Source organism: Aphis gossypii, chromosome X (assembly GCF_020184175.1).
Source record: "Aphis gossypii isolate Hap1 chromosome X, ASM2018417v2, whole genome shotgun sequence".
Lineage (NCBI taxonomy): Eukaryota > Metazoa > Arthropoda > Insecta > Hemiptera > Aphididae > Aphis > Aphis gossypii.
This window is the reverse complement of record NC_065533.1, coordinates 64393754-64465842: the sequence shown is the minus strand read 5'-3', so window position 1 is coordinate 64465842 and position 72089 is coordinate 64393754. Positions and strand designations below refer to the sequence as shown.

General features: G+C 28.8%; 1 protein-coding gene across 3 annotated transcripts; it reads left to right on the top strand.

Annotated features, from left to right (window-relative positions):
- Positions 1 to 11812: 11812 nt before the first annotated feature.
- Positions 11813 to 71745, top strand: LOC114120731 (uncharacterized). 3 transcript variants are annotated; one of them, XM_027982738.2, is made up of 17 exons: positions 11813 to 12019; positions 12192 to 12233; positions 24903 to 24929; positions 25447 to 25479; positions 26057 to 26086; positions 30633 to 30724; positions 31099 to 31216; positions 31366 to 31601; positions 38034 to 38234; positions 40374 to 40491; positions 40695 to 40774; positions 42331 to 42445; positions 42620 to 42885; positions 45048 to 45326; positions 58339 to 58416; positions 58726 to 58797; positions 71425 to 71745. In XM_027982738.2, the coding sequence occupies exons 1-17, from the start codon at positions 11947 to 11949 to the stop codon at positions 71506 to 71508; spliced, it is 1944 nt and encodes a 647-aa protein (XP_027838539.2). In that variant the 5' UTR covers positions 11813 to 11946; the 3' UTR covers positions 71509 to 71745. The 3 variants fall into 3 exon arrangements, with proteins under 3 accessions (XP_027838539.2, XP_050062262.1, XP_050062263.1); XM_050206305.1 differs by having other exon boundaries at positions 58726 to 58792; positions 71425 to 71567; XM_050206306.1 differs by lacking the exon at positions 45048 to 45326.
- Positions 71746 to 72089: the final 344 nt, after the last annotated feature.

Here is a 72089-nt window from a genome sequence, read left to right as displayed (position 1 = left end):
AATAAAATAAATTTACGAAAACATAATAATGTTTTATAAATATATATATATATGTCAACAATTTCTTATTACTATACTGTAACGCTGTTTGAAAGAAAACGTTTATGCTTGCCAAGCGCGCCACTTCATACGTTTAGAAATACACTCTCTAAAGCGTCATTAATTTTGAAAAAATTCTAATTTTAGATTTTTTCACTTTAATTAAACCATACAACCTACCTTTATGCCAAATTTCACGTTTCTACCTATACGGGAAATGTTTTATAATTTTAATGATGAGTCAGTCAGTCAGTAACAATATTGCAAAGTTTGACATCCTCCCATTTTGAAATTGCACAATATTAAGAGCTCATGCTCGTACAGCGTCCTAAGCTACTCAAAATTAATTTGTGTTTTAAATTTTAAAAGTTTATCTTAAGAGAAAACAGATATATATAAGTTAGAAAAACTGGTTATTGGAACTTGGCCTGGCGCACTGCCGTGCGTTCAAATTAGACGGACTTTATAATAATACAGTTGATTCAGCTTAATCTAGATACCGGTTAATAAGGACAACCGCTTAATCTGGACAATTCTTCTATTACTAAAACAAATGTATCTATACTTGTAGAGTAAACTTCACCGCTAATCCGGATAGTTGGGACATTTTTATCGAGTATATTAATAGATCTACTATAGTCTGACAATCACGACCGACTCGTGTAATAGATTAAATTTATGTTACATACATTTTATCTTTCGTATGTTAAAATTTGATGGGTGTTAAATGTTATTTATATGTATGTATTTTTATAAATAGGTAATTATATTGTATCATTGTAATAATAGAAATATAAAAAAATTAGTTTTTCAGCAAATTTATATGTTCGTTTTTTTATTTCAGATTATTGGGACAAAATAACACGCAGCCCATGCATTCCAATAAAATGTAATCGACTGTATTATTATCTAATATTCTAATAGACTAAAATGATGAATAGATTCCTATTTACTGACAACAAAATTATACAACTATTAGGTATAGATGTTATTTACATACCTATCTTTTTTTTTCGAACCATCCATTTTGACGAAATTGAATGACAAATATGAATAATATGAATACAAAACAGATTATGTTATATTTTAGATAATATTTAACGTTATTTTAACACAAAACAACTGATATTAACACTCGTACAAGACTTTTTACAAAAGAACAATCAAACAAATGAACGATCTTGTACAAACTTACACACTTGATAGTTGATACTACTTTAAAATAATATAAATTACACTATTGCAGTCACATATTCGTTGATCATTTGTGAAAATAAATATTGTCGATACTGGATATTAGATATTATCGTGAATGTGTATTCTCGTGTAACCCATAGAGTAATGTAGAGAAGGCATTACATATTATCTCAGCTGTACAAGAAAGTGAATCGGAAAAGGTATATATTTTGACAGTTAGTACTTTGTTTCCTTTAAAGCACATTCACATACTCACATAGTATATTATAATATTACCAAAAATATATAATATTATATTGTTTTAAAAAGGAAGGTTAATAAAATAAAGATTAAACTGTTTATTTTTTATTCATAATAATTAATTTAACATTTTTAAATAAATTGTATGTAACCATCGTATATAATTGATTAACATAATCAATTTAAAAAATAATTATTAAAATCAAGAAGTTACCACATTAAAGTCCAGTAAAAAAATTACACGTTGAATTTACATAGAGGTACACTTAAAAGTTATAACTAAATATTACTCAGAATTTTTAATAATTTTACTAATTTAATTTGGTGAGACGTAGTTGAAAATGTTTTTGAAGTCCTAAAATTTTTACATACTAATAATTTTTATAAAAAAAAAACGTAATGATCCAAGCACTTGCCAGTTTTTTCGTCAATCCAGTTTGATATTAATTCATCTTGTTTCACAACTGTTAATAAATTCGATCTTAATTTTTTCTTGTGTTTAAATTTTTTAAATACTGTTTCAAATACAGTCAAAGTACGATCAATTACATGATTCAATTAATCCGACGGCACCATAAGTCCTGTATGTTTTTCGATATCAGAATATTTTTTATGAATTAACAGTATTTAATTCTTGTCGTTCAGACTTTTATCTATTATTAGATTCCTCTTCCAGTCGATACAATTAAATTTTTTAGTACATTTATTAGCCAAGTATCCTGAAAAATATGTCACAGAGCAATCTTCTAACCTAATAGTTTCATTTATTTTCTTCGTGTCACATTTTTCAGATATTATTTTTAAGGGCGAAGAAGACGAAGACGAGGATGCTGTGTCCGAACCACATTCTGACCCTTAATTAATGGTTTTGTCAGGTGTAATAAAATCTTGTACTAATGCAGGATCGTCTATGTTTTGACTTATTTCACAGTTAGTACCTTTTGAAGTGATTAAGGAAAACACACATGCGCTTCTAAATGAAGTTCTGATTGTTCTCGCCGTAAGATTTTTATTATACCCTCCTTTCTGTCGGAAAATTGAAAAATTATTTTCTAGAGTATCCTAATTTAATCTATTTGTAGGCACTGTATATTATTATTTTTCTTTTTATCGTAAAAAAATTTAAAACTCCGTTTATAGTTTTAATGAATCCGCTAAAGCATGGTGGGCGAATTACTTTGCCTTTACCATTAATTTTGAAATGTATTGATTTTACAATGATGTGTGTTTTTGTGTGTGTGTGTGTGTGTGTACAGCATAACTAGTCGAAATAATGTTTTAATTTTAAATTTCGGGGGTAGTTTACGATGACAAAATGAATATCCTTGTTGCATTATAGAGGTCAAAAGTAAACATTTTCCAACAGTTTTTGAAAAAAATCTAGGAAAAACAAAAAATTAAATTGACGGAAAAAGGGAATTTTTACGCAAAACCAGTTTTCGACCAAATCGATTTTTTTATATGGTTGTAACTTAATGTACAATAATGATAATTAACTATAAAAAGCTAAGTTAGAACAATATAAATTTTAACTGAATAAGTTAATAAGTTTAAAATTAAAATAACCAACTAGTTAAGTTAAAAAAAAATACTTTTTAACAAGTTAATGTCCACCATTGCGGGAGCCTATAGTTTTTAGGAGTAGTAGTAAATACTAAATAGGTACACAATGTTGAATAAATGCTGATAATCGTGATGGAAAGAAAAATAAATCATTTATTCATTTAAACCATGATTTTAACATAACGCGCATTCCATATTGATTAGTGATATTCACTATTCATTGTTTATATTATTTAGTCACCATAGATTATAATAATTTTGTCTAATATTATTTTACCATGTGATATGAGTGATTGATATTAAATTAATGACAACACTATTATAATACTACTTATTAATCATTAATAATAATATATTAATTTTTTAAGAAAAATAATTTATTATAATATGAGTTATGATTTATATAATTTCTGTGAAGTATAAATGAGTTTGCTATTATACGGTTATAGGGTATATATATTATATTGGAGTACCAAATTTATTTTAATATTATTATTATGAAATGTTAAAATTCATATTTTTTTTTGTTTCATTAAATTATTCATGTTTTATAAAAATTGAAAGTAATTACATATATTAAACATATTAATATGTATATTTTATATTTTCACAGGGGAGGCGTCAAATACCCAAACATATCTCCCTAAAATACGCCCTAGAGGGAGGGGTGTTGAACTCTTTAATTTGTACCAGGCGCCAAAATCTTAAATGCGGCCCCGAGTGCTAGTGTATATATCGTAAATATAATATAGACAAATCAGGCACTTTACCAAATGCCTAGGCATATAGTCAAAGGATTTAATTTTTATGCAATTCCACTATCCGTCTAAGCATTTAACTAAATGCTTATTTCAAGTCAGGCAAATAATAAAAAGCGGGCAAGTGAGTACCGCTCTGCTGTACATTAGGTGCCGTATGGATCATTATTATATATTATAGGAGTGTTAAATTTGAATCCAATGATAGTTATCATTGTATACGAAAAACGATTCTGAACGAAGATGATTTGTCAGCCTAGGATATAATTTCTAGTGGTTGGTGAAAAAGGTGGTTTATGTTTTAATTTCCTGAATACAACAAAATTTAAGTTCTTTTATAACAATTGTAAGCTAAACTTATGAAAAACCTTGTGTTAAATTTTCAACTCTTAGCTACTTATACAAAAATTTTTATGAAATATACCTACAAAATAATTTGCAAGTATTCATGCTTTTGACGAATTTTTGTAAATATTTGAACTTCAAATGCTAATAAAAAAAAATTGTGCCTATGTATTCTTATAATTTTTTAATCACTATAAGAATAACATATGAGGAACTTTGTATTAAATTTTCAAGTATTTTGATAGGGCCAAAAATATTTTATCGACACTTCAAAAATATTTTTTCAGAAAAATTGAAAATTTCAGTTGTCTACAAATAGCTCAAAAAAAGTCAAAATATTTTGAAATTTAAATCACGTAAATAAAACGCGAATCTTAATAACTGGTAAAATGTTCAAGTATCTACGACTTATACTTTTTGAATAATAACAAATATCAAAAATCGTTTGAAGCTAAACTGTTATTTAACGCGGTTTTTGTAAAAATTTAAATTTCAAACACTCATAAAAATTTTTTATCTGAATCCGGTAGAGTTTTTTTTACAGATATTTGAAGAAAAATGTATGGAGAACCTTGTACCAAATTTTCAAAACTTAGTTATAAAAGAAAAAAATTTTATGATTTTTCAACTTCAAAATTACTTGCAAATTTTCGCGTTTTCGACAGATTTCGTAAAAATTTGAACTAAAAACGCTTATAAAAAAAAATGTGACTAACGATTTTTAATTTTTTTTAGCTACATTAAAAACAACTCATAAGGAACCTTGTATTAAATTTTCAAAACTTTTTGGTCATCCAAAAATTTTTTATCGACACTTTAAAAAAAATTTCTCAAAAAAAATCGAAAATTTCAGTGGTCTATAAATAACTCATAAAAAGTCAAAATTTTTTGAAAATTTAACTTTATACGGATACCACTGACATTAACATTTGGTGAAAATTTCAAGTATTTTCAGTGATTAGTTTTTGAATTACAACCATAAAAAAAAATCGATTTGGTCGAAAACTGGTTTTGCGTAAAAATTGCCGTTTTTTCGTCATTTTTTTTTTGTTTTTCTCGATTTTTTTGAAAACTGTTGGAAAATGTTAACTTTTTACCTCTATAATGCACCAAGGATATTCACTTTTACATCGGAAACCACCCCCATTGTTTGAAATTGGAGCATTATTTCGACTAGTTATGCTGTACACAGACACAAAAAAAAACACACATCATTGTAAAATCAATACATTCATCACTTCGTTCAGAATCTAAAATGAAACATTTTGTATTATTTTAAACGATTAACTATATTTTCTATTAATTATTTATTGCTATTTGATTAACACATAGGTATATGATGTTTATGATGTTTAATTTTGTGGACATCGGTACTATCGTTTTAAGAATTAAATCATAAATATTTAGGTATAGGTAATTACTAATCAATAATTAGGTATGATTGATAGATGTAGACGATAGTACGAGTATTTTTTATTCCATATAGTCTTATACTCTTATAAAGTACTAGTACTAAGTAGTGAGAACTATAAATATAATAATTAAATAAAAATAAAAGTTCTATTGGTTTTACCTTGGAAAATTAACATACCGAACCTACTTGGTTGAATGAAAGCCTCATCTGTATTGAAGTGTAAGTTATGTTTTAAAAAAAAATATTAAATGTTCCAACAAATACCACCAAACAATTACATGTAACAATGAGTCATAAATAAAAATTAATAAAAATTTGTAATTATAATATAGGTAACCTTTTTAATCATTTTTTATACTGGTACTATCACATCTAAATAGTAATTACCTATAAATATATATGTTTATGATTTAAGTTTTAAAACAATAGTACCGATGTGCATGGAATTAAACATATGTCATATATCTATTTGTTTTTCATATTAATAAATAATACATAGTTTTTTTTTATATATATATAATAGCAATAAATAATTAATGAAATCTTTGGTATACCTAGTTCTGATCAAACTTTTCTGTTAGTTAAAGCACTGTCACTCACAAATCTATGAACTAAAACCATAACTTTTTTCAATAATATTGTGGCTTTTATAAATAATTTAACCAATGTGTCCCCTTTGACAGGTCCCCTAGATGCAAATACAGCGATGGGTTGTGAATAAGTGTCAGCTAATGGTTGAAAAAGGAGAACCAGACCATGATTAGCTAGATCATCTAGACTATTAGGTTTTGGTAATTGATTGCAAATTTCATCCTCTTTACCAAAATCAATAAGTCCAGAATAGGTGAGAGTATTAGACTTAATAGAAATGTTTTCTCGAACTGATATCTCATCAAAAACCAATAACCTAAGTTTCTGCATTGCATTTTTTTATTCAATTTTTTTTTTATGTGTTTAAAATAAATAACCGTCTATAAATGCATTTTTCAACAAATTTTTAATATAATATATTTCTTAAACAGGGTGATTCTTTTATCATTGAACACTCATTATTTCAAAATTTATTGATTTTTTTCAATTTTTTTTTTTTTTATGTTTAGTTTTATGCTTTTCTAGAATTATAATTTTTTTTTTATTTTTTTCACGCTTATATTTAATAGTGAAACCTCTATCAACTATTGATTTTCAAATGGCAACCTATATTTTAAATGTCATATAATAATAGGGCTATTTTTTTTTTATGAATTTTAACATTTTAATTATTAGTTTCTATTTAATCGTTAACGAGTTATAGCTGCTCAAAATTAGATGGTTTGAGGTTTCAGGTGTTCGTCTCAGTGTCTCACAGGTTATTACGGCTAATTACATTGATTAAAATTTAAAACACAATTATTGTTTGTAAAGACCAGTAGTCAAATAATAAATCGTTATTGCTCGACCCAAGGTAATAATATCTTTATAGTTTTGTACCTGCCAATACTACTAATAGGTACTTACAACACGAATACGGATTATAAACTTTGGACAATTGTAGTGGACTTTGATATCTAATCAAAGTTTGATCATTAACATATTTTACAATTTTTTGATATCATAGTTAAGTGATTACAATATCATAATATGAAACATGTCTTCATGATATTTTGAAAGTACCTCCTAAACAACCACGTGACAAAAGATAACACTTTAGCTATAGATAAACTCCCAATTGAACTGCTACTGTCGATTATCACTTACGATCACGGTTATTAATAGATCTAAAACCGTACTTACGATCCCAATTAAACTCACAAAATTATCTTATAATCCGTTGTCCGTGGTTGCTAGTTTATCACTACTGCAATACTGCCTATTATCAAAAAATACAGTGTATGTATTTACAAAATAAATATTAGTAGTAATTGTTAATTTATGTTACAGATAAAAACTTGATATTTTTACTCTAGTAGACAGTCTGTATCTTATTATTATTATAAATAATAACCTAACCTATACACTTATAGAATATGGATTGAGTAGACTAAGTAAACTAAGTTCTAATATTTTAAATAACATGTAGAAAAACTAAAAATAGTTTACTATTATGTATAACGATTTACCTCAATACAAACTAGGTAAATCCTATCCATTTGGAGTTAAAAATGCATATATATGGCTGTTAATTCAGTTTAATTGTTAACATGTAAGTTAACACGAATTTGTAACATGTTCATACTTACTAAAAATATAATATACATTAATACAAGTTGAAGTCACAAATATTTGTTTGCTTTGTAATATGCAGAATTAAAAAAAAAAAACCTGTCAAATCATTTTTTTAATTATAAATAAAACTGGTATACTTTTACAAAATTAGTCTACTTTTTAATGAGCATGTGTTGGAATTTCTTATTTTTTTATTATAATTTTTTTTTTTTTTTTGTTTTATACATAACAAAACATTGTAGGATTACGTATAAAAATAACAAGCACATACACTTTGAATAAAGTAAGTTTGTTAAAATTATTTTAAACATAATTACATCTTAAAAAACAACTTATTTTAATCTCACCAAGGCCAAGCTTTTTTTAAAATTTATATTTTGCATACAATATGTCATATTTTTAATTGAATATCTATATTAACATTTTTTGATGCATAGTTTATTAATTCTAGTTAATGTTTTTTTCATCTTTTAGTCTTTTAGTAATATTTAATATAATATGTTCTACATTTTTAAAATAGTTACAATTTTGCAGAAACAGAATAATTTAAATTTTGATCAGATTTTCCATCATACATTTATAATTTCCTTTATAAAATACCTGATACACTTTTTAGTTAAATAATATACTTGTATAATATAAATTGTAGTACATTTTTGATGCTCAAATAAGTTCATATTCTACAATACATTTTTCATAAAAACCAGGCCCATTATGAATTTATAATTTCTATTAATATTATTATGAGCTGCTATAAAATTGTACCATCATTTTAAGTCCAGGACTATGGAAAATGTATTTCTAACTTGATGATACAGTTAAACCAAAATTTTCGTTATGCAGTTATGCAAAATATGAGTAATGATTTATGTATTCAGGAAATTAAAAATTATTCTCCAATAACCCCAGATCTAAAACAATAGGTAGTCAAATTTAAAAGTGGCCCTAATAATATTAATATAAAATAGAAATTCATGAAGTTCCCAGTTTTTAGGAAAAAATTATTATAGAATATGAACTTATTTGTGCATCAAAAATGTATTATACTCAAGTATGTAATTACTTACTAAAAAATGTTATTACTTGAATTTATTACTTTAATAGAAACTATTTCTAATATTTAACAATAAATAGGCTACAACACCATCATTTACCAAAAGGCCGAGGGCAAAGGGGACAATGCAACAGTTGCTGATAGACAATCTTTTTTTTTTTTTTACTTAATAAATATCATTGCCTCCCCCGTTTCTCTAATCTGTATCTGCCTTTACAAAATGTCTGATATCAGTATTTGGCATCTTGCTATGTAAAACAATACAATTTAAAATTAAAATACAATATGTTATGTCTTTTACTACTTTATATTAATATTAATCATACATCATAAAAATAAATACTTAGTAGCAATTTAAATATAGTTATTAATCATACATATTAAGATACTCAAAGATTTTTTTTTAATTATTTATTTGATTTATACTAGAATATTAACTTAAATTATTTAACAATACCTAAATTTCTATTTTTGCTAATCAATGCACCAGCAAGCCATAATATTTCATATTTATCTTTTAGGTTTAAAACTTAAATGATTGATGTTGTAACCTTATTTAAATTCAAGTATGAAATATCATACAAATTACAATACATATTTTTCATTTACAATTTTTAGTTTTATATACAAAATGATTGGTAATACATTTCCTCTGGAATGTTGGTTGGACTCAATTGTTTACACTCCTTTCAAATTTAGTTGATAAGGTATCTAAAAAAATACAATAAAAACCTAATAGCCAATAGGTAACTTAAATAATATTTCACTTAAACTTTGTAAGTACTAAGTACACAAACCATATTTTTAATTTTGTTGCCTGTTGAAGTATTAAAATCCAATATTTTTATTTTTATTGTTTCCAGTTGCAAATTGGAATATTGTTTTAATATTTATCATTCAAATCATCTGGATATTTTTAGTGAATACAAATAATCTTAGAATATTATTATGAAGAATTTTATTATGGTATAGATTTTCTGAAATGACTTTGACTATAGAGCAACTAGCAATGTTATAGTCCTACTGGATTGTATTATCAAAATATTAATCATATTGACCGAAATAATAATTAACAAGTCAATAGTCCATATAAATTGCAACAAAAATTGTATAGATCTGATGTATTAACTGAAATTAAAATGTTTAAAAATAATGATAATAAGAACATTACATGTTTTTACATGTAACAATATGGTGACCAGAAATACTATTTTTTGAAACAAGTCCTAATGTCATTAAAAATAAAATAGTATTAATTAAATGACATTGTAATCTAAATTTTAACATAGTTTTGTATTAATTTATTCAAATTGTACAATTGGTATTTGACCTTTAAAAATAACTAAAATATTCATAGCTAGGTACTTTAGTTTAAGTTTACTTAAATTTCATAGAATTGTTATCATAAAGACACACATTTATTGAGTTGACATAATTATTTTAAATAATCAGTTTTTTAGTACCTAGGAAATAATAATAATTAATGAAAAATACAATTTTTATAGGATATGACTTATGGTCTGTGATATGGGCAAAATGGGTATATGCATTGGAAATTATGACAGAGGAGAAGCTAAATTTTAAAATGTACTTTTTTAAAATTTTTATATCTGGTCACCATACATATAAATACAAAATAAGTAATACTTACCAATATTTAATAGGACTTTCCAAGTATCCAATTCACTCGAGTTATCTCAATTTAAATAGGTATTTCTATAATTCTATGTTTAATTAAATTAATAAATAAAATATTATATTATAAACAACGCACCATGACATATTACTATAATATAATATTAACTGTTATGTCATGTTATTTTATTATAATTATTGATGTCCGATGTACTACACACTAGATTACTACAATAGTCATATTACATAGTACAATATGGCGTATTGTCAGACGTTACAAGTTACTACGTTAAGTAAAGTTGTCAGTTGTCACGAGGTATCGTGTAATCATAAAACATTATGTAACTGAAATCTGAATGATAGCTTGCCAGTTGCCGATCTCGGATATGTACATATTATACATAAACATTAAACATGAACCTAATACTAGGTAATAAGTATAAGGTCTATGGTATTGGTACATTATTGTTTTGTAATTGTACAGGGCGCAAGATTATTATTTTGCTTCATAAATTTGATGTTATAGGTTGGGCGGAGTTACAGAATACAGGGGTATTCTTAACTTTCGGCTTTTCATAAACACTAATCGGTATTATTAGAATGACTTATTATGCATCATTGTCGGTGTCGGTAATCGAAAGCGATAAGCGAATAATAGTATTTATAGTAGTAATTTTAGTCCTATTAATTATAATAAATTATATGATAATTGATAATAAGCTATAACAGGTAATAACAGGTATAAAATTAATATTATCACCACTCTCCGCTACACCATGGATAAATGATATCGAATTCATTACTATAATAGCTATTGGACTTAACAAATAAAAATCCCAGTTCTGATTAATTAGTACTGATGTATAACACCTAAAAACTTTCTAAAACCAACCAACTTTGAGCACCTATAACTCGCCGACGGATCAATGAAAATTCAAAATTTTGACGTGAAAATTCATGAAAAAAATGTCTTTATTAATTTATGTAATTATTAATATAGGTTGCATTTAAAAATCAATAGTTGTAGAGGTTTCACTATTAAATATAAGCGTGAAAACAAAATTGAAAAAAGTCAACAAATTTTGAAATAATGAGTGTTCAATGATAAAATAATCACCCTGTAAAATAATATTAGATAGTTATAATATGAAGTATAATGTTAAAAACATTTTAAATGTAAAACGCGAAAATATAAAAAATTAAAAATACAATAAAAGTATATAAATTACACGTCATGTAAAATAATTGTGTTCATAAAAACTTAAACAAATACAACACATCTGTAGGTATCATATACAAGTGGGACCCTTGTTGGAAATAAAATGTTTTTGTTTTACATTGAAACAATTGTTGTTGCATTTGTGTCAGAACTATTCGCATCGATTAATTGCATTCTTTATAATAAGTTATTGTAACTCAATTGTCATAACTAATGACAATTCTTTTTTTTATTAAATTGATTAACTAGTAAAGTAAATTGCTATTTTATAGAAACCATGTACATCTCATTGGGACTTTTATGGTTAAGTTTCAAAATAATCCAAGGAGAAATTATTCAATGCCCAATAGGTAATTAAGTATAAAATATAAATATATATTTAAAAATGTTAAAACTTGTTAAAATAATTTACTGATCATAACACTAATGTATAATTTAAAATAATGGATTTACGTTAAAATCAAAATATGTTTTTTTTTCAATGTTTAAAACATGAGTTATAATAAATAACAATCTTTTTAGGTGGATTAACTGATACAGAGCAGTGTAAAAAATTAACTGAAGGTAATAATATACTCATTACAGTATCTATTTTTGTATCAAAATCATAATAATAATCCTATATTCACCTAGATAATATGTATTAGGTAACTATTTAAGTTAATTTGCTTAAGTTGAATAAACACATGAGAATGCATCATTACTGTGTGTACCAAAAATAGATCAAAACATCGGTACACGTCGAGATCCGTTACCGTAGCGTTTAACTGGTTAATCGATGTACCTGAGTTGTCAAATAATATAGAATGGTAACCAGACAAATACCAGTTAGAAGAATTTTGATTTACATTAACTATTATATTTTATAAGAAGATAGTATATAAATCCAATGCATGGTAGTTGACTGACGTTTCAGTCGTATGAAACGTATATATCATAACTCATACCCAAACTGGTACTCTAATTCACTAAAATCATTATTAAAAGATAAAAAAATTGCTCATCTCGTCTATAAACAATCTAATAACGTCGCTGATTATATTAATTTCTCCCGCTTAAGAGCTAAATGCAAAAGACACGTTAAATCAGATCATAAAAATTATATCAATAAAGTTCATTCCTGCATTAGAAATAATCCAAAATGTTTCTGGAAATTTATTAATAATTTAACCGACAATGAGGCTCTACCCCGTTCCCTTTCCTTAGACGCGACTGTTGCCGATAACGGTACTGATATTGTTGAGCTCTTCGGCAAATACTTCTCTGATGTCTATATTAATCCTTCTCAACCATTTAATTTCCCCTCTTTAATTTTAGATAACTCTAATTTAAATTCTACTATTTAAATATTATATTATATTATATTTAAATAGTATTACTCTTACCGAACTTGATGTTTTTAATACGATTTCCAACTTAAAATTAAGTTCAACTTCTGGCCCAGATGGCATACCTACTATTTTTCTCTATAACTGTAGATTTATCCTAACACCAGTACTAACCAATTTATTTAATTTGTCTCTTAGTAAAGGTATATATCCATCTCTTTGGAAAACGTCATTTATCTCACCTATTTTAAAAAAAGGTAATCCTTCACTGATTTCAAATTATCGCCCAATCTCTAAACTATCGTCAATCCCAAAATTATTTTCCCATTTAATTTCATTAAAACTTAACCATTTTTGCTCTTCATTCCTCGTAAATACTCAATTTGGTTTCATGCCAAAACGTTCCGCTTGCAATAACTTGGCCATAACAAAAAACATAATACTTCATTCTTTTGAATCTAACGCACAAACTGATATAATCTACACTGATTTTTCCAAAGCCTTTGATCAAGTTAATCATTTAATTCTTCTTAAAAAACTACAATCATTTGGTTTTTCTGGATCCCTTCTTAATTGGTTTCAATCTTTCCTTTCAGACCGATTTCAAATTGTTAAACACCTTAATTTTAAATCTACACGTTTCCCAGTACCTTCTGGCGTTCCTCAAGGTGACCACTTATCTACACTTCTTTTTAATATTTTTATTAAAAATCTCCCTAATGTCATAACCAATTCTAATATCCTTATGTTTGCTGACGATGCTAAATTAATAAAAATAATTAAAATTGAACAAGATGCGATCGATTTGCAATCTGACATCAATAACTTGCTTTCATGGTGTTATAAGAATCACTTATCTTTGAACGTTGGTAAATATAAATTTATGCGCTTTTATTTAATAAAAAATCCAATTAACTATAATTATTCTATTTCCGCTTCAAATATTGAGCTTGTATCTCAATTTATGGATTTAGGCATTATTTTTGACTCTAAATTAAATTTTTCCCCACACACCGAAATGATAAAGAATAAGGCTATGCGTAACTTGGGTTTTATTAAGCGCACTTATGGCTCATTCATAGATCCTATTCCTTTGAAAATTCTATATTGCTCCCTTGTTCGTTCCCATCTAGAATACTGCCCTCTTATTTGGATAAATAATACCTCAAAACAAAAACAAAATTCTTCCCTAGAATCTGTTCAAAATAATTTTCTACGTTTCATTTCCTTTAAATTTAATATATACAGGCCTCCCCACGGTTCTTATAATAACGTTTTAAATTTTCTATATCTTTTACCACTTAATGAACGTCGAATAGGTACTCCTACTTTCCAAATTTCTTAATAAATTATTATTATATATTAGGCGTTATTGATTGTCCGAAATTGTTATCATTGATTAATTTAAAAATAAATAACCTTAATACCAGAGATCCGAAACCATTTTACCCTCAATTTTTAAATAAAAATTATATTTTAAATTCCTCCGCTAATCTCCTCATGGTAGCTGGTAACACTTACCCCTTTGATTTTATATAACTTATTGTCCGTTATCTTTATTTTATACCTTATCGCACTTTATATTTTTCTTATTATATTTATTTAAATACTATTAGTTTTATGTATAATTTTTGTTATAATGTTTTTTTTTTCTCTTGTTTACTAATTTGTTAATATCTTATACTCTTATGTGCACATACTCGAAATTGTAATAGGAAAAAAAAAAAAAATAAAAAAAATAAAATATGGCCCCAGTGTTGTTATCAGCTACTCGGGTTGACCCATATAATATCAATATACCTAGCGACCGAATTACGGTGGTGGCGACGGCGATGGCGACAACAGACCACAGGTTCAGCGATGATTCGCTGTGATTTCAGTCAACACGACGGACAAGTCACGTACCAATCAGCAGGAAAGTGGTAGTGGCGCTAATGGCTAGTCACAGAGCGGGGAACACAATAACAAAAAACATTACGAGGTTTCACAGAAAAATCAAACTTATACGTAAACCACCAAACGAGCACTTGGCACGTCACATGGGAAAGGATACCGACCGTTGACAACAACAATAGAACGTACTGTCACATGCACACGTCAAGCACGACGATCGACTTTTCTTCCCACTGTTCTTCTTTTCTCGTTTTCACCGTATCAGTATTAAATAACTATACACTATTAATTGAAATTATCCGTACAAATAGTATTATATTTTTTTCTTCTGACTTTGGTCATTTTTCGTACACTATCATACTCCAACGCCGCGGTCGCTTGGCAGAGCTAAGTAAAAAAGAAAAAAAAGTATCCAGTGCGCGACGACGGTGTATATTACACGAGAGAACCTACTTGGCTACTTGTATTCAACTTATGTTATTTTACGAAAATCATGTCAGCTACCCTGTAGCCTAAACTAATGAACCAATTGACTTGAAACGTTTACGAATAGGTAGCTCAGTTTGGTGTGTAGATTATTCTGTACAAATTTCAAGTTTACCGGAGAAATATTATTTGATAAAGTATTGGCATAATTATTAAGCAAAACGCAATTTTTTTCAATAATTCCACAATGTAGGTAGAACACAAATAAAATAAAATAAAAAATAAACACTCTATGGTGTTAAACGAAAGAATTTAAAACCGACAATAGTAAGTATAGTAATTAGTAATCAGATCTAACCTAATCAGATCCATCTCGCCTTTGCCTTTACGTCTACGTAACTATTATTATTTTATAAGTAATTATAATATTATACTCTAGATTTGTGCGTTTCGTGTGTTTGTAACGGTGTTCGTTGAAATTATTGAAACGAGGGCATTTTTCGGTGAATAAATCGCAATTTTGTGCATATTAAAGTGTATGAAAGTTAATAGTATAACATGGTGTCCAATGCTTATAAAAAAAAATAAATAAAAACGTAAAACAGCGAGTACATACAAAGACAAAAGAGTAGCTCTTTTTAAATAATATCGCATTCTATCTACGGTAAATCGTAAATCAGAGTGTAATTTGGTTGTAAATAAACAGCATATTGAAATAAAATAGAGAATGAATTGTCTTAAATACAATTAAGTTCTAAAATATCAAAATTAATTATTTTTAAAGAATCTATACAAATTACTGCAAATTTATCGTCTAATTTACTGCTCCTATCGGCAAGTCTAAAGTAATTTTGAAATCTATGTTTGAAATTATTTCAGAACAAGTTCTGATAGATAATGTTCTGTGTGAAAATTGTCATACATATTATCTTCATATGTACACAAACATCACAGTAAATAAATATATTGTATTATTGTAACGTGGTCGGGGATGACCCGTTAAATATATGATATTCAGGGAAGAAGTTGGTTTCTTATGAATATAAGTTAACCGTAGCTTGGGAGCAAATGGTACTCAGGATACAAATAAATGTGGATTGATCCAAATACTTATAAATATATCAAGTTTATTCTTACCTAACTAAAACGTTTACAAGCTGTTGGATTGGCTTGGAGTTCGTTTGCGCTGGTGTTAAAGCGGGGAACTAGCTGTCTCTTACATATATTCTTATTTAGCCGTAGCTTTACAATAGTTAAATATGAGACAGCACAGGAGGGGCATAATGTACATTCATCATAATATATTTTACATGTTTTGGTCTACGATACACATACATACCTATATACATATACATATGCACGTATACTATATAATATATAATATGTGTAAGTATATAATATGTACCTACGGTTGTATAATATTATTATGTTTATAAATAAATATGTAACAATCGTTACAATATATTTTTACAAATACAGTTATGGTTGGATCCAACCACAAAAATCACCGACTTAGTTATGAATGCATTACCAAATGAAAAAATAAATATTGATGGCAACATGTATAAACTACACTCGGTGATTTTCCAACACGATAATTCAATGACATCAGATCATTATACATGCATTATCCAATATCTTAATAAACGGGTTAGAAATGATAATTCTAATATTTATTACGACTGGTGGCCATGTGGTGCTAAAGACGTATGTCGTATATATAATCAACCAAATGCACTATACCTCGATTTCTACATAAACAAAAGAATAATAATAAAAAAAAAAAATACATAATACATATTTTGGTTTCTTAGTTGCAGAGACATAAATAATAGTAACTGCGCCAAGCTAAGTAAAATTATTATTTATACTAAATAAATAAGCAAGGGTAACTTATATTAATGAATTTATGAAATTACTTAGCCAATTTTTGATATCACAACTTCTATAATTTAAGTGATTTTTTTACTCAGAGATGTTTTTACCCGGAATGTTTTTGATGAGATTATTATTACTCGTTTATCTTGTTTAATTTTGTGTTATTGGCTTATCGCTTAATGACTGTTCGCGCTAAGACGATTCGAGTGAATTGGTTATTATTACTATACTGCAAGACATTAAATCGACGGGCTATTGCGATATGCTAATGACCACGATTCCGGCAATATCCTTGTTATCTCCCGTTCTTAATTATTTATGTTATTATTATTATTATTATTATAGTATTATCGTTTTGGTTAATCATCTGTCCTTATATCTCTATATATTGTTTATTATTTTATTTGATATTATCATTGTTGTTTGGCCAACGCCCTTATTATTATTATAATTGTATTATTCACTTGTAAAATTCCGTTGTATCAATCGTTTGGTGGCTACTGTAGATGTTATTCATCTGTTCGTTATACATCTGCTATATGATATTGGCTCGTGGTGTTCCACTCGAGCTCCGTCGTTATTTCAATAAACCTTTTTTGGACATTACGTCAACTTAAATTCAGTGTTGTGATTTATCCAAAAACTACGGTAGTCGATGACAATAATGTCAAACCGTCAGCGTTCGACTATAGCTGTTTGCCACATTGGGTGCCGAATTTCGTCATTGGTCCAACAGTATAACATCATCCACATAGTTTACCATGAGATTTAATTATTTGCCCGAGATCGAGACTGGTGCCAGAGTACTCGAGTAAGTCCGCCAGCAACGTATAGTGCGTTGTGTGAGTGGCCGCCCAGGTCGTTGAGTTGAATAGCGCACCGGATTGGACCTTCACCTGCCTTAATTTTAAGTAGAATTTAAGTCCTCCCTATTATTATATTAGCTCCCTGTGGCAATTGCACCAGATCGACTCAACCATAGGGAACCCGTCCCTACAATTAATGATTAAACCTGTATCATCCTTATTCCCGTGTATTAAGTCTCCGTTCCTTCGTTCAAGTGTTCAGTCTTTCGTTGTCGTCGTTGTGTGTTAGGTTGTCTATCATGCCCCGTCATTTGAGTGTGACATATAAGTTGCCTATCCCGACAAATTTCAGGCTTGATGTTCAAAAATTATTAATGGTCAATAATTCTCGGTATTAGCCGAGTGGTCTTTCGATTGATTTCTCGCGTTAGCGCGTACAATGACCAAAACATTTAATTATTATTATTTTTGTTTTTTTTTTTTTATTATTCGTTGTTGTCGTATATACACAGTAACTTTAGATAAAATATACTGGCTGATCCTACATGACGTTGTACGTGACAAAATAAATAATGTCATTAGATTAACTTTGTCTTAAAATTATATACAAATATAGCTGATCCAGTGCACTTTGTTGCCCGTTAAAAATGCCAACCTTAAATATGATTCAAACTTTGTTTGATTTGTTATTTAGTATTCGTTTTATCTGTGTTCAAAATTTAAACATTTTCATTGATCATTTTAAAACTATAAAAAAACTTGTGCAAGTACCACATTAAAATTCAAATTTTGTAAAATGCTTTCTTATTGAATACTAAATTTGTGGTACCTAATCTAACCTAATGTGTAAATTGCAAGCCTTGATCTATCATTGTTCATGCTTTACGTTTACCAGTCAGGTTATACCTATTATAGACTATAGTCATTCTACTTGGCGTTGCCCGTGAGACCCTTATGATTATGCAAACAGTATATTATCAGGTTGATGAATTGCGGATCACACGTGATGTGAAGGCGCGTCTCTAATTAATAGTATCTAACCCTAAAGTTTCAAAGTTATAGGTATCAATTTTCTTTTTACTTGACCCAACCTACAGTGAATTAGAAACAATAATGTACAATCTCGTGGTTTTTTATATAGTTCGTATAAAAACCTGACATATGTGTTGATACATTCACGATTTTATTATTACAGATAATTATTATTAAAAACCATTATTATTATAATTTGATCCGTAGGTTATTAGTATAACAAACCAAGTAACCTAAAAATGCTACTAAAGAGTGCTCATTTTTTCGTTATTGGTTTCGTCAGGCGTGGGGAACCGATGTTGACACGTCACCGACCGTTGGCGTCACGTCTGAACTACATATCTGTTATAAATTTATGATATAGATTTGATAATAACAACTTAAATCATTTTAGCAAATGCGCTACCCAAGATGTATATAATTATATAATTTTTTTTTATTTTTTTCCATTTTCCCCTTAATAATCCTTTTAACCTCTGAAGGTGGTGTTAAATTTTGAAAAATCCTTTCTTAGAGGTTATTCGGATTATAAAACGAAACTACTGACTAAATTTCTTACTCATAGCTTTAGTGGTTTTGACTAGGTGAAGATAAATCAATTTGGACAAGTTATTTTATATATATACTAGTGAACCCCACAGACATTGTCCTGCATGATATTTCAAGCGATAAGGATATTAAATAAAGTATGAAACGAAAGCAAATAATATAATGATTTCATTATTCTTTGTTTTGAAATAACATCAATTTTTCTTAAAACAATTAGTCATAATTGTGCGGGCCGAGAGCGTATGACCATGCACCACGCGCACCCAGGTCACCCAAATACTTCGAGTGCCACACACACCGACCGACCTGTGTAAATTGTGTGTATAAATGTAAATAGTACACAACAGGAGGTGGACAGGGTCGACGAGCAAATCCTGTGAGTATGTGGGTGGTGTGTGTATGTGTGTATATTTGTGTGTGTGTAAGGCTTAAAACTATACCTATAACACGGGTAACTAAGAATAAATGGTAACGCAGTAAAGATTTGGTAAAGATATAGGTAGTATAATAAAGCAATAATCAATAATAAATTACGGCCCTTTTGGCCCAACAAGGTAAAATAATATATACAATTTAAAATGCCGGTTTGGCATAGCCGATAATAATTATAATAAATAATAATACCAATATTAGCTTAAATTAAATGATATAAATAAAATGATAATGTAAAAGAAAAACTTACAACTTGTCGGTGCTCGGCTGGCCAGCTGCTACCTAACCTGACCTATACATATAATAATTGCACACACAGAGACACTAATTCACAATTATTAAATAAGTACGACAATTTCGGACAAATATTTTAATTAAAAATATACAATAACTGCAGCGATTTCGCCAATAAAAGAGTAATAATAGTACAAAATGGTGACGATTCGCGCCTGTACAATAATAATATAATACACAAAATAACGAATAAATGAAATGCGATTAGCGCACACAATATAATATAATAAACGACAATTAGCGCCTAAAATTGACAAATTTGGCGATTTACGCTACTATGAAATTATATGCGTATTAATTAGCCCTCATGGCTTACAGTGTTAAAAAATAATATTTTTAGCAAGAATAATTAGTGCACGCGGATAGTGCCGCGACAACGTACGGTACGAGAGAAATAGGAACACTGATGATTTTAGGTGGCCGTGCTAATTTGCGCACTGGCGGTCCGGCGGCGGAGACGATAAGGTATCGTTGCATAATATTATATTATATAATTCACATTACAATTAAACAAAGATAAACAATAATAAAAATAAATCAACATGTTATGTGTGTGTGTGTGTGTGTGTGTGTGTGTGTGTCGGTGGTGGTGTGACCGTGAATTTAGGCCTACTATTACGGCGGCGCAAACAATAGTCGATAATGTTTGTTTAATTCAATCTTAATGCGAGTTGATGAACAATATTATTATATTGTATTATATTCTTGAGGAGTATAAATGAATAAATGAATAAACTTGACGGTTTTTCAACTCAAGAATACGCCGCATATAATTGGCCATGTAAAAGACCGGATTTTCTAGATCCAACCCACAAATCGAAATTGTTTGACCCTTGTGAACTTGATAGCGCGACACTAGCAGACATACATCTAATCAATCCAATAAATTTGTTGGTCAAATGTTGGATATAGTAGGACATTTTTCAAAATTTGTTGCACATTATTTTCACCATGATACCAATTTCCAATTTTGCGCTGCCTAGTTCACGCCAACAACGCAACTTTTTGTTGGAACGTGATTTTTTTGCTAAACACATTTTCCTCGATTTGTTGGACACTTTTAAAGTTTGTTGGACATTATCACATATGTGTTTATGTCTTTTGTTTTTTTGGTTAGTTCTGTAGTATTTAGTTTTCTAGAAATATTAATATAAATTTATCAAGTATGCTTTAGTCACATAATGCATTGGCTTTAGCTTCACAAACTATTTTTTACTTGTGTACAGTATAAATATGTTATTGTATTGTTTTGCTTAGTGATTATATTATAAAGACAATTATTCCGAATGGCGAATATACTATGTGTACTATTATTTTAAATTTATCTTATTAGGATTTTGTATATTGTGTCGAATGGCTACGTGTTATAAAAGAAAGAACTTTACGTGTCTTAAGTACTAGTGTATGTAGTAAAACTTCTTTCAGAGTTGTGGAAATTTGTTAAGGATGTATAAGACTTAGCATTATATTAAACAATTCATATCATAAATTCTACTATGGCGTTCTTCTTGATTTGGTGGTTACTTTGATGTAATTGAGTACTCTCCAAATCATCGTTTGCCAACCTTTTTAGTGTCGTGATTCCCAAAATAGGTATTAAATATGGTCAATTACTTCGCGACTCTCCTACCTATATTAAGCACAAATGTCATGGGTGGCCAAAAAACTGGTGTTAATGTAAAGATAAAAAAAGTACCCATTTGCCTTTTTTATTCCTACAATTATTTTTACGTTCAATACGTTCACCAATATAATTTCATAATGATACAATCAATTTCAAACATAAAGGAAGTTTGTATATTATTTTTCAAATTTATCTAAAATACCAGTATCGTTTTTTTTCCATCGCAGGGGTATCACTGTATCAGTGTTAAATAAAAAAGTCGATGGCTCGACGAAATTTTAATATAAGATAATTTTTATGGATGAAATATAATTTACAATCTAAATAATTAACAAAGCCACTGGTATTAGAAGGGTTCTATAAGTCATAAAATACTAATTTCATATTCTGGTCAACTATTTTTCATAAAATTATGTAACATTTTAATTGTTTATAATATAGCTTTACCCAAGCTAGAAAAACAGACCCTGTTTAAGTAAACAAATCGATAAAATTATTTTAAATTAAGTAATTAAAATCCAGGATAATATTATGTGATTAATTTGTTCAACAGTCTCAAATCAATCAGATATAATATAGTCGAATAAAATAAATACAAGCGAACACCCAAATATTACTAAAACATTATTGCTTTAGGAGTGTGTAGTATTTTAGACCTTTTCTTCCCGTTTGCCTCAGTCATTGCTTAATTTTTTATATAGTTACCAATTATTAGTTTCCATTATTGGAGTTTTAATTTATGGAATAGCTTTCCTCTATTCAATCGCCAATCGATAAGCTCGATGGTCATACACACACACACAAACGCACCGTTCTTTGTAGTAAAACACGAATTTAACGATAATCAAGATAAACAAAATCATACACATTTAAAAATGTATAGCCGTATTGGTAAAAAAAAAATGTCGTTTTGAGCGTAGAATAAAAATAAAAAAATAAATACCAATTTTAAAGCACAAATTTGCGACCCTTCATAATTTGCGCCATTGGCATAGCACAGTTCGCCATACCCTTGCTATGGTACTAATTCGGTATTTCGTCAACCGTTGACAGTCAACGAGTATTGCAAACATTCAGTTAGCCTTCAGAAACCGAGTTAAACCATTTTATTATTATTTATTACTGTTTTTAGCTTTATTTTGTATTTTTTTTTACAATTATAATGTCCAATAGACGTAGTGATACGCGTAGTCGGATCAAAAAATCATTTATTGTGTTTATAAATTCGCATAAGACCTGTCAAAAGAAAATTAAATTCTTTCATTTATGTTTACTTTATCCCTTAAATTTACTGCTGAAGCTTGTGGCTTATCTGAGCCGTACCTAACCTAACGATGAAGAGTATATTCAAAGAAGATAAAGAGTGTTTGAAGAATATAACTTTATAGAATTAATTAGATACAAACAGAGGCGGGTCGAGGTAAAATTTATATGTGGGTGGAGTAGACTTAAAGAGACTCTTTTATAAATTGTTTTAGTAAACATTATTTAAGTAACAAAGAACGCAAGGCCCTTTGAGGTGCGAGGCAGTGAACAATGGCCCACATCACCCACGCTTAGCGCCGCCACTGGATACAAGTTAAAGCGGAGGTAGCCAAAAACAATTTCACCTTTAAAAAGGCTGATGTGGAAAATTTGGCGCATGTGGTTATTGATGCTGTTTGCTCGAAACTCCCGTCGGTGAATATTGCTGTTACGTATCAAGACAAGTAACAGCAAGGAGAGAAGTATCAAACCAAAATACAAAAAAAAAACTGATTTTGGCTAAAATATGAAAGAGTGGACTGTATTAAGAAAAGTTCAAGAGTTATAACACCGTAAAATATGTACAAATAATGATATCATCAACTATGGAAGAGGGGTTTGCTTATTAACTACTTACAGACATATGGTATATAATATTTTCTATAAAAGACAATGATAGCTATGACCTTTGACCAAAACGACCCGTGCGCGAAGGTGTGGAATGAGGATTGAACTCCTTTTCCGGACACACGAGTGTTCAAGATGTCGATAAAAACGCGCATCCACGATACACCAATTTAGTGCAGTTTTACGATGACAAAGGTGCAAAACGAAATATTAAACACTAGAAAATCAGTTGTGGCGTCGGCAAACACACGATTATCTTATAATACAGTTTAATCTCGATAACTCGAACTTCTATACGTCAAATTTTCGATAACTTGAAGGAATACCTTAGACTTACAATAAATATTTTATATATTTTCTGTATGTTGAATTTTCCACAATTCGAATTTTTTTTCACCCCTAACCGATTCGAGTTTTCGAGGTTCCACTATATAAGCAAATCAGCGGTGGCATTTGCGTACAACGATATTGCACTCAGTGTATGTACGACCAAAAAAACCACACGGGCACAACGATGGAGCTCACAATTAAGGCACCAAAATTCGCGTGTTAATTAGGACAATTCCCTTTTAACAAAAAAAACCTTTTGTTTTTAACAGTTCGGCAGGAAAAACGATTCGGAAGACGGCGTATATTAAAACCTAACAGTGAATATAATATAATAGAATAAAATAATAATACTGCATTTTAAAATTTCTCACTTTTGTGATAGAATACATTTTTTTTTTTTAATGCATTGATCTGAGTTGAAGCTGTTGAGAGTATACTTTTTAGCTCACAATTATATTTTAAGCATTCCTATCTTTTCGGAGAAAATTAGAAGGGTAATTTTAAGTGGTAAAAGCGTGTTACTAAATCGTTATAAAATGTGCCCCATTCTCCAAGAGGAGACGTTTGCGGTCTTCACTCCCTGTGGAGTGGGATCTATTTGAAAACTAGATGGTGCAATCGAACAGCATGGGAAATTGGTGGTTACGATAACCACACATTTTTATGCACATTGCTATGAGTCGAATCGATGATTGTATGAGTCACATACTACTGCTCCAATTTGCCCCTCCCCCCTACGAATATATAATGAAATTTTCTTTACTTACAGAAAGTGTCTTCCAAAGATTCTTTATAAGTGAGTAATATAATTATAAAAAAACAATAAGACATGTAAATATTTTTTATGTTAAGTATTTTGGGGTATCCTATTCTTTTAAATATACAACATTATACAAATGTACAACATTGGATATATTGTTGGTGGTTAAGCATTTAGCCACTTAAATTTAAAATGTAAAATGGAATTTAAATTGTTTATATCGATAATATATTATATATATCAAACGATTCAGGAGATGCATGTTAACCAGAAAAAATTTCAACAATTATTTAATGGCTTGAATATAATTAAAAGTATTAATTTAAATAGTTTACTCCAAAATGACTTCATGGTCAAAACTGCATCACACCAAAATATCTTAAAACTGCGAAAGCAGCATTATATACATAAATAGTATATCATAGTGTTAAATAACGATATCGTATATTCGTATATTAACATACTAAAACCCCTTGAGTAAAATATTATAACATAAATTATATACTATGGAAAGTGTTGTACAATATTTTGATTGTATGTTAAATACGAACAGATAAAGGCAATACATCTACGCATAAACTATTTGGTGAGTATATAATTAAAGTTACATTAAATATATTTAAAAAAAATATATACATATATTAATATATGTGTAATATGTATATGCAATATAGTTTTCCAGCAACCTTTTGTTTACAGTATTCGCTTCAACTGAACAATGGAATAACAAATAATTGGTTTAACTTTGTGTATTTTGTTTGTGTTGAGTTTTAATGCCTAACGCGTTAGTTTGTTATATATTACTGTAATTATAGGAGTACCAAGTTATCTTAAACTGCTAAATGCACCTACCTGATCACAAACGTGTAATACTTTTTTAAAACTAGTACATCCCAAATGTTTTTCAATACTCCCATTTTGCAGTTAGGATTATCATCCTATATTATCAAACATATTCCAAACTACTTCTTACGCTTTTCTAATGTCTCTAAAAACCATTCTCAAATAGTCGTACAAATTAGTCGAGTTGTGTGAATCTTGTATTTCGCTGTTACAGTATTAATAATTTCATTAAAACATTTAACAATCAACTAATACTATACAAAAAAATAATATTAGTACATTTTAAGATGATTAAATGATTTTTTTTTTTTTGCAAGCAGAAAATTCATTAGTTTTAGATGAAAAAATTCGTGAGTATTTTTATTATTTGTACCTATATTTCTTCACAAATGTTGGCGGTTATGTATTAAATTATGAAACGTCTATTATTTCTATAACATTACTATTTATCAGGCTGGTTACTACAGTCTACGAGGCTGGGGCGCTGGGCACAATTATCGCTAAATGTTTTAGTTCCATTTGTAACTTAGTGTCTAATGATGATTTAATATCTACATTGAATTCTTTTTATTTTGTAGTTCTATTATCTAGATAGTTGTTCACAGAACTACAAGATACGCAAGACATCGACCTTAAGACCGATTTTTTGAATATATAAAAATCAAATGCTTGAATTAAAAATTGGAAAGATAAGACTTCGTAAGAAGTGAATGTTTTGTAAGAAAATGGGGCCGGTTTGGATTGAATTCTTGTCACGAGCTGCAAACAGTTGTGATCTAGGTTCTCTGGGAACCTGGAAATGTTGCACGTAAACATTTTTATATAATTATTTATAAAAAATTTGATTCTACCTTTGCGAAAATATCTCATGAAAAAGTAGCCGTTGATAATTTAACTATTTGGACGATGATGTACCAGTAAACAATTATTTATTCATCTTAGTAAACCACGTTTCAATGCTTAGCATCTTATAAAAGTTATTATCTATAGTAAAGGGTTAGGTTTCTTGTCTGTATTGAGCTTTGCAAAACGCAATGGTATAACCTTTCCGGGTGGATTTTGAATGTCTATTGACAAAACTAAATTGCAGCGAGTTATTCACGTACTTCTTATATGAATTTTGATCGGTGAACAAAAACAGTGGATCTAGGTTACGATTATCTTTGAAAACGGTAAGCCAAAATTACAATCTCTAAGTACTTCCAGAAACGAAGGAACATATAAACGACTACCTGTTAACCATTTCTATTATTGAATACCAAGTATCTGTCTTCTGTCCAGATTCTACCAATATTTCAGAGGTTTAAATTGAATTTCAATTGTACTCGATGAAACATAATATTAACTTCTTGAATACTGATCTGAGACACTTGTTTTAAAATTTTAGTAGTAGTTTTAGTAATTGTTTAGGCAGTAGTGGTATTCTCATTGGCGTTCTAAATGACGCCCAAGTATTCTCTGTTCCTGAATTAAACTGTGATTCGTTGATGAATCTCTTGTGAATTCAATTGATGATCAAACATATTATTTCCTACTACTTCCACAATACCAGCTATTACAAGAGCTGTTTATTGAAATAGTCTTTTGATTGATACTACATATATCAATGTTGCGACATCTATTCAGTTATAAATATTCACTACGATGTATCAGTAATTGATTTGTTACTGAAATGCTATTTTAGAGAATCTCCATTTCCACCTTGGTTTAAAAAAATTTAAATTAATTTTTCTTTTGTAGTATCAACGACAATGCTAGGACTGCTTGCGCAGTACTTTGATAAATAACAACCATAAACATATTTTTTTACAAAAAAAAAAAAAAAACGTATGAAATGTACAAGTTCTCTTTAAAACATGATAGAAATAAGAGAATTTTTTTATCATGTCCAATTTAAATACGAGTCTGAGTCATCTCATAGAAAGCATCATGTTTAACGAGATGGACTTCATTGATATACAATCCTAATCACTTGGTAGGTAATAATAAACGTCTAACAATAAAATTCATGCAGCAATGACTCTCTATGACATAAATTCTTCTAAAAGAGTCTGCTAATTTGTTTTCCAACTATTTCTCATCATTATATTCTAATCGATAAGATAAATGTTGTTGTTGATAAAATTTGTATTTCCACAATGTCATTAACATTGGAGTTGTTGTTTTCAATAGTAATTTTATTTATTTATTTATTTTTTTTTTATTAATGATAAGGCTTCAACATTAAAGTCATTAGCCGGAAAAACATGTTTACAAGTTATTTACAATCATCTTAATATTAATATTTAAATAAAGGAAGTACAGTATAATAAAGGTATATGGTGTTAATAGTATAGGTAACAATAATATATAATTATTTAAATTCTATTATAGAGATTAGTTATTTTAAGGAATGTTATTAGGTGGTTAAAATTATCTATACTTAAAATATCTCTTAATGTTAAGTGTGGAAAGATTTTTCTTTGTTCAGATAGATTAGAGCATTCCAGGAGTAGGTGTGCTGTGGAAATCGGTGCGTTGTTGCATAGTTCGCAGTTTGGTCTCGGCTCTCTTCTCATTAGGTGTACGTGTGAGATGTTAGTGTGTCCAATTTTCATCCGTGTCCATATTACTTGTTGTCTTCTCGTACTTGAGGGAGGATTCAGGTTAGGTGACAGAAAAGGTTTTATTTGATGTAGTTTGTTGTTCAGTTCCTGGTCCCAGAGTCGTTGGTGAATCTAATTTTATTTATTGTATTGTTAAATTTGTTATACCTTATAGATTCTTAGGTATCTTTTTTTGAGCTTAGGTCAATTCCGACATATTCTTTATGGATGATATTTAGGAGCTCACTTTGTTAACTGATTTACCTATCCATAGGGGAAATCCTTCCCAACTTATAGATGAACAATATGACTTCTATTCAGTTTAGAGTATTTTTATTTGAAATTATGTTTTAAATCATTTCAGAGCGCTAGATATAATTTACAATGACTTAAACACAGCTTTTACCGCTGTGAATCATAAAGCTCTTGCTTAAGTAATTAAGGAATCTGTTTTCGAGTAACCATACCCGTCGTGGTATATATCCTGTTTTAATGATAGGTACCAAAGACCAGTGGGATTAATTTTACAGTATAAAATATAACTTATTTCTAGCTACTTATAGGTTTTAGAGAGGAATAAAATTCTTCTCAATGGCTTTCATATTTATTTATAGCGTTTTTGTACTTTGCAGATCTTTCGAGTTTTATGTTTTGCCGATGACGTTTTGTTTTATACACAAGTTTGTTCTTTAGACGATTGTCAACTGCTGCGAGCTAACTTAGATAGATTTATTGATTGGTTGACTACATTTAGTCCATATCATTATCTGTCCAACTGCAAAGTTATACGTTTACTAGAAGTTAACCTCCGTTCTTAATTATTAATAATCACTATTTCATAATATGTGTACGTGTATTACTCATTTAATAAAATTGTTATCTGTGGTCGACTCTTTAAATTATAATATATTTTTATTCTTTTTTATCGTAACTCACATTTATCCGTTTGTGGTCGATACATGAGATTTTACTACTTTAATACTACTACTTACTTTAATAGACACACTCATCTACTGTATGTACCAAATTAAAAAATATCTGGAGAATGAAATTTATAACGTAGATGTTATAAAAATATTTTATGAAATAACAAAAAACATGATAATAATCATTGACCTTAGTCTAAAAAAAATGAAAACGAAAATATTCTTATTCAAAACATAATGTAAAGTTAGTCAAATTATTAATACAAAACCTAAAAATAGCAAAAATAATTATCAAAGACCATATTTACAGTACTATATCTTACAATAAAGAGATTCATAAAAATATATTGAAACAACAGGCATTAATGTAATAAAATCGATCACGGGGTAATCTATAATAGGTAAGTATGGGTTGTGAACATTACGAGTAAGAAGCAATTGTGGAGCGGACTATGATCCTTGTTTTCTCAATAAAATTCAGAAGATACCTGATAAGTAAATGAGTAATTAAAAGAATAATGATAAAACATAGTAGTATTTAAATATTTTAATTGATTCTAAATTATTATATGACACTCAATTATATTAATTTATGAAAAAAGATATAAATTCAAATCATTCGTGTGTACTGTGTAAAGTATTCATTGATTTTCAGAATGCTTACGACAGTATTTACCGTGATGGTTAATACAATATAATGCATGTTTTTGGATTCCTCAAAAACTTGCTCTTACAAAAATGAATTTTAGAAACGAATCAATATAATATTATCGCGTTAATGTGAACAATGACTAATCACAACAGAATGAAGCAACGACTGAAAGCACAGAGACTAAATAGTTTAGACATAAAGTGAAAAGGAAAAACAAAGTTAAACCGGCTATGAGTGGCAATCAATTTTTTAAATATCTTCGTCTAGTTCATTTTTTTCCACGATTTTTACAAAAACGATTAGGAGGAAATATTCTCATATGATAATATTGTAGGACACACAAAGCTAGTAAACATTTCAATACCAACTGTTGCTGTAGCAGATGATCATATTTTTGCCAACTGTACCTAATCATAATACATAAGTATTAAATACAAATAATAATAATGCAACATAAACATAAATATTGATTACAATAGTAAATCAACATTCACTAGTACATAGAATTCTCGGATTTTTGGTATCAAATTTATAGTTATAGTCATAATTAATTTTTTTTTTTTTTTTAAAATGAATATTTATAAATGAACAGGTTGTTTTGTGATAATATATTCTATGTATTTGATAAACGCTACCACCATGAAACTGCATTATTCAATATTTGTGAACGAAATATCTCTAACAAAAGTAAATTTCATGATTTTTTAATTATAGGTTTTCATTTTATTTTCAGCAATTAAAGACCAATGGAAGCAAGCGCTTAAAATAGGGACTGACACTTATAGAATTAAATTTCATACCAAATTAGTAAATCAATATAAACATGTAAGTACTTAAGTGTGTATCATAAATAAATCTGATAGTTATATAAAATAAAAAATAAAATGAGTAATAATGAAAATCCCAAATATGATTTGTAGTGAAAAAAATTTTGAATATATAATGATAGGTATGAGATAATTCATAATAATAGTATTTTGGTATAGATAAAGTATTAAATTTGTGGTTTAACACAGTGAATTCATTGTGATTATATCTATACATCTACTAAATTTCATTACAAAAGAGCTTAAATCATTAGTAGGTATATTATGATTAATTTTAAATACTAAAAAACTTTTATAATTTTTGATTACATAAGTTAAGTATGTATTCTCTAAATTATTAATATTAAAATTGTAACAAATAAATTATTTTAGAATGATAAATTATTATCAAATGAAGAGTGGATAGTGTTAATTCAATCGTTCTATGTCGCGGCGAGTACCTACTATTTTTCTAAGAACTGTGATTTAGCGAATGATGTGATCGATCAAGGTAAATATCATTACACACGTTTACTAATATTATAAAATGGATATTAGAAACTAGAAAGAGAATGTTTTCATGTTAGAATTTGATTTATTATTATTATTTAATACGAATGTAATATTATTATATATGAGATATAATAATTGTATTTTCAGGTTTGACATTTTTCGAAATAGTCACAAAGGATAATCAAGGAAAACATGCAAGAGTGTGGTCTATAGTGTTACAAACATTGAAAGTAGATATACTGATTTGTTTGGATCCACATCATAACGAAACATTGGAGATAATAAATAAGATATCAGAAGAAGAAAAACAATTTGATTGTCCAAATTACGGATCATTTCCTAGTTCAGCAGTATTATTGTTTCGAGGATACTTTTTAGGCAAGGTAAGTATATTCAATTTAAAATATCAATTAAATACTGAAAATAACTCAAAATACTACAGTTATTATACTTTTTTTTAAAAAAAATTTTGTTTAATATATTATGTATTTAATTGATTGTATTCCAATTACAAAAATTTTGATTTTTATTCAAAAACATGATTGGAAAAAACAGAAAAGAAAACTATATAACAATTACAATAAATCTTTTAGTTAGCTTACCGAAAACTTCCTTATGAACCATGCTTTATACATATTATGAAATAAGTACCAAAGAACCCATTGTTTCGTTGATTAAAATCACATAGAATAGATAAAACGATTAACACCTTTTTTTTTTTTTTTTTTTTTTTATGGGCTTAATCCAGGCCATTTAGGCCCATTGCCGCTTCCGCTATCTCCTTCCATGCTTCTCTGTGTGCTGCCTGTTCTTCTCCATTCCGTACTCCTAGCATTCTGAGGTCTTCCCTAACTCGGTCCTCCCATCGTTGTCTAGGCCTTCCTCTCGGTCGACTTTTCTCTGGCTTCCATTTCGTGATGATCGATATTAGTTGGCCCTCTGCTCTCCAGACGTGACCGGCCCATCTTATTCTCTGGCTATTGAGTGTGGAAACTATATTAGACTCGTTATATAGAGCATTAAGTTCTCTGTTTGACCTTATCTCATAGCTACCTTCGTCATTTCTTTTCGGCCCAAATATTTTTCGCAGGACTATCCTTTCGAAAATCATTAATTTGTTTTCGTCAGACTTGGTAGACGCCCATGCCCCACAGGCATACAAAACAATTGGTCTAAAAAGGGTCTTATATAATCGGAATTTTGTTTTTCTTGATAATATTTTAGACTTAAATAATTGGACTAGTGAAAAATAACATTTGTTTCCAGCTGCGATTCTTCTGTGGATTTCTTCGTGGCTATCTCCCTGCGAATTTATATCTACTCCTAAGTACTTAAAGTTTTGAACTCTTTCAAATGATAAATTTTTTACTGTTAAAGCATTTTGTAGATGTTCTCTCCTTGATACAATCATGAATTTGATTTTGTTTGCATTAATGATAAGTCCAATCTTTTTCGCTGCATCAATTAAAATGTCGGTTGTTCTCTTGAGAGTTGAGACTATCCTCTGTCTCTGCTATAACAACTATATCATCTGCGTAAGCGGCCAAAAATACTTGTTTTCCTTGCCCTATATTCAAACCTTGTGGCTCGTTTTGCAATACTTCTTTAACTACAGATTCCAGCGCGATGTTAAATAGGATCGGAGATAAAGCATCACCCTGTCTTACTCCTGTGGTCACTGTAAATTCCTTTGATAACACCGAGTTGAACTTAACTTTGCACCTGGAGTTTTTCATACATGCTTTCACCATCCTAACGAGTTTAGCTGGTATTCCAAGTTGGACCATTACATTCCATAACGTACGTCGTACATCTAGCTATTGAATCTTAGGCTTGTTTAAAATTTACAAATAACAGGTACACTTCTTTATCAAATTCATGACTCTTTTCGGTTATTTGTTTGATGACATGTTTGGTCAGTCGTGGATTTTCCAGTTGTAAAACCTGCTTGGTATTCTCCTACTATCTCTTTAGCATATAGTTATAGCCTATTTAAAATTATGTTCGAGAGAACTTTATAAGTTGTGTTAAGCAGGGATATACCTCTATAGTTCCTTTTCATCTACTTTTTTATATATTGGGCATAGTATAGAAACCTGAATGCTTTCAGTATTGTTTCTTCTCTCCATATTTTATTTATCAGCTGTTTTAAGTTAATCACAAGAGTAATTCCTCTTTTCTTTAAAAGTATCTTCTTCTGATGCCTTAACTCCATTTAGCATTTCGACCGCCATTTTAACCTCTTCCAACGTGGGTTCTTCTAAATATTGCTCTACTGTGACAATATTATTGTCTTCCGCTTCTGTTTTAGTTGATATATTCAACATTTGTTCGAAAACCTTTTTGAATTCTCTTGTTACCTCTTCCTTATCAGTTATTAATGTTCCTTGGTCATCTTTCATTATTTTTGATCTTGGTTTAAATCCGTTTTTAACCTCATTTGCCTTTTAAAAGAAAAGTTTTGTGTTACTTTTGTAGCTATTTTTGATAGTTTCTATTCTAGTTTTCTCTCACATTCTTTTGTTTTTTCTGATTATCTGCTTTACTTTTTTTTGTTTTAAGGCTAATTCTCGTTTATTGGCTTCACTTGGATTCCTTAACATTGTTGTTCTTGCATCGTCTCTTTTTACCATGGCAGTCCTGCAATCTTCGTTAAACCATTTTTTTATTGATCATTTTCCTTGATATCCCAGAACTTCCTCTGCTATTTTCTTGACCGAATTCTTGTTTTTTCCCACATCTCATCTATACTGCTCGCCTGTTCCGTTGGCCGCAGTATATCATTTAACCTATTTTTGTACTGTTTTGTCGTCTGAGAATACTTAAGTGGTTTAATGTTTATCTTTTTGACAGGTGCTCTTCGCTCTTTCCATTTTATTGATAGTCTTTGGTTTTCACCATGAAATGGTCTGATATTCCGCTACTACCTCTCATGCTACGCATATCTTTTAAATCTACCATCTACTACTACGTGATCTATCTGGTTTCTCGTTCGCCCATCTGGCGATACCCATGTCTGTTTGTGTATATTTTTATGAGGAAAGGTAGTGCTACTTAGTACCATATCTCGTACCATAGCAAAGTTTATAAGTCTCGTCCCATTGTCATTTGAGTTCAAATGTAGGCTATTACTCCATATTGTCGGGCTGAAGATTGGTTCTTGACCTATTTTAGCGTTAAAATCACCAAGTAATATTTTCACTTTACTATTTGGTAGTAAGTCACACACTGTGTCCAGTCTTTCGTAAAATTCATTCTTAATTGCTTCATTCTTATCCTCAGTAGGTGCATAGCCGTTGATTATAACTAAGTTGCACCATTTACATTTTAGTTCTAGATAGCATATTCTATCATTAATTGCTTCAAAACGTTTTACGTTAGGTAACAGTTTGTCGTTTACCACAAAACCAACCCCTGCTTGATGATCCAGTCCACCACTATAGAAGTAGGTCCAATTATTTGTTTTTAGGTTTCCTTGCCCTGGCCATCTAGTTTCTTGAATCGCAGCTATATTCAGTTGATATCGTTCAAGACTCGATATAACTGTCGTCAAATGTTTTGCCCTATACAACGATCTTACATTCCAGGTTCCTATCGAAAAGTCCTTTAGCTCCACATATTTCATCCGAGGCGATTTTGGTTGAATCGTAACAATGTGTGTTTTTCCGTGTACGGTTGTTAGTCCTACGACAACCTCCATTAATGGAGGGCCCAACAGGTTTAAGGTTGCTTCAGGGTATAGATTTTGATACACCTTACTGACCTGAGACGTCATCTATGTGACCTTCAGGCTGCAACCTCAGTTAACTAGGGACAGGGACTGGGTTCGTTAAGCCCGTTCCTCTTTACATAGTACCCTTGCGGGCGATTAACACCTTTAATTTATATAATTTGACAAAATATGTAAAAATAATTATACAATGTTTTAAAATAAATCAAAGTTGATAAGTGTAATATGCAACAAAAATGAAACTATGATATAAAATGCAATTTTATAAGTCATAGTTCATAATAAAACATGATATTTAATAGAATTCTATAGAACTTTATTTTTGTAAGACTTGATTTATTACGTAGAAGTAGATCAGTGGTTCCCAACCGAGGGGGAATTCCCCCCCCCCCCCAGGGGGAATTCAGAGTCTTCTTGGGGGGGGGGAATATAGTGATGATGAAATTACGAAATATTATATAAAATAATAAAAAATTATAGGTATAATATAAATATAAATAATTACGTTATTTTACAATGTGTACAATTGAAATCATTATATTAATTTGTAGATTACCGCGCATCGATAACAATTACAATATACCTATTATAACGATAAAGTCGATAAACCTTTTTCGCATTTAACCTAATATTAATAGATACAAAGTTTGATTCGCACGGCTCATGGCTATCTTTTATCTTTGTCTTCGATAACGGATACTAGAATCCAGATATAAGCATGCGTTGAAATGTTATTTCTATATGCGACTTTGCCGAATTTACGTTTACAGTTTCAGTCGAGTTGCACTTCTTACTAATACCGGCAATACCGTGGTTACGTACAATAATATAATGAACTCAAAAAAAAAAAAAATTACGATGAAAGTTATGTTCAATATGGATTTACATCAATCAATATCAATGGAGAACAGAAACCTCAGTGTGTTATTTGCAATAAAGTTTTATCGAATGATTCTATGAGACCTACAAAATTAAAACAACATTTAGAAAACGTTCATCCTCAACATAAAGGTAAGGACAAAAGTTTTTTTGAACGTAATATGAATATGTTAAAAAAATGAAACTAGATTCAACTGGACTTTTTCAAGAGAATAACCATAAAGTAATTGAAGCTTCTTATGTGGTTGCTTTGGAAAAAGCAAAACAAAAAAAACCACATATAATCGCTGAAATGTTAATCAAGCCGTGTGCTCTTAAAATGGTAGAAACTGTATTGGGAAATAGCCAAGAAAAAAAAAATTGAATCAATTCCATTATCAGATAACACTATTCAAAGACGAATTGATGACATGGCAATTTATATTAAAAATCAAGTTATTGAAGAAATTAAGTCAGCTGCCTTTGGTCTATTTTCAATTCAACTTGATGAATCAACAGACGTGGCATCATGTGCTCAATTACTAGTATTTGCAAGATATGTTCATTCCGGTTTATTTAAAGAAGAATTTCTTTTTTGTACTCCTCTTAAAACCACCACAGAGGCCACAGGTATCTTAGAAAAAGTTACATCTTTTTCGAAAAAGAAAATCTTTTGTGGAATAATCTCTGTGATTGTTGTACAGATGGAACGCCAGCTATGATGGGTTCAAGATCTGGATTCCAAGTTCATGTGAAAAATCGGTCTCCAAATGTAAAATGTACTCATTGTGTAATACATCGTCAAGCTTTAGCTTCAAAAACTCTTTCTGGTTTATTTGCCACAGTTTTAGATCAAGTAGTATAAATTGTAAATTTTGTTAAAAGGGGGGGGGGGGCCTGAATTCACGAATTTTCAAACAGTTATGTATTGATATGGATTCCGATCATAATTTACTTTTTTTTCATACAAATGTTCGATGGTTGTCAAAGAGGAAATGTTACAAAACGAGTTTTTGAGCTTAGAGATGAACTTAAATTATTTTTCGAAGAACAGGAAAAAAATGAATTTTTCAATTGGTTGAATGACAAAAATTGAATTGCACGTCTTGCGTACTTGGCTGATATATTTGAGTAGCTTAATAAATTCAATATTCAAATGCAAGGAAAACATACAAATATAATCAAATATGTAGATTCTTTGAGCGCTTTCAAAAATAAATTACAAAATTTGAAAAGAAAAATTAAACTAAACAACTTTGCAATGTTTGAAGAACTTTCTTCAGTTTTTTCCACCAATAATGACGATGAAAAATCATTAAGCACTGAAATTTTTCAACATTTAACTGCTCTAGAGGATGAATTTGAACGATATTTTCCAGAACTCAACGGGGATGAGTTGAACTTAGTGCGAAATCCGTTTAGATTGTCAGTTGGAAAAGTTCCTGATGAATATCAGGATGAATTTTCGGAGCTTAAGACGAATTCAAGTGCAAAAGATATATTCGATGAAAAATGTTTGACAGAGTTTTGGCCTTTGATGATCAATTCTTATCCAAAAGTAAAAAGAAAAAGCTCTCCGTGTTTTGATTCCATTTGTATCTACATATCTTTGTGAATCAGGCTTTTCTACAATTTTGCAAATAAAAACCAAACAAAGAAATCGGTTGAATGTTGAAAATGATATGCGTTGCGCGTTGTCAAAAATATCCCCACGGATTATGGACTTAGTAAGAAAAAAACAGCCTCAAATTTCTCATTAAATTTAGTTTTCTTATTTATATAAAATAATATAATACTTAAAATATTTTAATTTATTTTTTTATTTTGTTGTATTTTATATTAATATATATATTAATATATATATTTTTTTATACTTAATTAATACATTTTTAAAATTATGATAATAGTTTAATATAATTGTCTATACTCTAATTTAAGGGGGGAATGAGATATTAGTAAATTTGCAAGGGGGGGCGTAGAATGAAAAAGGTTGGGAAACACTGAAGTAGATAACCCTTAAACATAAAATGATTTAAGCTCATTGCATTTTAATTGAATAATTGAGATACATCTCTTTAAAAACCCAAAGGTCATTTGTTAGTTTGATAGTAAGTTAAGTAATAAGTGTTCATTAGAAATATACCTGTAATTTTTAAAATAATTTTACAATAATCGCTAAATATTTTCTTTTTAGATTAAATAATTTATCTTATTATATCATCCTTAGGACATTGATGATAATATGAAAACAAAATTAGAAAATTGGTTAGAAAAAAAAACGTTATGGGAGCACTTTAATGACGATATTTTAGAATGGGATTATATGTCTTTGTACAAGTTCTTAGTATTTTTCTATAATAGTCCTCAAGAAATGCACAAAATAATTAATATATATAAAGCAATTGAAAAGCCGGTCTTATCCACTGAAGTAAGTACAATATTAATACTTTAAATTTTAAACAGTCTAAATAAACTTGTGATGCAACATTTAATCGTTAAAATATAAAATTATTATTTATTTAGTATACAAAAAAAAAAAAAAAACGTGTAAACAATTAACTATTTCGATATGCAGCCATGCAGTTGCATATTGATGAGTAGATATGTTAAAACTATTAAGCATAAGTAATGTAATTTATATCAATTTATAAAAATAACTGTAAAGCGCTAAACTAAAGTTAATATTATGTAGGTATAAAAAGTGATCATGCAATATTATTTATAATGCGTGAAAATTCTAAGAATAGTTGGTTATTAATTTCAGAATTATAACAAAAAACAAAACTGATGTTGTAAAAAAGTGGAGTTTCGTAAAAATACACGATTAAAAATAATCAAAGTCCTAATCTAATTTGGTACAAAAAACTACTCATAGCATTTTTACTACTCATAAAGATTACTATGTATTAATATTTAATACTCATATAAAATCTAATCATCTAAATGTTTTTAATGGTACAGAGTTCTGCCACTAAATGTAATTAAGCCCAAGTGCAGTAACCGGGTAGTGTAGGTAGGTGCAGTAACTGTAAGTGAGAAGTCGGGAAGGTGGCATACAAAAATTGTGCATATATATTCTTATAATTTTTAAGTCACTATAATAAGAGTAACTTATGAGAAACTTAGTATTACATTTTCAAATATTTTTATTGGGCCAAAACAATTTTATCAACACTTAAAAAAAAATTTTTCAGAAAAATTTAAAATTTCAGTTATCTATAAATAGCTCAAAAATATTCATAATATTTTGAAAATAAAATCATGTAAAGAAAATGCCAATCTAAACTGATGAAATGTTCAAGTATCTATGACTTATATTTTTTGAAGAATAACAAATATTTAAAATCGTTTGAGGATAAATCGTTATCAATACGGTATTTCGTAAAAATTTAAAATTCAAACGTACTTAAAATTTTTCCTATAATGATGCTTCAAATTGTCTCTATAAATACTTGAAGGAAAACTTATATGCTATACACAGACACAAAAACAAAAAAAAAACACATCATTATAAAATCAATACATTCATCACTTCGTCTACAATCTAAAATTAGCAGTTACTTAACAAAAAAATTTATATAATTCTAAAAAAACTCAAAAGTAGTTCAAATGTTTTGAAAATTTTACGATGTCTAGATAATGATAATATAAGTAAACAACCCAAACTTAATGTTTTTTACGATTGTTTTTAACCTAAGTACAAAAAAAAAAAATTGAAAAATTTAAATGTCTGTAAATAGCTTTAAAATGGCTAAAATTTTCTGAACTTTAAACTGGAAGAAACAAAATTTAAATTACAACATAAAAAGTACCTTGTTATTTTTCAATTGAAGCAATATTTTTGGTATAAAACGCAATCCATAATCATTTAATATTATAAAATCATGAAATCGTTGGTTTTTTCTCCTTTAACCGCTTTTATTTCAAGTACCGTTTCGAAAACCGAAAAATGACCTGTTTAAAGTACTAGCTCAAGAACATTACCTTTCAAAAAAAATACTATACATAGTATATTTGAGCATGTTTAGTAGGAGAAAAAGTGTTTCCAGAATAAAAAAAAAAAAAAGTAAAAAGAAATAAACATCATTGTATAACCAAAACTTCTTCACTTTAGCTGCACTCAGGATCTAAATGTAAATTTGATGGAAATGTGTAATGCCTATTCTAAAGGTGTATAATGTATATAGAGCTCACCAAGATTCAAAATGTTATGATAATTATAAGTAGAACTACCTTAGCAATAAATAATTATTTAAGTATTTGTAGAATATTACAAGTAGAAGTGTATTTCCGTACCTAATTTAAACCAGTACTAAACAAAAAAATTTAAGTAGATTAATAACACAATAAGTTATTAAAACATGAATATTATCACATGTAAAATGTTTAACAAAATATTATGCTCCAAAACAAAAATGATTATACATAAACATATAAATAAATTATTATAAGATAAACGTATTTGGTACTTAGTTTGTTCAAAAATCTAAATGATGTTAATAATTTATTAATTTTAAGTGAATATTATTTTTTTCTAAGAAATATGATAAATTGAATTGTTTTATAGGATAGATTATTAAACTACAAAGCAACTGAACTGGCACTGGGCATATATACTTTATGTTTTGAAGAAAATAAATCACCGATATGTATTGCATTTTCAAATTTGAAGAATATTGATCCACGTAAATAATATATTACTTTAGTTATTTTTATTAGTTTATTAGTTTTAAAATATTAATATATTTAACTTATTCATTATTAAATGCTATTTGATCCTATTGTTATTGAGTTGTATCATAGATTTAGATTAACAAAACCAAAACCTATTCTTTATAATTAACTTACTCAATTTAATTAATTTATAATTGACCTATATATTATTCAGAATTAGAGCAAAAAATTACACCAAAATTACGTATTCTATATGATTTGAAGAATAAAGATTTAAAAGAAAAGCTTAAGGAAGTAAGTTTTGTATAAATATGTTGTATTAAATTTTAAATATAAGTTGTAAAATGTTATTTTTTAAGTAATGGGTATGTAATTAAGTACTCGTAAATAAATTATTGTTAAACTTTTTAAAAGGTGTACTGCACACCTTTAAAAAAGTTTATCTTTCGCAAATATGAACACTTTTGTTTTATCATTAATAAATTGTTTATTCAACTTGACATTTTTTGAAAAATAAAATAAAAATTACAATTTAGAAATCAGTATCTTCATTATTGAGTCATTTGCACTACCTAAATTCATGGCCTCACCGACCACCCTTCAGGAATTGTTGAAGTTTGCGTGCTAACAGCTAAACAGCTTTTGTTGATACTACAGTTGGGGATATGCCCTTGCTGCTCCACCACCCACATCAATTTTGACTATTACCTCCGTAACAGCAATGAGGATCTCCGTGTCCTGGTCATTATCAAAGACCATTTTTTGTGTTGTCACATCGTTAAACGCATCTGTAGTTATCAATCCATTCTGCGACTGGTCATTTTTGTGTACCTACTGTGACATCCGTTACATACCAATGAATGTCTCTTTAAGGCATGTGATCATAGAAAGCATCTCCTTGATCACATCCTGGCTCCGAACTTCTGATCTTAGCAGATCATGCTTGAAAGACACTACTTTCTGAAGTAATAGGTTGAAGCTCCCCTCCTTGGTAGAGAGATACTTTCTAAGGAATCTAGCTGGGGTGTAAATAAGATCTATTTCAGCCAATTCTTAGTGTCAGTATCATTCTCAAGTCCAAAATCGTCTTTTCTGGTTTCTCCTGCACTGCATGTCCAGTTTCCATTTTCCGTCGTTGATAATTTGGGATACGACTACCTCAGCACTAATAATAGAGCCATCAGCAGGGGGCTGTCTGACAACCGCTACTCTTGGGGTTTAGTTTACTGTATTCTACTTACTATTACTAGTTTACTGGGCAGTGGTCCGTTTTTCACCTTTTGATCTGTTGTTGACCCTCTGGTGTGGTTTATGTTTTCTTAAATTTTGTTCCCACGGAACATAGGAAAGGGTTTTCCTTAGCTACAAAGTCCAGTGTAACGATAAGGATAATGCTGTGAGAAGCGCCAGGTACCCCACAAGATCTTCGTTGGTATATTCCTACCTTCGTGCCAGAAACTCTCTTGACAAATTGGAGGTACATGGTTTTTCAGTCAGTTAGAGCTAACAGGTTGCCTTCTGCTTTACCGTCCCATTAGTTATAGAAAATTGAGTTTACTTCCAGCCACTTCTAGCTAGTCAAAACCAGAAGTGGCATTTCTGCATCAAGCAATTAAGATTAACACTGATTAGATCACTTGGTAAGATATAATTAAATACCAGGAAATTCTTCCACCGCATAAAGGTCTCATCAGGGAAGATAACGAAATTAACATAGGTTTTCCGATGAAACAAAAATTGACATTATTTTTGTTTTATTTAATTTAAATTTTTAATTAAAGTAAAGTTAAATAGTATAATAGTTAAATGACATTTAAAGGATTAAATAAGTAATTCATACATAATTTCAGGAACTATCACTAAATTATCATATTATTGAACAGGACGTATTACATTTAATTGTGACTGCGGCTTTAGATATCGACTCAGAAATATATCAGAAAAATATTGAAAATGTTAAACATGGTATGTACTGCATTATTATACTATCTTAATCATTACATTTTTGCTATCGGTTAAAATGATTCGTATTATCATTGTAGTTCACCAATGCCACCGCTTTTCTATAAACTATTATATTTTATTATGAATTAGCCATACAAATATAATTTTAAACATATTTTTGTTTTTATTTTTAAGCAATCGAATCACTTAATGATTTTGTTAAACATCTAAAAAAGAAAGATACCAAAAATTATACCGAGCAACAAAGAACCAAAAATCTTTTTATTGTCTATAAGTGGTTAATAGAAATGAATGGAATTCTTAGTTTATCACAAGATAAAAATTATCAAAAGCAATTTGAAGAAGCTCTACAAAAAGCAACTAATTTGTCATCGAACTCCTCCTATAATTTTAGAAGTGATGATCATTTTAAATATCTAAAAGCAAAGCTAGAGAACAAAGTAATAAGTCTAAGATATTAAATTTATTTTTTAATAATATGTGACCTTGAATTATTAATCGAATACGAATTCAGTAATATCTACATAATAAGTTTTCTTATAGGTACAAACTAAAGTAGGAACAATTATTTCACACATACACACTTTTCATGAGTTTGATTCAATTAGTTTTCATGACATTCAATAGAAATTTAATAAGTTGAAATATTAAATGTATTTAAATACTAATTTAGAGTAGCTTACGATTCATCCCGTGACTACCATTAAGAAATGATTTAGTACCATTTTACATTATTGTACAATACTGAAATTATATATAGAAAAACACAAAAAGAATGTCTAAGCAGCTAGGCAGCAATTACAGTTAAGCGAAACAAAAAGCTTTTTATTATTTTATAATTCATATTTTTATTTATTTTTATTTTTATTGTTTACTTTTTTTGGTATTAATAATATCAACAAAAAAAAATTAACTAAAAATGTTATTAAACTGACACATTTTACCTTTGCGTAGTATATCAATTTGGTTTTTCAACAATCACAATACTATAGCGTGAGCAGTCATTTTTTTTATAGAAAATTGTTTTTACAAATGATGAATGTAGGTATGAAATGTAATGTCCTCTTAAGTATTATAACAATAAATCTAATGGGGGACTAGGTGGCCGTGTGGTCTAAGGCGTCGGTTGCGGCGCAGCCGGTCGCTGGTTCGATCCGCGGTCACCGGGTGGCATTTTTCTTCGGGCAAGTCACGGTGTCCGGAGAATAAGTGCCGCCATCCCCCACCCCGGGGCATGGCAGAAACCTACGGGTGCCCCATTAGAAATTCTGCCACAACACACACACGTGTTTCTCCCTACCGTTCCCAACCTTACAGTAATAACCGATTAAAAACCTAATCCATCCCCAATGGCCTAAGTTGCCGCGGGTTTATTAAAAAAAAAAAAAAAAAAAAAAAAAAAAAATAAATCTAATCGTAATTTTAATAGATTTGTACAGTGCATTTATATTTTTGAACTGTAATAAGTTATATCACTGTGGCGCAACTAACACTAAATCTTAAGGGGCTATTCTTGTTTATAGCCCCACCTCAAAACTAAACCAAAGGTAAAATATTTTTTTTTGGTGGGGCTACGAGTAGTTTTGCGGGGCTTAGCTCCCAAAGCTGCCCCTAGTTGCGCCTATGGTTATATGTATAATTGCATAATAAATATAGATAAAGTAATTTAAAAAAAATAAACATTATTCATAGCAAAATCAGGTTATGTTTAAATTAATGGTGAATTGAAAGATTTTCTTTCGAATTCTATTCAGAAGAATTCGAAATAAGATATGAATAAACCAAAATTTAATTTAACTGTTAACCTATATCTTGTGGTAATATTTAGAGCTGAGCACAAATCTAAAAATTATAAAATAAACTATTTATTTATTATATCTTAATGCTGATTGAATTGTAAAATATAATAACATTAAATAAAATAAAAATAAATAAACTCATCATTGAATTAAATAACAAATAAACAATAATTATACATTTATAAAATATAGGTAGTTAAAACTGTAATTTTTTTTAAAATTATGGTGTATGTTTGATATGTAGTTATCGTCAACTAACGACATCAAATCCTAATTTTATTGATTGGAAATTGTGTGTTTATGATTTTCTAATGTGTAATTAGAGAGTAATAGTTTTCTACCACAACCTCTACCAATCATGGTATACAATTTTTTTTTTGAATTCTGTATCTGAAAAACTGATTTTCAAAATCTTAAAAATTTACAAATTATTTTTTAGTTAGAATTATTGATTTTATACCTATGATTTAAAAATATATTACAATATTAATGATAGGGTTTTCAACTAGGTAATAACAAAAAAAATTTACCAAAAAGCTATATGAATTTTATTTTCAGTTAAACAGTTTTAATTTTTATTATATTGAAGATTCACTCCTAAAATAAATATTTCTGCATTGACAGTTTTTGAAATATTGATTTATTTCAAAAAAGTTTATGTACCTATAGATACTTAACATTTTCACCATGTGTTATTATTGTATTACAGTTACAGTATTTAAATACTTCTAAAATAAAATACATTAATAATTATCAATTATAAACAAGTAATATAATGAGTTAACAAAATTTATTATTTTCAGACTCTATTACTTCCTTATGATTGGGAAGTCTCTACTAGACCTGGTGATTGGTTTCCTAGTACAGTAAACACAATTAAATTAAAGTCTAAAAACTTGATTCTTTGTGGCGATGTAAAATGTGATATGTTTTCAAAATTATCTTCTATACAACGTTTTGAATACATCAATAGAATAGAACTACAGATTTTAAAATTTAGATGCAAAGAGCCTAAAAAAAAATTCAATGAAAAGTACGATTTTATAATCAAGGCTATTACCGAAATAGTCATTACTCCTGAGGTAAATCTATTTTAAAACTCGTACATTTTTACACACGTATTTTATATCTGAGAAATTTTAAATAATCCTAATGGGTTTTAAAAAAATCCAAAAAGTTTATAAATATACATTTTATCATACATATCATTGTGTGATTCATTAATTGAACACTCGTTATCTAAAAATGTATTGATCTTGGATAATATATTTTGCATTTCTTATAGTCAAAATAAATATAAAAAAATTAACTCACTTTTTTTTTAAAAAATTAAAAATTAAAGTAATTTCCTCAGAACCAAATTATTAAACAGTTCGGTGCGAAGGTGCTCGTATTAATTCTGGAGAATTATATTTGCAAGAGTCCTATCTCGGATTCCTTCTTATTGTCTCTATCCTACATGTTATTAAAATGTTCCTGCTGGCTGCTGGTCAGCGTCATCGAGTTTCCACGATCTTCGTTAATCGGCAGTTGATAATATGTTTCAGGATACATACGTACGTTTAATGATCTTATGGTTTTATAGCGTTCTGATAACGATTTATTAATGCACTTCAAACACAACCGGCCGTTTTTGATTATAGGTCTATGAAACGTTTATAGTTTTAGTCATACATTTAATATATTCATGCACTAATAGCTTTGTGTCATTCTCAAATTATGATGTATAATTTTACACTCTATTTTAGTCCGATTATTTCCGACTTGAATTTGATTATTATTTATCTGTATCTGAGTATTTGGTCGTTTAAGTCTACATCGTAGTACCTACTTGTCTTATATTTATTATATTATGTTATATTAGAGCATGTAGCAAACCTTACGCATCTGAAATATTTATGGATTATATTCTATAGACTTTCGTTGATGAAAATAGTTCTTTTTTGGCATAGGTACTTGTAAGCAGAAAGTCCATATTCTGATCCTAGGACAACAAGTGAGCCCGAAGCATTTTTTATCGAGACTTTAATAGTCAGTATTATACAAGATATTCAAATTGTTTTATTAGAATCCACACCTTGATGAATATTCAAGAAGAAACATTTTTGAAAAATTCAGTATTAAGAGAATTTTAAATAAAATAAAAAATATAATATAAATAATGAGTTAAAAGTTGACAATGATATGAGAAATTATCTTTATGACATAGGTCCATCTATTCTTAGATAGAAAAAATACAAAATAAGATTTTAAAATTTATGTAACCAAACGTTTTACTGATATATGGGATTTGAAAAATTGTGTACCTAACGTGTGTTCCAAATCCCAGGTAAAAATGTTGTTTTTTCCAAACGTGTTTCCATCCATGCGTCAAAAGACAGGCGTTATTATCGAACGGTTGATTTGAATACTCGGGAGGAAAACGTTATTGCACGTATTTTGCAAAATACAATTAACAAATTTAATACAGAATAAAATATTAACCCAATTTCGTTCGTCACAAAACCTCTTTATTTATACCATTGAATGCTTAAGTTGAAAAATCTTAAATTTCATCTTCATTTAAAAAAATATATAGTTATTTTAAGCTTAACTTTATTTATTTTTTCTCGATAAGTTTTCTTATGAGAATTATTTTTATCAAATATTCAAACCATAAGTGATAAATAAATATTATATACATTTATAACTATTAAATTTTTCAAAAATACTTGTGATTTTATAAATTTTGATAATAATTGAATTTTGGGCATTTATAGAAAATAATTGTTGCTCTTGTGGCGGTTCGTTTGGCACTATTGAAATTGTATGTAATGGCATGGCCAAAAATGACTTCTCGTCAAACAACACTAACCTCGAATTCGCTCCAGTATTTCAAATTTATTTGTTTCCGTCACGAATGTCACTCTTTTGCGTCTGTCTATGTTTTGACGACACTCATAGTGTGAGAAAAAACGAAAAATTTTTGCGATTCATCGATTACATTTTTAAGCAACATTCCACGAGGAAAGCGTTTGATCGATCCGTCTCTCGATTATCGGCCCAAATGTGAGTAACAAAAGTCTGAAACAACGGCAGTTTCTCAATTGACACACGTTTTCACAGTTTCTTATTACCCAGTGGATGATAAATCATTACTCCACCCAACTGCTTCAGAATATGTACAACTTCTTAACAGACGGTATCAGTTAGTATGCCTCAAGCAATTTTGGCTGCAAAAATTGCTTTCTACCATTAGCAGTGCCGTAGCCAAGGGGTGGCTAAGGGGGTTATAGCCCCCTCCCATGGGCTATGTTTATGTGTATCGTGTACCTATGTATAGTATACTACTATCTTTTATTTAAGTATTTTAAATCGTTGGTACTAACTAAATGCGATTAACGAATAAGTATGTCTTTGACGTAGGTACTACCATTTATATAATCGCCAGTCGGGAGCACGAAAAATGAGCGATGGCCCCCGCGACCCGTTGTTAGTACCCACCGCTGTAGCCATTGGCTCTCATTATTATACTATCACGCTGCGCTGCCGGGCTAACCTAGCCGGGTTTAATAGTTTGATAACCACTTTACAAAAACTACCGCTTGGAACATGACTGGCAGCGCTCATTTTTCGTGCTCCCGACTATAGATTATAATAAAAGTATACTTTTAGTTTCTAGTTTCTACCGTCATTATCACTATCTTTTTGGTGGTTATCATAATATCATGCAAGGTTATGTATTGTCAGACGCCGGTGATAGTGGCATAAATCAACCAAATACGTTATGTACAATATGATTGAGTTACTGCTGTCTTCGTTGGAAATCCAGAACAACAGTTATACCAAAATGAAAAAAAAATCGTAAAATTGAGATACGTTCATTTTCGCTGCGGGTATCGATATTATATACGTGTATATACTATATGTCGATCTAAGTTATTAATTGTCGCTCTGATTTGATAAGGATAACGTCCCTAAATAATATATTTTATGATTACATTCATTTACCTACAATTACTGACTTGTGAGTTACTGAGTTGTAGTGACTACTGTGTTTTTAAGAATTTGAAAAAAAATATTTTTTATGAAATACTTATACAAAATGGCAGAAAAAATACAAAATGTGTTCACCATTTTTAATATAAAGAAAAAAAACCATGTACAGTTGAAAACAATGTTTTAGTTAAAACATTGTCGTTAAGTCAAGTTGATAATGCTGTCAAACCTAATATTATAACAAAAGAGCCAGAAGTAACTGAGATATTACAAGACAATGAAAGTCAAAATGAAAATGAAAAGGTAAGAAATTTAAAAAAATGTGGCATGATTAATGATCATATTATTATTGACTTTATGCGCTTTTATGTATATAATATATATTATAAGATCTTGATTATCGCATGTATTTTAATTTCTTGCTTAGGCTGTATGCAAAAATGATATTGCTAATTTTGTAGTTAAACGGCAATTAAATAGCAAAGAAATACATGCCTGCTTAACGCTAGAATGGGTACCACCAGCAGAGTTGTTATGTTTAAAACAAAGTGTTTTAATCAAAACGTTTAAAACTGTTTTAAACAATTCATTATAAACGTCATCAATATTTTTTAAAACGTTTTAAACTTATGTTTAAAACGTGTTTTTTATTTGGGTGTTTTAATCACTTTTTTTTAAAAAAAAAAACTATGGAATGGTTTCCTTTTATAGCCTATAGGTCACAGGAAAAATACAATCATAAATTAAATGAAAAATAGATTATTATTATTATTTTTTTTTTTTTGTGGCAAGTCGTAATACCTAACCAATAAGTATAATATTATTAATATTAATATACCATATTAGCATTGCCCTACAAAGGGTTTTTTTAATACATTTAATTAACCTAGGAATAAATTAGGATATTGATATTGCATATAGATATATTAGAAAAAATATTAATTATCAGTCTTTTCTTAAACTTTTTATTGTTTAAGATAAGATAACAATGTTACAAATTATAATGGTCAACTAGTGTCTACTGTCTAGTAGGTATATAAAATATAAACATCAAATAACAGTTTTTGAATTTTAAAACATAAAAATATTAGGCATTAATAGTTAGGTAATACTAATAACTAATAAGTAATAAATAATAGGTAATAGAATTTGTATGTATTCTAAAATATTAAAATAACTATTACTCAATAGTCAATATCACTACTTGTTGACTTAGGAATAGTATTTAGACTCTTAAATACTGATACTAGTTTACTAGCTTTTTCCACACCTAAACGGTTTCATAGTTTACTGTGTACTAATCCAAAAGTTGAAAATAATCTTTCAATTCCTGCAGATGATCCTACAGCAGTAAACAGTTGCTTTACTAAGTAGAATAAATTAGATGATATATTTTTCTTTAATGACATCCACCATATTAATGGAGAAATCTTTGCAACTGTTTGTTCTTCAAATAAATATTTTGAAAATGGTACTCCTTCGGCTTGATAAGTTATGATTTCTGCCATTACAGTAGGATGATATGCATTGGTGTAATTTAATGCTTCATCCATTTGTTCTTGATTTAAATATTTTCCTTTAAATCTAGGATCCAAAATATAACCAAGCAAATGATAAGGAGTTATTGCTAATTCAAATCGATTAGAAACTTTTTGTAAAATATCTGCATCAAAAACTTCGTTTTCAAAATATTTTTGTAAAGTTAACCAAATACTAGTTGCTTCACTTATTGTACAATTATCTGACTGAACACGATCCAATGCGCCTGCAATTTTTTTTAGTTTTATTAAATATTCATGAGCTCTATTTTTCATTGCAATATCTTCAACAGATGTAAGTATATCACTTTGAACTGCTGAACGGTTATCTGTGCATATTTTATGAATTATTGACCAATTCTCAAGGTACGATTCAATAGAATCGGCCATTGTATTCCAACGTACATCTTGGGGTAAAATTAGTTTCTTTCCACCTGCCATTTTCAGTTTTGCACTAAAAAAATGCGAATATTTGAAGTATTTGATAATTTTTTTTATATAACTTTTAACACCTTTGACTTCAATATCTTTTGCTAAGAGATTAAGTAAATGAGCAGAACAACCATAGGTAATAATATTATTAACTGAAGTATCATCGTTCATGGCCAAATTAGATCTCATCTTATGCATGTTTGCAGCATTATCAGTCACTAGGCTTCCAACAATACAACCAAGACTTTTACAGTATTGTACTGATGAGATAGCTAAACTCTGTAAGTAATCCCAAGTATGACTATTGTCTTGAGTATCAATTGTATCAACTAAATATACAAGACCGTCACTAATGTCAGTTACACAAACACATACAATTGAATCATGATGTACATTTGACCATCCATCCAATGCAAGACATACCATTTTCCCATTCAACTTGTTTTTTAAATCATTTTTTAAATCAGTGTAAACATTATTTAATAGAGTTCCAGCAATATATTGTTGTGTAGGGGGTGTATAACCTGGTCGTAACATGTGTATTAACTTACAAAATTCAGGATGTTGAACAGCGATGAAAGGTGAATTTGTTCCATAGATAAAACGTGCAATCTGATTATCCAATTTTTTTGCATCTTCAACAGATGTCTTCACAACAAACTTATCCAGATGTAATTGTGGTTTAGAACTTGTTAACTTACGCTTCAATGTATTGTTTGGTAAAAGATCTGTTGAATAATCAGAATATTCTTCAGTTTGTGTAGAAATAATTGTACTAGTTGATCCTGTTGAACTAATATGATCACCAGAGTAATTACCCAAGCTATGATTTGATTTTTCAAACACTGGTTGATGACTGCATAAGGTATCTAAAACATAATTTGTAATTTTATTTATTACTTACAGATTTCCATAAATAAAAAAGTAGGTGTTTATTTAGGTAGGTACTAATTTTCAATTATATTTACTAAATACTAAATAGTATAAAATAATATTAAAGTTGCACAGAAAATATACTCAATCTACTTACTAGTTACTAGTAAGCAGTATTATATCTGGATATAGGACCAACATTATATAAAGTACAAACTACAAGTGGACATCAAAACAAACCAATTCTTAAATAATTTTTTTTTTAAAATAACTGATTGGCTGCAAAAAATAATCATTATATCTATAATTCTACAATTATTGTCACCTACATTGAAGTTTTAATTAGTTTAATTTTGTAATTCTAAAATCGAAAAACAGTTAAATTTTATTAATCTGAATTTACCTGTATAATAGTTATAATAGGTATTATAAATTGTGAACTTGTGGCCCCCGTCCCCCACAAGAAATAATAACAAAGAGTACCTACCAATTAAATTAACTTTTAAATTTTTTTTTTTTATATTGGTACTTATAGCCATTTTTTTTTAAATATATAACCATTTAATTTAGACTTTTAAAAAATTAAAACACTTAAAATATTACATAAATAGGTATTAAGCAATCCAGGGCTTAAAATGGGAAAAAAAATTCCAGGGGGGACCACAGAGTACCGACTAATGGACTAATATCTTGATATTATAGTAGATTAGATAATTGTATGTATAATGTCTAGCAACAATTCCTTGATAAAAAAAAAATATTAACATAATATACATGTAAAAAGTATAAATCAAAATGCAAAATAAATAATAATACATACCAAAATCAGCTTGATCACATTGCCCTTCATCACTAGTGGGTACATCCTTTGCCAATGGCCCATCTTCGCTTTCAATATACCCAACACATCTTTTTGAAATGTGGTCTTTCATCCGGATTACTAATGCCGACATCTCTACCTTGCAATTTTTACAAACAGCTCTTTTACACTTCTGCCCATTAATTTGTGTGAAATAGCGCCAAACGTTATCGCGTTTCCTTCCACCATACGACATTTTATAACGATAAATATTTTAACAATAACGGCAGTCGGCAATAAGTTAAGACTTACACACTATTATAAACATGAGTGGAAAGTAACAAAAAAAGCAATAGAAATTAACGAAAACACATTTGTCACAATGTGTCGTTTGTCGTGTGTGTGACTGAGTAGTGAGTTGTATTGTTGTCACTTGTCAGTAATTACTAGTTAAGAATATTGTTGTGTACAGTGTACTTGTAATTTGTATTAACTTAACTGTAAAGTAGGTATTACTGTAGGAGCAGTTGCAGTTAACAGTTAGCACTTAGCGTTAGCACACACAGGCGGTGTAGCGTCAGTAGGTAAATTTACTATTAAGTCACACAATATTACAATAATACCGCTAACCATTTTCTATTTATATCTCAATTGTTATTACGTATTAGTTATTTGTTATCAACTGATAAATAATTTGACCGTAGAGCACTGACTAGAGCGTACCGCTTATCGCGATTGTATACACGGGCGACGGGCCACCATAGATAATAAAGATCTTTATTATCTATGCGGGCCACGGACTAAGATATACTTTTATTTGATACCACGTTTTAACCGTGGTCTAGACCATTTCTTTATCATTTTGAATTTGATATAAACGTTTTAAACAAGTTTAAAACAGTTTTAAACACGTTTTAAACAATTGAATACAAACAGAGCATTTTAAAAAGAAATAAACAAAAAAATCAGTTTAAAACAAAAAAACCGTTTTTTTTGTTTTTTTAAAAAAAAACACGAAACATAACAACTCTGACCACCAGTCAGCTATACCTTTCCAGAATATTTAGAAGGTAAACAAAAAAGAAGATTTCTTCACAAATATCTTGCACAATTTTCATGGCTAGCTTACAGTCAAAAACATGAGGGTGCTTATTATAAATTTTGTGTAGTTTTTGCTTTTTCTGAAGGATGTGTAGGCCAACAAGTAAATATAATATTATAAACTTATAACAAATCATTTATTATTAGTCTAATAAATATGAGTGTATAATATTTATTATTTTAAAATAAAAAATATTTAAATTTTATATTCCAGAAACTGGGAAAATTAGTTAAAACCCCTATGATAAAATTTAAAGAACCATTGAAGGAATTTCAAAAGCACCAAACTAATGACTACCATCTCTTATCTGCTCAGAGAGCAAATGATTTTTTAGTTAATCTTAATAATTTAAATTCAGTCTCTGTGGATGTCATGTTAAACAAACATATTGAAAAAACAATTGAAAATAATAGAAAAAGATTAGTACCAATAGTAAAAACAATATTATTCTGCGCCAAACATAACCTTCCATTACGTGGCCACCGTGAACAGGATAATTTGTCATCAGATAAAGTTAGACAAGCTTGCTTAAATGGTGAACAAGGAGTATTCCGAGGTCTTCTTTCATTTAGTGTTGAATGTGGGGATACAGATCTATGGAAACATTTTGAGGAGGCACCTAAAAATTGCACTATGATCAGCCCACAAATACAAAATGAGGTAATTAATGCTATTGGAATTGTGGTTGAAAAGAAAATTGCTGAAAGGGTTAAGCTTTTAAAATTGTATTCAATTTTATGCGATGAGACTACTGACAGAAGCACAGTAGAACAGATGACAATTTGTGTGCGATATGTTGATACTATGAATTTCATTATAAAAGAAGACTTTTTGGGATTTATTGAAATGACATCTACTACAGGAATGGCAATCAGAGATGCAATTAAATATAAACTAGAAGGGATTTATCTGAGTATGGATAACATTAGAGGTCAAGGATACGATGGTGGTGCTAACATGGCTGGTAAAAACAATGGTGTTCAAGCTTTAATTTCAAAACAACAGCCGCTAGCCTTCTACACTCACTGTTTTAGCCATTCTCTGAACCTTTGTATTTCAAAAGCATGTGCAATTCCTTCAATTAAAAACATGATGGGGGTAATTTCTGTGGTTTCATCATTTTTTTCTGCATCTGAAAAACGCACAGAAAAACTAAAATCCATCATAGAAGCTGACATAACTGATAATATTGAATCAAATAAACACAAAAAAACTAAATTTAAAAAACTCTGTGATACGCGTTGGGTTGAACGATATAACTCCATAATTACATTTAAAGAGTTGTATGTATTTATAGTACTTGCACTTGAAGATCTTCAAGGCGATACCAACCAAGAAACTTCAAGTAAAGCAATGTTGTATTTAAATTCTGTGACCAACAGTAATTTTTTGGTATCTTTAGAAGTTTCAGCTGTTTGCTTTGCCTTAACTGTGCAACTGAGTATTGCTTTACACAGCAAACAACAGGATTTATCAAAAGCGTTATCAGATGTGTTGGTTATAAAAAGTGCTCTGGAAAGTTTACGCAATGATGCAGATAATCAATTTCAACAAATATTTAATGACGTTTTCACAATGGGAAAAAGTGTAAATATTGAAATAAAAATGCCCCGAATATGTAAAAGACAAACTCAAAGAGTAAACGTTATTTCTGAAAATCCAGAAATATACTTTAAATGTTCTACTTTTATTCTTTTCTTCACTATTTAATAGAATCAATGGATACTTGTTTTAATTAAAGACTTACTGATGTTATGCCACTCGAAGGACTTATTCCGGCCAATTTAAATATGTACGACGATGAAAATATTATAAAAGCTGCTAAAATATATGGCTAAGATATCCATGATGATACTCCATCTACACTCAGAGCTAAGCTGTTCATATGGAGACAACAATGGAAGCAAAACACTTTTCCAAAACCGAATTCTGCTGTTGATTCACTCTCTCATTGCACCAATCTCCAACCTAACATTAAAATACTATTGCAATTATTTGCCACGTTACCAGTTATTTTCTTCCACTCCTGAAAGAACATTTTCTGTACTTAATCGCTTAAAAAATTATTTAAGAAGCACCATGTCGGAAAATCGACTGAATGGGTTAGCTATGGCTAATATAAATAAAAAAGAGCAATTTGATGAAAGTGAAGTAATAACTGAATTCGTCCAGAATTCGCTCAAGAGGATGCAGCTATCAGAGTGGAGCAAGTGACTGAAATAAAAATTATTATTATTCTTATTATAAAGTATATTTTAATAAATATTTTTAAAACTATACTTAAGTGCTGCAATAACATTTATTGACTTGATGGGTGGGTGGTGGGGGAGAGGTTGGGGTGAATTCTCAAATCTTCTCTTATCTTAGCTACCCAAAAAAGTGTTTAGCCCCTCCCATTTAAAAATCCTGGCTACGCCACTGACCATTAGTGCCATATTCATAAGGAGGGATTTTTGTAGGATCTCGTTGCCCGCAATGATTGGCTCATGGAAGCAACCTCCAATTTTGACCTCTAAGCCGTCAACATTACCTAAACATCAATAAACTGATTTCGAACAATGAAGAATGCGATCGCAGCTCTCACTATATGAGTCTCGAATTTTGTTATACGGTAGTCCGTTAAATCGTAATATAGTCATTTGAGACCTTATCAAAAACTGGCCTTGGTAATAATAACAACAATTCATGTTTTTATGACGCCGTTTCGATAAATCTGCTAAACATTTTTATCCTCCGTGGGATTACGAATAATCGGAAAACTAATAGTAGCGATGGTGGAAAGTCAGTGAACCACTTTTTGTAATAGTAAACGTGTTTTTGTCAAGGATGATTTTCTTATCGATTCAGGGACTGAGATCTCGGTTCTTTCATAATTTGTTGGTTAACGAAGTATTTTCAGTATTATGGTTTACCGTCTCTAAAATAAATCGAATCTAAACTTACAACGGAATTCACTCAACTATGAACTGAGACTCACTAGAAATTTTAGGTGGACGTTAGAAATCACAGCTGCCACCAGAGGCATTATAGGAGCTACCTTTTTTCATTATTTCGAGTTACAAGTCGATGTCCACCACTAGCGTCTGATCGATATGAACACCAGAATTGCATCAAATATCGATACCGTAAGCCACGTCCCATCATTCATTTGTGTTGTTCTCAGCCATATATCTGAACCAGGTTGGACCCCGAGTTCTCTAGGTTTACTCCACGAGACCTTAATTCCGATTGCCTTGCAATAGCGCTAAGGTTAGATTTAGAGTTAGATTTAATGTTTCTTACGAGAAGAGTATACACCAATCGTTTTACAGTGTGTGGGCCACTCCTTTGTTTCATGTCAGCAAAAAAGACTTCATTCAGCTCTTACGGAGACTATCTATAACTGGATGCTGTCACTAAACCAGACAGTTATTTTTTTCCACATATCGATAATTTTTTTATGAGTTTATAAGTTTATGAGCTTATGAATCGGAGTGATAAAACTATTTTTCCATTTAAACAAGAATACACCTTTAAGTAATTGCTGACTAAACAATGTATGGATAGAAACAGATAAAGAGTATTTACAAGAGTCTAATAAGATATTAGGAATGCAATTTATTGCAGAACACAAGTTTAAATCAACAGAACTAATGCTTTGAAAAATCTCTCCAACTGATAGCTTAATAATTGCCAAATAACTAGTGCAAGAACTATAATATTTGTTACCAATATAGTTATTCCTAATAAAATATGAGTAAAAAATACGGACGCTAAAAATGACTAATAAATTTTAAGTTCATTTTATCAGGTACCTCGTTGTCTAATTTTAAGCTTTTGATATATCACCAAAAAGATTTAGAATCAGTCAGTTTAGATCTAACTGAATTTTATGTAGATATTGGTTACGACTCTTTTTCTATTCTCTTTTTCATAATGCACGTGTACAGGAAAATTAATTCTATTTGGTTATGTAATTCGTAGTTTCAAACTTTTCGTGTAGACGTGATTCTACATAATTAATATTTTTAAGTTCCTTACTGTACCAATGAAAACTAGATTTTTGTTTCAAAAATATTCGGAGTAAATAAGTTGATGGCGTAGAAAATAGTGGAGGTAACTTCGAAATCGTAGCAGGAAGCTCTTAAGTATCATTCAATAGCAAGTCCCAATCAATTGTATTTAATTGTATTTTTTTCATAGAATAAAAATTAGTCCTCTAAAAATTGAATTCAAAAGATGTGGGGTTCGAATTAAAGGATAGTATATAAGATGGACCGTCGATTTAAAGTAAGAATGCGCCAAGTCAATTAGTTTTAATTTATAGTTTTCCATTATTGGGAAAAAAAAGTCATCTCATAAAAAATTCATAAGAATTTCGTGGGGAGTGGGAGTTTTTAGGTTCTTTTTTTCTTTTTCTTATGGCATTCAAATTTAAGTCTTAATCATTATCAGTATAAGGTTTAACAGAATACATTTATCAAACACACATATTTTTCTTTTAACCAACGTTAAAGGGTTAAATACTCCACGATTTCTTTACTCCTTCCGCAAGATGTTCTTTATTTCTAACTTGAAATATATTATAACAATAGAAAAATGAAAATAAAAAATATACAATATTATATAATAGATTTGCGATATACAGTTATTAGTTATAAATTTAGAGCCCGGATTTCTATGCAATTGCATATTATTTTCATTTTCATAGTTTTGGGGTTTTCTTAGTTATCTTTACAAATTATAGCTTGACAATACTAGAAAATTTTTTTTTGCATATTTTTTTTACAAAATTTGAAATGTATTGCGTATTAAATCGAAAAAAAAATAAATTATAAAATAATATTAATATTTTGTTGGAATTAAATAATAACTGAAATAAAGAAAAGATGAATAATCAATTACGATAAGCGTTTGTGTCAACCTATAATCGTAATTGATATAATTGTATCAATCAGTTATCAACATACCACTCAATTACGTCGTTTGTCGTTTCATTCGTAAATCATGAATATGCCAAAAATAAGTTGTTCGATTTACAACAGAAGTCGAGAATGGATTTCCTGATCAGACTAAGACTCTGAAGTCTCCTCTATTGTAGGAAATTCCCTAATTTTATTTTTTTTCATTAAGTGTTTAAGTAATTAATTTTTAAAATTTGTTAGTAAATTAATTTTTAAATTTTAAATAAATGAAAAAAAATTCTAACATATTTTTTGCATATTTTCATGATTTTTACTGCATATTATATGGCATATTTCAATACCTATAACGCCAGTTATAATTGTTATGATAATTTCATACAACACATTATTATACTTCCATTGTTATTTGTTTTTATTTTAGCTCTTAACATCATTTTTTTTATTTTATACTATATTTATTAATTTTAGGACCGCTTAAAAAATTTAGAAGCTCATGAACTATTTACTGTGTTTTTGATGGATCTTAATGAGTCTGCAATTGATTTGGTAAATCAAAATATTTATTTGAATTATGCTTATTTAATAATTTTTGAATACTACATTTAGCATTATAATATATTTTTAAATTTTCAAAAAGGTACTTAATTGATGAATTCTCTTTATTTAGCTAGTGAATAATTTACCTACTGAAATTATTATAACACCAATAACTTAAAAATAACATTTAAAAGGTTTTTTATTATTAAGTTAAAGAGTTTAAAATATAGTTATAATTACCACGACAACCACATACAATAAAATATATTATATGTATTACTTAACTTTAATTTTAAGGACATTCCTTTTTTTTTTTAGATGGAAAAATATAACAATGATATTACTGCAATTTATAAAGATTTGTTGATGGATCCTGAACTCTGTTGTAAGGTAAAATAAATATGATTTATTTTAGTAAATTTTAATTACTTATAATTTAGAATACCTAATTATAATTCATCGAAATTTGAATACTACAAATAATAATTATAGATATAATCATTAGTTTGAGAATGTGTACAATTTACAATATACATATTATTAAAGGAATTGTTTCGATAGATAACAATTTGTATACATCATATTAAAAATCAGTATTATTCATTGTCTAACTTAAATTCTACAGAGTAGAGATAATAAATTAGTATGTATTACTAAATATAATTTATATATTTGTTTTCGCCGCAAATTCTGCTACACTGGTGTTTTACAAGAAAATCAATCACAAGAGTGGGCAACTCAAATTTATTAGAGGGCTGAATTTTAGGAAAATAAAATCTAGCGGGCCAGAGCATAGAAAGCAAAAAAGAAGGAATTCAAAATATACATTTTAATTAGCGTTTAATAATAAATAAACAGTCATTCTACAAGGTATTTAAAGTTTTATTTTCATCTTTAATTTTACGCTTTTTTGCAGACATAATTAATCACTACCAAAACACGTTTTTATGGTTAAAAGCTATACGTATACATACATGTGTATACTGTATTATGGGCAGATCTACGGGGGGGGGGATATGGGAGATAGATCCTCCCCGTGGCCGCGAAAATTAAATCTTGTTTCGTAAATTTAGTAGAATAAAGCTTATATACCTATACATTTTATGTACGAAAATATTTTATATCCCCCCTATGAGAAAATCCTAGATCTACAACTGTACTGTATAATATACTATATCAGGAAATTTAGACATTTAACGATGTTTAATACCAGATAACAATATTACTATATCGAAATGATAGACTATACATATAAATTATAAAATATAGAGTATATACGATAAACTTTAAAATCGTGTGATGTAATTGGGAAATTTACAATAGGCCAGATAAAAAAAGCTGGCAGGCCGAATGTGGCAAATTGGTGAAAATTATACCAATATGAATACAGACTATATGAATAAAGAAATATTTAGGTAAGCTAACACACAAAAAAGATAGTTGTATGTACCTAATATGTGTAAAAAAATATAACATTTCTACTGGGCTGGTATGTCAGAATATGACAATGCCGAATATAAATGCTGTACAATTGGTCATTATTAATTTTGTGTTAAATTTGAATCCAATAATAGGTATCATTGTATACGAAGAAAGATTCTGAACGGAGATGATTTAATGATTTATCTAATATTTGTATTCAATTATCGAGTATTTTAAAATTCAGTTGTCTATAAATATCTCAAAAAATACAAAATATATTGAACATTTAACTGTGTATACTGTATAGATAATGCTTGTATAAAAATTTGGTGAACATTTCAAGTATTTACAGTGATTAGTTTTTGGATTCAACCATAAAAAAAAAAAATCGATTTTTTGAAAACTATTCGAAAATGTTTACTTTTGATCTTTATAATGCACCAAGGATAATCACTTGACCATCGGAAATCACCCACGAAGTTTGAAATTGAAGCATTATTTCGTCAAATTATGTTATACACAGACACACAAAAACAAAAAATACACACATCATTGTAAATCAATACATTTACCACTTCGTTAAAAATCTAAAAAACTCACATTATTATAAAATTAATCTTAAAATATGTCTTAACTGATCAAATAAAAATTCATAAGTGTTAACGAACAACGTGAACCTAATTCAAATTTGCATTCAACAATTAGTACCTATCTAACTGTTAAAACCAAAATCGAAGAATTGAAGTTGGTAGAATTCTCGGGGAAGCAATAACTTAAATACTAAGGTCGATTCGATGCTCAATGAACTAAACAATTTAAAAAAAAAACAACAACAAAAGAAAAAAGAAGAAAATGTTTTTTTTTAACGAAGTTTCGATCAACAAATTAAAATTTAAAGTGACGCAGCATTAGCGAAATACAGTACAATAACATGTCAATTTTTTTTCCTATTATATGGCTTACTGAATGGTTTTAGAGCAAAATATCTTTATTAAGTTTTAGAGGAGGGTTATATCGGGTGACGTATAAGACTCGATTTTTGATAATTAAATTTTTTATACCAACTATTCACAAGTAAAAAAGGGAAAAAACAGAAAATGTAAAACGATTTTATCGAGTTAGTTTGAGAATGAAATATCGAAAAATCGAGTCTTATACGTCATTCAATATAACTCTCCTCTACAACTTTTAATTCGCACACTTTGCTCTACAACCATTCTGTAAGCCGTATTATTGGAACGAAATTGGCATGTTATACAGTAAAAAAGTTATGATTACTGCCGTCACGTGCTGCTCTCGATTCTAGCGGCAGAGTTTGTAACTTCATAGCTCCGACATCCACGCGCGCCAGCACACACAAGGTCAAAACCGATCTGTTATCGGCAGTCCACGCTATTGTATTTTATTTTTATACATTTCCGAAGTAAATTAAAAAAAAATGATACAAGATTAAGAAAAAAAATTTTTATTTTTAAAAACTATATTATATAAGGTTTTTTTTAAAATTATTTTTTAAAAATTATATCGTCTAAATGATTGCCTTGACGAGCAACGCACATATGGAGTCGTTCTCGAAAGTTTTCCATCACTATCCAGTATATCGAGTGGAATCGCAGAGATTTCTTGACGAATATCCTCCTTTAGTTCTTAAATGGTTCTAAGTCGATGTTTGAAAACTTCAGCTTTGAGGTATACCCATAAGAAATGGTACACTTTCGTTTGGATTCAAACTGAACCGAGTGCGAAATGCTCTCTGTGTCGCAATCACACATTCAGCGTTTTTGAAAAATGCCTCAATAACGAAACCATGTTGTTCACCAGACCACGGCATGGTGACGACTAAAAACCTTATTAATAATCTAATCTAGCGAAATAAACCACTTTAATCTAATCAGTTTAATTACGCGCTAATGATTATTTGAAATATGGGAGTCCATTACGCCGCACCCTGTATATATATAATGTAATATATTATATTACATTATATTTTTATAATTATTATATTATGTATAGTAAATTATTCCATTTTGTTATTATTTATGTGAAATAAAACCAAATAAAATTATTCTCGATTCATTACGCTGCCAGCAATGACGTATCAGCAGCGACTGAAAGTAAAAACTTATTACTTCAGTTCCAAAAATACGATTGACCGATTGGTTTTAGAGCAAAAAACCTCGTATAAAAGTTGAAGTGGAAAGTTGAATTTGTTAATGTAGACTGTAGAGAGCTATATTTTAGATAGATAGGTATTTTAATTTATTATATTCATTATTCATAAATCAAAAAAGTGAAAAAAAAAACAAAAATCACAAGACGATTTTATGGATTTAAAAAATGAAATATCGAAAATCGAATCCACTAATTTTTTATGAAACCTCATTAACAACTCGAGTCTCGAAGCCTCATTAAAGGAAAATTTTATGAGCGTTTGAATTTAAAATGTTTATGAAATTGCGTAACGATAATGATTTGTCCTCAAACGAATAATTTAAATATTTGTTATAATTCAAAAAGTATAAGTCGTAGAAACTTGAAAATAGTAATTCAAAGACAAATAGAATGTTGATCGTAATAACCTGTATCTACGTAAACACACTTAAAAATACTTCATTTAATCATTTTAAAATCTAATATTTAATTATATAATACAGTAAAAAACAAATATTTATTTTTCGTTTTTTTATTCAATACATCGTGAATTATTTGAGGTTCTAATGTATCTTATTTCAACAATAATTACAAATTTGGGATCAATAATGATTCAGTGTGAATGAATGATAATATAATAACATACATTTTTACCTTCTAAAACATGCGCTCTTACTTTTAAGTTCTAGCGCAAAAGTCACAACCTTTTTTTTATTTAAGTCCTATTTACTTATATATTTTTACATACCATTACATAAAGCATGCAATCTCTTACACAATAAAATATTAAATAAAATAAAACGCTGATGAGCTAGTTATAAAATAATATGTGTGATAAATAATTTTTTTAACGTACCGTATTATTTATTGTAATTTTAATTACTAATAGGCAATGACAATTTAAATACCTATACGTATGATAAAATATGGATTAGAAATTTAGTTGGAAAACTATATCATTGAATTAAAATACCATATTTTTTAATCTACTGAATAACGAGATTCATTCGATAAAAAATTACTATACTCCACCTTATCAGAAAAATAAACCATTTGTATGACGTCAGTGACCATTCCGCACTGAGATAGATAAGAATATACTGGAGTGCTGACTATAGTCGTGGCAACGAAAAATGAACGCTGACCGTCATGCGCCAAGCGGCAGTTTATTAGTAGTGGTTATCAATCTTTAAACAAAAAGCCCGCACGACCTAGCCCACACGACAGCTGCACTGTGTTGGGAATCATTGGCCGTATAAGTGGGTAAAAACAACGGGTCGCGGTACCAACGCTCATTTTTCGTTGCCGCGACTATAGAGTGTAAAACGGGCCGGTTACCCGACTCCTGTGTGGCAAGAAATTATTTGCAATTGGTATGAGTAAATAAATGATTTTCAGATAATTTATATTTTTATTTATTTATTTATTCGTTGTGTCTGTTGGTCTGTGTAGTGCGGTCGTGTTTTGATTAATATAGTTAACCAACAAAAAAAATCACGTGTTCATTTTGTGGACAATTTTTTCACAAAAGCTGTTTATCTATTTTCAATAAAAACAAAGATAATCCGCAAAACTGGATATGTGATGAATGCGAGCAAAATATAATTATTAAAAAAAATGTTACTTCTAGGAAAAACCGTCAAGGTAATGACAAAATAATGAATACCCATGATGAAGGTAATAAAACTTCTACTGATATTAATGAAATAAAATCATCGATCGATATAATACTCAATAAATTAGATAGTTTAACTACATCCTACAGCTCAATTGAAAAGTCTGTGTCCTTTCTATCTGATAAAGTTGATGAGTATAATACAAAACTACAAAGCATTGTTCAAAAAGTAAAAGATTTTGATGTTAGGCTAAATGCTTACGAGAATAAAATCCATATTTTTAAAGGAAATAATAATATTACAGAATAGGCAAAACTTGGTAACAACTTGGATATAACTGGTATACCAAAAACGACCAATGAAAATTTATTTAAAGCTAGTAGTCTCAACACTAGCTAAAATTGTTAATGTTGAAGTAAAAGAAGAACATATAAACAAAACTTATAGATTAAGTCATGGGAATTAAAATAATAATCGTATTATCGTTGAATTTACTAATAAAGAAATTAAAAATAATTTATTGACTACCATCAAATTCAGAGTTAAAGCAAAAATGCCTCTCATAGCCAAAGAAATACATAACAATTTTCCTGAAAGTCACCTTTATGTAAATGAACAACTGTCTGTGGTAAATAGAAAAATCTATTGGCTTGCAAAACAAATAGCAAAAAAATACAACTACGAATATGTCTGGGCTAATGGAAGCGGAGTATTTATGAAAAAATCGGAAGGTATGTATGGTGTACGTATTTGTAACTTGTCTCAACTAATGTCAATTGATACTGAAAAATTAATTGATAAACTATGGAGTTTATTATATACTATATTTTTTCCTATATTTATTAATCTTAGTATTTTAGTATTATAGTCTTATTATTTATGAACAATACAGATATAAATTTTTTACTTAACAATATTAATAAAATTAACAATATTGAAACCCTGTCTATCGATTGTATCGATGACATAAAATTTAAGAATAACTGTATTAGTGTTTTTTCGATGAATATTAGTAGCCTTAAAGCACATATTAATGAACTAATAGTATACTTAAGCTCCATAAATAATAAATTTGATGTAATAGTTTTAAGTGAGACATGGATGAAAGAAGAGTATGATATAAAAATTAATGGATATCAAATTTTTCATTCTTTAAGAATATTAAATAAATCTGACGGTGTTTCCGTACTTATTAGTAATGACTGTAAATTTGACAACATTTGTACACAAATTATTAATAATTGTAGTTCAATTCAATTATCTGTAAATAAAGGTGGTTCTCAGTATATAGTTACAGGTATTCATCGTTCACAGTGTTACGATACTAAACAGTTTATTACTTCATTAGATAACTACCTTTCAGATAATGTTTCTAAAAGTAATCATATAATCTGTGGTGACATTAATATCAATTTATTTTCCAATTCTTATGAATCTAATGCATATTTAAATACTTTGGCCAAATTTGGATATACTTCGACAATTAATGATTTTACTTGAGTAAGTGGTAATTCTAAAACATGTATTGATCATATTTTTATAAAACAATATAAACCCACAAATGACCATACTATCTTTGATTCTGGTAGATTTTATACGTATATTCTTAAATGCAAGGCTGGGCAAGTTAATGATTTTTTTTAACTCAGTTAAGTTAAGTTAAAAATTTTTTGTTCAATTAAATTAAAAGTTAAATTAATTTATTTTTTTAATACATCAATTAAATTTAAAGTTAAGTTAACACATTTTTGCTAAATTAACTTCAATTAATAAGTTAAGTTAATAATAAAAAAAAAAAAATTCATTAAAAAAGGTTTTAAAATAAGTGAAAATTATTATTAGTATTTTTGTAATAAAATGATAATCGATAATCATAAAAATTATAGAATAAGATATAAATAAATATTAAGTAATAATAACAATAATAATAATCTGGTATTATTAAATATTTAAATGTGACTTCGTGAACTCGTAGCTATTGACATATCTTATATAATATGGTCATACGGCCATACGGGCGGTTAAATACTTAAATGTCACATTGTTACAATGTTATCTTTATATTATTATTTATTATTTTAATATAATATTAGTATACTAGCCATTACTAGCCCTCCGTGCTATTTATAGGAATAATTACGAAAATATCTTTCTTTTTTTCCAACAATATTTTATAATATTCTATGAATTTTAAATCGACGAATCGTTATAGACTAAAGTATATTCTAGATAAAACAAAAATCCAAAATTAACTTAATTGGTAATATTAAAAAAGTAGAAGTTGATTTTAAGTTAACGTAAATATAAATGAGTTAAGTTAAAGTTAAGTTAATTAAAATAGCGAACTAGTAAGTTAAGTTAATAAGTTAAAATTAACTTAACTTTTAACTTAACTTTTAACTTATTAACTCGTTAATGCCCAGCCTTGCTTAAATGTAATACTACTGACCACTTTGGCACTATTATTATTAACGAAATACTACAGTTCAGAGAAATAGATAACACCGTTCATGATAGTGAACGAATCCTCATTAATTTTGATCATCTTAATATGCTTATTAGTTATTAGTACCGAGAATTGGGATTGGCTATATAACTATAGCTGTATAGATACGATACTAAAAAAATTTAACCAGGTACTAGATTCTTTTATTAATTTATCTTTAACCAACGTTAAGAATATTAGATCTAAATATAAAAAAATAAAACAATGGATTACCAAAGGGTTAATTACGTCAATTAGAAATCGAGAAAAACTCTATACGAAATTACTTAAACAACCATTTAATACGTTACTGAAACGTAAATACGTTGATTAGGTATAGGATTATGTTAAATAGTAGGTACAATTAAACTAGCCAGAAACATTTACTACCTACCAAAAACTTATTATACTTGCGGGATCAGACTCAAAAAAAATTTGGAATCTAATTAAAGATGTTTCATATAGTAATAAACGGAAAAACACAATTTATTGTTAGTAGTCTTTTAAATAATGTTGGCGAAAAAATAACTGGGAAAAAAAACATAGCACATGAGTTTAATAGCTTTTTCTCCAAAGTCGGAAGTGTAATATCTAATAATATTAAGAGTAATAAATTCCCTACTATCAATTTTGATACGCTTAACAGAAACTGTCATATATATAATATGCAATTACGTAATACCGGGCTACTTATTATTTATATTATTAACATTATATTATCGCTGTAGATAGTGCCGTCGGTCGTTGCATAACTTTTTAATTATTCTCATCTTCGCGATTTATCTGCTACCCCCGGTTCCCCGACTCTATTGCGCCTGGTCAATACCGCACGTCAATGACCTCAGTGTGTTCGTGGCGATGGAATCCGCTTCTGCTGGTCCGCGCGTCCGTCTGCAGCGCGACCGTTTAAAATTACAGTGGTATTACGGAGTATTTTGTCGCGAACTCAAAATTTTACTCTCGGCTAGTGAAGCCAACGTGCCGATTTACCGAACGTATAGGTATTTTATTATTTTGTATCCCCGGTTCGTATCCGCAGTGCCGCGGTGGTGTTCGTTCGCTGTAGAGAGCCGTTGTTCGTTATAGACGTAATCGTGTGCACTTATGGAACGGTAAGCCGCCTGGTTGCGTAACCTCCGTGCGTGCGTCCATAAGTTGCCTCGTCGCGCGTTATCTACAGCGACGACAGTGCGCGAGAGCTGCTCCCGCTATCATTATTCATCGGTGTCCAGGTCGGCGGCGAAGGCGACAATGATACCGGCGTGTATGTAAACATATCACCACTTATATAATATTATTCCTATTGATAACATTATTATTATTATTTTGTATTATTACCGTTACGGCGTTGAATTTTATATATTCATCACGTGTGTGTGGGCGCCAAATTATTATTGTTACATTTATATTTTATTATTATTATAGTAGGTACGGCGGTGCTATTGGGCCCATCATTACATATTTTATAATCGGTTTTTTTATTTACATTGTTTTTCTTTTATTCGTTATTTCGGATATAAGGAGTTTCCTGCCCCCCTGGTTTTGTGTTGCGGTGCCTTTGTGCATATACATGTGAGTGTGGGTAGGTTACCGTCAATTTATTTATATTTTTTACGATTGTTTTTAAAACAATTCTATTGAGTGTAGCCGGATCGGTCGACGTACCTCTGGGTCGACGGTGAGGGTTTGGGCTACAGAAACTGTTATATCTCTGACACTATATTTTTAAAACCAATTGAACCGATTGAAGTACTTAACCTATTGAATGCTATTAAAAATATCAATACCTTTTCTAAAAACTCAATATCTAATTATGTTCTCAAAAGTACGTCTAATTCTATAGCTGTACCTTTAACAATAATATTTGATATCTTTATTTCTAAAGGGGAGTACCCTAAGTCATTTAAAGAGTCAATAGTTATTCCAATTTATAAAAATGGTGACAAAAAAGATTGCTCTAATTATAGGCCTATATCACTCACTTTAACTTTATCAAAAATATTTAAAAAATGCCTTAAAAGCAGATTATTAGAGTTCTTAAATAGCCATAATTTTTTTCACGATAATCAATTTGGTTTCCGAAGCAACCTCTCGACTAGCAGTGCACTTTATGAAACTACTGAATACATATATGAAAATCTTGATAACAAGCAACACGTTCTTGGAATTTTTTTGGATATTAAAAAAGCTTTTGATTCTGTTGACCATAATATTGTACTCGATAAACTTTATCATTGTGGAATAAGAGGTGTTGCTTATAGGTTATTCCAATCGTACCTAAACGGACGAGTGCAGAGAGTCAAAATTGATAACGATTATAGTAATGAACTTGACATTGATTACTCTGTACCGCAAGGTACCGTACTAGGACCATTGTTATTTATAATATACATAAATGGACTTCTTAATCAAGTAATCCCTGGAAAGATTATTTGTTTTGCTGATGACACCGTCATCTTATTAAAAAGTCCGTGCATAAAATATAATCTGTATAAGATGGCTGAGGAAAGTTTTATTATTGTTAAAAACTGGCTTGATAATAATTCATTAGAAATCAACAGTGTAAAAACTAATTACATTCACTTTGGTATTCAAAAAGCTATTGATTTGAATAATTATAAAATCATTGCTCATACTAATAGTTGTCTCTTCAATAATAATAAAAATAATATATGCAAATGTAGGGAATTAAATAGAGTAAACTCTATTAAATACCTAGGGTTGTTTATTGATGCTAATTTAAAATAGGACGTAGGTACACATAAATTATATTAATAATACTTTAAGAAAATTCTTCTATATATATAAATCTCTTAGATCTATCTTAACCTTTAAATTAAAAAAATTGACGTATATTTTACTAGTGCAATCAATTCTTTCTTATGGAATTTCTTTTTGGGGGGAACATATCATACTCACATTCGGAATCTTGAAATCACTTTAAATCCATTACTCAAATTTATCTTCAATAAGCCTACATTATTTCCTACTGTTAACTTATATTAAGAATTAGAGGTATTCAATTTAAAAGCTTTGTATACTAAGAACATTTGCCTATTATTTTATAATATGAAAACCTATATTGATGCTCCATGTCATAACTATAATACTCGCTTTAAGGCTAATACTAATGTCATTGTCCCCAAAATGAATACAGTATTCGGGCAGTAGAACCCTAAATATAAGTTCATATCATTTTGTATTAAATATAATTTTAATTTACATGATTTTAACAGTTTTAAAATGTAGGTATAAAAAATATTTAAATAATGTTTTACTTTAATAATTTTATGTAATGCACTGTTTATATTGTATTATATTAAGTTTCCTTTTAATTATCTATTTCTTACTGTATTTTATTTTGCTCTTTTTCTATTGTTATACTCATAAGTATAACTTAGCATATCAACATAATTCGGCTAAGGTTAGGTTCTACTTACGGCTAAGGCACCTAATGGGTTTAACCTAGTCTGTACTTATGCTTATACCTATAAGATATAACCATCCAGCATAAATTTTGTTTTAATACTTTAAATTGTTATATTATCTTTATTTATATTGTTCTTATTTATTCTCTATTTTGTTAATTTTTTTTTCCTTTTTCTTAATTATTAACGACTTTGTATCACAACTCTCTCTTTCCTGCACAAGCTTTGCTTTTGAAAAGAGAACCAAAGATCAATTAATTTATCTATTTTATTTTAACATGTTTGTAATTCTAATTTGGTATCAATAAATATTATTATTATTATTATTTTTTTTTTTTTTGGTAAATATAAATTTTAAGCACATAAAAAAACAAAAATGTTGGTACCCAAGTTAACGTAATACGTCCATTTATCCCAGAGATACGTTAAATTAAAATGTGTAGTTTTTTAATGTTATTTGTATGGTAGTTAAATTTCATGCCATACGGTGGTTGGAGTAGCGGCAGTTGAGACTACTCGTTTTCGCAACAAATGAACATAGGTGAGTCCACGCGCCAGTATATTCTTATCTATCTCTGTGCCATTCCGTGGCAACGGTTCCTGGTGTCCTATGATATCTTAAATAGATGGAAAGATGCTTTAAATCGGACGTGTTTTGGACGGAAACGGTGAGGCACATATCTGGAACCTCATCTTGGGAGGGGCGATAAATTTTTTAAGGAAGTCCAAATCCCCCATAATAAATTTGTGCCAGTGTACTCTTATATAAAAAGGGTAATAAATAAAATGGTAAAAAACATTGTTTAAATAATATTATATAAATAATAATATAATATGTCATAATAAATTTAATACATCTGTTATTTTCTACAGAATTAGATCCATATATCTGTTTTTAATTTTAGCGAACCGTTGAATAATATCTTCGGTGGAAACTTCTATTTCTCTATGAATATCCACTCAACTTTCTTTTGCTCATTATTAGGGTTAGGTTATTACTTATTAAGGTAGGAATGATACATATATAAATATGAATATATATATGAGAAATTGAAGACAAAAACACAAAAGATAAATGACAATTTACTACTGAATTTTCATCATTTAAAGTTTAAACTAAGTTTTTACATTTATAAGCTTACAGCATGGTTTAAGTTCGGAATGTTCGGATAGGTTTGGTTTGTTGAATATTATTCAATTTACACAATATTAATATTCCTCTATGGATTAATATTACGTGATATACGATAACATATTTTATATATTTACCCACGGTCTATTAATATTAATATCGGGTTATTTACCATGGGACATATTTATCAACAACTCGTAGAGAAATATTTCTTAACATTACGACCAATTACTGGGTAGAACGTGAAAACAAATAATTTCACATCGGACGTGAAAATAACCAGTATGAAGTTTTTCAAGTTTTCACAGATAATATTTGAACCATGATAAAAGAATATACAGAAAAATATTCTCATCTGTAACAAATTTTAATCATTATGGTGATTTAACTGATACTATCTTAAATCGAAAATTCGTTATTATTATACAAATAAAATGTATTAAAAAAAATAAGATAGACTATAATACGGGCTTTGGGGGTAGGGCGATCGCTCCCAACGCCCCTCCCAAAAACGTGCCTGGAAACGGTTTACTTTTCTCATTGACCGGAGTATATATCATCTATATCTATACAGCAAGGCTACTTCCTTAGTTTATTTTTAGATTACAAACCTATTTAGTACTTTTAATTTTTCATAATTCATTGTTTAATTCTTTTTTAATTATTTATTTTCAGAATTAATAAAATTATAACTTATACTTACCTATTAAATAATATCAATATGAAATTTCTAATAATCTTAATAATTTTAAATTTTAATGTGTATTTTATATTATGTTATAGAAAAAATCTAAGATTATATCTGAGGAAGAAAAAAGTGACAATGAATTTTGGTATAAGTTACATAAACATAATAATAATGTTTAAAATAAAAACATAAATAGGTACTGCACTTTTATTCTTATAATTAATTATTCACTATACCTACTCATATACTTGTATATTTATTTTTAATCGTTTTTAAAACTCACATAAGTATAACATTTTGTTTATAAGTAAATTTTATAACATATATATTTGTTTTATGATATTTAAAAACAAATATTTCAATATTATGTCTTAATAATCATTCGCTTAAAACTCTTTAAAGCACAGTACTTTTTTCATCCGATTTCTTTATTTTAACTTTTAAATGACTGTTTCCTATTATTTTACAGTATCGTTTTATAAAATATTATAATAAAATATTATATAAGAATTATAAAATGTTTTCAATTATTTATTATATAACTAACAGTTGCGAGTTCAAAATTTGATACTACACAAAAGTAGTATACACGTACCATTCCTGGCCCACCTCTTATTTTATAAAATTTTAAAAAAATAAGTTAAAATCGATATGATACAATTCGATACCTAAACGCATCCGTAAATCACGGACGTGTTATTAATATCACAAAATCCCATAATAGAATGCTAAAATCATGGCCGGAAAAACCGGCCACTAT

Bases quoted from the DNA above. Each gene is read 5' to 3' on its own strand.
- LOC114120731 (XM_027982738.2), top strand. From the start codon at position 11,947: ATGTACATCTCATTGGGACTTTTATGGTTAAGTTTCAAAATAATCCAA. The intron at 31,217-31,365 runs GTAAATATCATT...TTGTATTTTCAG, and splicing joins GAATGATGTGATCGATCAAG to GTTTGACATTTTTCGAAATA. The intron at 45,327-58,338 runs GTAAATCTATTT...TATTAATTTTAG, and splicing joins AAATAGTCATTACTCCTGAG to GACCGCTTAAAAAATTTAGA.